The sequence below is a fragment of the Numenius arquata genome, chromosome 4 (assembly GCF_964106895.1).
Source record: "Numenius arquata chromosome 4, bNumArq3.hap1.1, whole genome shotgun sequence".
Taxonomy (NCBI): Eukaryota; Metazoa; Chordata; class Aves; order Charadriiformes; family Scolopacidae; genus Numenius; species Numenius arquata.
The window spans coordinates 25,416,019-25,487,820 of record NC_133579.1 but is presented as its reverse complement, the minus strand read 5'-3'; the positions used below and the strand labels follow the sequence as shown (position 1 = coordinate 25,487,820).

Genomic DNA, 71,802 nt, shown 5'->3' with positions numbered 1-71,802 from the left:
CAAACCCCAGGGAAAGTGGGAATGATTGGAGATCCAGAAAACATGGTGTATGGGCTGCGTAGTTTGGGAAATGGGAAGATTGGGGGAAGGTATGAATCACGGGCTTCAATAACTTGAGAGAACTCTGTGAAGAGGAACTAAATAGAATTTTCTTTATGCCTACAGGGGCTTAACCTGCAGGAGAGGAGAATTAGGTTGTCCATTAAGAAACACTTAAAACTCTAAGGTGACTGTTAGGTGCTGGGATCAGTTGCCTACTGAAGATGTGAAGTTAATTAGACACAAACATTGCTTGGGCCAGTGTTCAAATGACACAGAGGACAAATCAGGACACCAGGGATCAATTTGGACATTCCTTCTATTTCTCAAAGCTCTGACAAATTACATGAGCAAGATTACTGCAGAATAAAGTGTTTCCATACCTTGCCTCCCTTGACCTAAGAGGGGAGTGCAGGAAGTGTGAGCAGATGTACTTACACCAGCATTAGCAACAAAGGTAACAGATGACAAGGGTTGGCTTAGATTTGCAAAAGCTGACCTTCTGTTCAGCCTTTCTGCCCTTTCCTGTGTTTGGATAAGTCTGATTCTGACTTCTGTTAGAATCAGTCTTGCAACCCCCCCTAAGTAAATTTAATTATATCCTATCCCTTCCATAGAGTCCCAACTTTCTATTTTTCACTGTATCCTCAAAATAACAATGTTTGTTTCTAAACCACTTTTACTATTCAGCAGATTTCTATCTCCACTGCCTCTGATTCTGCTTTATTTCTGCCAGGCTGTTCATGTTAAAGATTTAGTTCTTCATTCTTAGTATTTGTATTAATCACTACTGCACCATCACTGAAAGATTTTAAGAGCAAATTAGACAAGCATCCTTCACGGAAGGCTTAGATACAGCTGATTATTTGCAGATAAGACTGTAGAGTTAAAGATCTCATGAGGTTGCTTTTATCATTTTCCATCTTTTTCAGAATCTTCATTAATGAAACCGTATTTCGTAATGCTTAACAGCTTTGGAGCTTTGCAGGAGCCACTGAGTGTTTCTATTAGCTGTACAGGAGGGGATGAGGCTCCTCCTAAAGGTGATCTTGCTGCTCTGCAAGGCTGTGCAGAAGCTGGGAACATTTTTTGGTACTAATTAAAATCCTCTGTAATTGCCTAGAAATGGTTCTGTGGCCAGCAAAGATTCTGATGTTGAAAGCCTTGTTTGAACAAAAGACTAACCCTTTCCTGCAGTGAACCATCTGGCCCAGAAAAAATGTTCTTTATTACAAGATTTCATGGGTGGGTATTTTGTTTTATTTTGTTCTTTTTGGTTTTCAATGATTTTAACAATAGGATCAAGAGAGTGTTGATGGATGGGCACATGCTGTATCCATGGGAAAAAATACCCTGTCAAGAGCATTTCAGTTGTGTGAAATTCTTCGAATACAAATTTAAATTTAGATGTTTTATAGTTAGACAGGATATTAAAATCAGAAGGTCAGGCTTTGCCCTCATTTACCCCCTTTGCAATGCTGTATGTGTGAATGAATTGTAGGCATTTGTGGGCAGCATTTAGCTGAAAGCTGACTTATTGAGATCTACATTGTGACAGCAGTAATGAAAGACAGAAATGTTGCCCGTGAGATTAATTATTGAAGATACTGTATGGGAAAATTAATATTTGTTTATTCTGATGATGCCAAGGATAATCTGAAATATTTTACTTTACATTTCAAGAGTTGCAACTTCAAAAATACATAAGCTCCAAATTAAATTAAATCGCAGTTAATTTTTTTGTTTGTTTGTTTGTTTCTAACATCTTTACAGTTTACTATTGTTTACTGATACTCTCTATGGGAAGAAAAGAAAATATTATTCAGAAAGAAATATGACTTTCTATTTTATAAGCATTTAAATTTTATTTTCTGAGGCTTTTCTCCCCAAAATGGAGGTGAGAGGCTATCAGGTGTGGAATTGTCCCACAGCTGTACAGTGATGTTAGGATTTTTATAGCAGATCTTGAAGAGCCAGAACTACTGACCCCCCAGACTGAACTGTGAGCTCACGCCTCTTTGTAGGTGCAATAATTAATTAAAAAAATAGATTTAAAAAATCTTCATGGACAAGGAGTATCTGTAGTTCATGCTTTTATGACATGTTTTCAAAGTTTAATTAAAAATAACAGTATTGTATTTTGGTTTTGTCCAAAGCATAAAGACTAAGGCAAGAATAGTCAGCTTAATGGGTGACCTTCCTGATGGTCACACTGCATTTGAATCAATGTGTTTCAGCCTGTGATGTGTTGACTTCTGATCAGTCATTTCTAATTTTAATTTTAATGACCAGTCATCTTTAAGGGATGCACAAACAGGAACTAGGTTCATAGATGCTATGTGGACGTGAAATTTCCAAAGCAGCTTCACTAGGAAATTTTTAGGGACCATGGATTGAAATGGACTGAGAAAAATACTGCTATGGCTTATTGCCTTTAGATTCTGCTCAGGTACTTTTGATCTCTGGATAAAAAGGCTCTTGGTAAGCTGCAGGAGCTCTCAAAGTCAAGTGACTGTCACACCTAGTTTGGAGTCCAAGCCTGAATTAGGAGCTAAGTGTCTTCTGACCAGGGCTGGTCTGCCTCTGTATCTGTATCCATCACTGCAAAATATCCACAGTCAGTCTTTAGACTCTAACGGGTCTTTTATTATTACACTGTGACTATTTTCATATGTGTGTAGCTGTCTATCATAATCTCTTAGGAATAGGAGTAGTTGTTAGTCATTGAGGTGGTCTGTGGTTCACCCTAACACCCACTGGTTTCCCTCAGGTCTGCCTTTAGGTGGGTCAGGCTGTAGAACGAGGAGAATAAGTTTATGCTGTAAGGTCTATAGTTCCCAGATCTGAATGACTAACCCACACTACTCACCGGTCGCTTTCCACCACAGCTCAACTGCAGCTTCTCGCCCCTGGTCACCTCGGCTCCAAAGTCCCTGCCCTCTCCCACCTCACGATCTCAGATGTCTGTTTGTGCCTCCCCCACTGGCCCCAACCCATGTAGCTGTCTCCTGGCCCATCCAAACTTCAGCTTTGTCTTTGCTGGTTTTGACTCTGACCATTGGGTAATATGCCTGACAAACCCAGTTAGTGTGGGTCACAACACTTCAGAGCACGAAGTTACTGAACCCTTTCACTTACAGTGAGGCTAGAGCAAGTGAGCATTGATAATAAGTCTGATTCTTGAGAAATCTTGCCATTTATCACTTTGCTCCAACTGGGCATGTTTTCCTGGTGGTCTACCAGCCAAGTAGCACCTGGCCCAGGCTTAGTTTCTGAAATGAAGCAAGGGGAACATGTTGAGGAGGATATGGGGCTACCAGCCTTATCTCACGGTCACACTCGAGCCATTCTCTTTCTGACAGATACGAGGGGCATATTACTACCACCTGATAAGAAAACTCTTAAACACAGCCAGAGCTGGAATATCCACTGTCATATTCACTCATGTTCCTGTGATGAGTGACTGAGAATGACTGTGCTCCTGTAATGCCTTATTGCAGAGTAACTTTGGAGCCAAAGTGCAGACGTGAGCCTGAATGTTAATCATTCTGCTGACTTCCACAAGGTTCAAAAGGCATGGTTATGCAGCAGAGATCATGAGCTTCTTCCACATGAATCACCAAGGTTAAATACTTTTATCATTGTTTTGTCACTTTTGGACATGCATGTTATACAAATTAATCTATTCTGAACTGTCACTGAACTCCTGTAAAGTTATACCAAATCTCTTCATTTTGTCTGTGAAGTGTAGTATGCTGAGAAAATTTTACTACTGCTTGGATCTTCTGCAAATCTGAAATTAGGAAGCGATTTCTTTGGAGTTGGAGTCAGTAAAATCTTCTGGATGCTTTGGGAAGGTACCCCAAAACATTCTGTGGTCCTCAATTGTATCTGTGTCCATTTTTTGTGTGACTAAACCCAAATTAAGTAACCATCTCTGGAGGAAATGGAAAGAAGAGCTGTAACTTTTCTGTGTGGTATCATTGCCTGGCAAAGAGTTGCCAGGGAAATTCTATTTCCAGTTATTTCACTAGGTTAGAAGCCCGATAAACAATTATGTATTTGCAGTGAGAGCAAATGGCTGAAGTGCTTATGTGTAGATGTGTCCCACTGGCTCTGGGTCACTGAACTCAGAGTGTTGCGTATGCTGCTGCTTCCCATGGAAATAGACTTCACATCTCCTGAACAAGCCATCAACCGTGTCCCTTCCTGCCCTCTGCAACACAGACCAAATACTCATTTGTCAGATTGTTGCTGAGCTTCTGTACTCTTGCTTATAGGTGGTTACTCTAAAAAGAGGAATTGTCCTCCTGCTAGAAAAAGATCCAATGATCTGGTCCTCCCTAGCTTTTCTCATCTCATAGTGTCATTCCTTTTTCTGCCCCAGGTAGACATGTACACATGTAACACTGCATGCAATGGCATTAGATTCCTATAATCAGCGCCAAGTCCACATAGTTGGAGAGAGTTGAGCAATCACATGAAATATTACTAATTTTTTATTAAAAGACACTTAAGCTCCTTTCTACCCCCAAACCCAGATAAAGTTATTGGCACCTCTGAATACAACAGAAATCTTATAGCAGCTCTTTGAGGCTGAAGAAATCTATCTATTTTTATAACTTGCATGACATATATGCATATGTATGTAAAATCTGTAGCCTTTTAATTTTGTTGTAATTTTGCAAGGAAATCTCCCGCGTGGTCAATGGGGGTAGCTCTTGCGGAAGGTGAGAAATGCAAACGAGTAATTCTTGCAATAATTAATTCTCTATTCATCTGATGGATTTTCTGTTCAGGCCCAGCTGAGTGGGTTAGCAAAACAAAGACAGATGGCAGCAGATTATTTCAAACACTTCTTTGTTAGGGGTAATCAGCACAGATTTCCACCCCCTGCCCCTTCACCTAGGGCTCAGTCAAAGCCCATTAGGTAAATGGAGAGATCCCTACTGATTTTGATAGGCACTCAGCAAGGCCTCTGTCTCAACGATTTCCACAGCTAACTTTAGCCTACTCATCATTTTTCAGTGTTTTGGAGTTGGTTTTTTGTTTATTTGTTTTTAAAGAAAGAAGCAAGCAATGCTGATGCAGTCACTCTTGGGGACTACTGGGTGAGAGAACAAGCTGTACTTTTATATGCACAATATACTGCCATAAGCTCACCCAAGGTAAAAGGTCAGCCTGTTTTCACTCTGTGAGTTTTACGCCAATTTAGTTCAATTTTTAGGGAAAGCATAGGTGTGAGGGATCCGGCCGAAATGTGTGCTCTGGCTGCCATCCGAACTGCATCCCCTGGAAGAGGTCGGTGAGAAAGCTGCATTTGGGTTGGGAGCTCAGGTCTGCTCAGAGTGGATTCTCAAAGGCTCTTGGCTTTAGGTGTCTAGCGAAGGCTTTGGCCATCCCTGCTGAGATCTTCCAGACACTGCCTACTTGCTTCCACTCTGAGGCACGCTTTCTTAGCCCTATTTGTCATTTCGGTCTAAACCTTGTTGCTCTTCTTGGGACAACCTTCTAGAGATGGGTTGTATTTCATGTTATTTCCACAAATTTAACTGGACCACCTTACCCTGTTTCCACATATTAACTATATTCAAATCTTATTGGCTTTTCCACATAGCACATTCCTTTCTGTGATGCTGGCTCCTGCCTATCAGTGTCAAATGTCTGTTTTGGCCCTTACAGTGGGTGCATGGAGACCCGTGATCACTTAGAATGAATCCTTTCTGTCTTAGATTATGTGTTTAGCCTTTCCATCCTAACACACATACTCTTAAAAGCACAAAATCATTAAATAAACAGTGCTTATGTGTTGCTTGACAGTGGCTATGCAAGCATTAACCAAAGAGATGTATGAATTCCTCTCGAGGAGCTCAAGGAGAGCCATAGGATGAGGTTTTAAAGCGCTGCTCCTGTATTGCAGCCCATCGGTAATGCCAGAGGTGCAGGGCGAGTCTGTCGCTCGCCCCCAGCCGGCTGACTGGGATAGATGGGGAAGGCCAGTATGGCCAGGGTGCGTCCAGCAGGCAGCACAGGCAAGGGTGGATCTGAGTCCCTGGGCACAGAAAGCCATCCCAATGTAGGGCTGCCCTCTGTTGGCAAGCCAGCCCAGCTGAGGTAGCCTCTAGGAATGGGTTCTGTGGTTTCTTTTTGTGTGTATGGGCAGGACTCAAGTTAGGGAAACTTACAGCTCCACAAGCCCCGAGAGGTGGTGCAGGATGGCAAGACAGCCAGGGGCAGCCCCAGGCAGCAGCCATCTACTCGTCACACTGATGGAGGGTCAGGAAAACAAGCCTGGAAAGGCATCAAATGTTGCTAGACCAATAACTGCATCGGATTTTCACGGATCACAGAATCACGGAATTGTCAGAGTTGGAAGGGACCTCTAGAGATCATCTAGTCCAACTCCCCTGCTGAAGCGGGATTGCCTAGAGCACATTACTCAGGACTGCATCCAGATGGGTCTTGCTTCTGTACAATCCCGAGAAGGAAATAAAAAGATACCGAAGGAACTTGTGTATGCACCCTCCTTGCTTCTTCATACAACTCTAAGCAGAAGTAAATAAACACAGTCATCAGGATTTGCGGAAATACTCTGCTTTTGAGTGGCCGTCCTGGTTTCTGGCCTTAAGCCATCACATGTACTTGCCACCTAATACACCAGCACTGGTCATTTGGTTTAAAATGGGATCGAATGCAGGCGTTTTGTCACAGCCTCTCAGGCATGCACAGGTGATGGCATCTGAAATGTCCCCGGGCACATGAGGCAGAGCTGACTGAACAGTCAGTCTGAAAACAGACTGAACTTGTCTTTCAGAGCGAGGCGCTCCATCAGACGTTCTTGATCCAAACACTGGTCAGAGACGGGCTGTGTCACATCGGGCTCTTTTCCCTCTGGCTTTGGCAGCTCATTTCACTACTGAACAGAATCAAGGTGAATGGAAATTTGCCCACCTCTGAAATTAAAATCCAAAAGTGGTGGATTTTAAGGAGTCTCTCTCATATATCACATGTAGTATCTGTGCTGCTTTACATATGTTTAAAGATAAAACAGGATTGCTGCATAGTTGTGTTTGTTTTTAATCATCTGCTTTTTAACTTTTCTCCTTCAAAGCCCTTTGATACAGATAAAGAGTCAGAAAAAAATTACCAAGCACTGTTGTTTTCTACGAAACAGAGATAACAGTCCAAATTCAATGTGCGTAGGTTTCTTTTGGTTAAAATAGATTTACATATTTTCTATCCATTATTTTCTATTTATCAATATGCGATTTAAACACCAACCAGTTCTGATTTTAAGAATTTAAAATGAATATACTTGGCTGTCAGCAGGTGGCTCTGTGTTAAGACCAAGCTCTATTCTGGATGTACACGCAGAATTGGAACTGTTTCAAACAATCTATTGTATTTTTTAAGCCAACAGGAAGATAATAAAGGCCTATGATTTGTCAGTAGGAAAGATATTTGTCAGGGGAAAGATACGAAAATGAAAATCTCTCGCTTGAAGGAAACCACAGCAATGCTGACATTATGGCGCTAGAGGAAGTGTCTAGTCATTTTAAGAGTAGCCACATCAGCTCAGCTGGATATGCAACCAGGTTTTCAGGTAATGCATCAAGCATTTTTTTTTTCTGTTTGAGGGTTTGTTTTCTTGTTTTCTTTTAAAAATCCCTAGTACTTCTATAAAGGACATTTTCGAAGTACGATGCCACTGAGTGACAACAGTGTTAGCGGAAGCACTGGAACTTAGGATCTTATCTATTTTACTGCAGGAAATGGGAATTTTTCCATTTCTTTCAATAGGAGTAGGATTGGCTCCTTGGTGCTTCATAGTATCAGGCTGAGGGTTGCTGCAGCGGCTCTCCGGCAGGGCTGCAGCTCAGATGGAGTCTGAAGCTAATCCAGCTGCAGCTTCATGGATATATAACAATATATCCTTGTTTGAGGTTGTTTGTGTAGCTATCAAAACAATGTTGGTGATCTCGCCCAGGAAGCTCTGCAGCTATCTAAGGTAGAGGTTGACTCAGGGATCCCCTGCGCTGGGCACATGACTCTTGTTTCTTGGTTTGCCATTTTTCAGTCTTTCTTTGGAAACCGAATTTGTGTGCTGCTCTGCACGTGTGTCTTGTCCAAAGGAAGTTACAGTTTAATTAGATAAACAATGTAACATGTATGGATAAATGAGACGAATATTCTTTCCCAGTATTTCAGTTGACTTCTTATTTTAATAGTGGGAAGCAGTTGTGTTTCTAAAGCAGGTGAGAGGATCCTGTGCAAATGTATGTTTAAAAGCCTTTATTAATATAAGAGGATAGTGAATTTGAGTTAGGTTTTGAGAGAGAAAATGGGCTTAAACTGGAAAACTGGACTGTGGAGAGAGTGCAGTGTTTAAGAAGGGGGCAAAAAAGGAACAGTATGTTAGCCACAGGTAAATATTGCTGGCCATTTCCATAGTTCAGCATATATGTTGAATTAAGTGTACTTCCAGCACTGACGCTGAAGACATTTTGATCTTTTTCATGAGATTCAGAAAGAAATTACATCCTTTTCTGAAATTCAGTTCTGACATATCTTCTAGTCACACCAGTCCCATTCTGTGATACTCTGCTTGGCAGTGAATTTCTTCTCTGTAATTAGAGCTTTATTTTCAGTTTATTTGGGGATAAGGAGATTTTTGTTTGTTTTTAGTATTCTACTTCACTCAAGGTATTAGTTTACCTAAGATAAACCTAAAGTAAGGCTTTAAGGGAGCAAAGAAGTAAATCAGATTCCTGAGGTTCCCTGTGTAGCTTGCTTTTCAGTACAGCCTTGCAATGGGAGAGAGGTACATTACTGTCACGCTGCATTGCAAAGAAGAGTTTTCTGGTCTTTTGGTTACAGACTGGTGCTACCTAGCACACGCTGCTCAGTTTGCTCTTTTTAAGCTTTAAAAGAATGAAGAACAGTTTAGGTCTCCAGGTGTCCCAGGGCACAGTTATTTACTAACATCTATACGCTGATAGCGCTTATTTTCTTTTTCCTTCGTGTCTTGGAAAAGATGTTGTCAAAGGGTCCTCTAACAGTCACTGAGGGGAGGTCACAGAATTGTTGAAGTTGGAAGGCACCTCTGGGTTTGCCTAGTCCAACCCACCTGCTCGAAGCAGAATCAATGAGCAGGTTGCTCAGGGCTGTGTCCAGCAGGGTTTTGTGTATCTCCAGGGATGGAAACTTCACAGCCTCTCAGGGCAACCTGCGCCAGTGTTCAGTCATTCTTCAAATAAAAAGCGAACAAACTTTTTCTTATGCTTCAACAAAATTATTGTGGTTCAATTTGTGCCCATTGCATCTTGTTCTGTTGCTGGACACCACTGAGAAGAGTCTGACTCCATCTTCTTTACTCCCTCCCACCAGATATTTATGTACTTTGATAAGATCCTCTTGAGCCTTCTCTGTTCAAGGCTAAACAATCCCAGATCTTTTAGCCTCTCCTCCTATGTCAAATGCTCCAAGCCCTTAATCATCTTAGTGGCCCTTTGCTGGACTTGCTCCAGTATGTCCATGTCTCTCGCCCTTTTACTGGGGAGTCCAGAATTGGACATGGCACTCTAGCTGTGGCCTGAGCAGGGCTGAGCAGAGGGGAAGGATCATCTCCTTCAACCTGCTGGCAACACTCCTCCCAGTGCAGCCCAGGACACCTTAAGTCTTCTTTTTGAGAAGGACACATTGTTGGCTCGTGATCAACTTGTTCACCAAGACCTCCCCCCAAGACTTTTTGCAAGGCTGTTTTCCATCCAGTCAGATGCTGGAGTGTATAGTACTGGTGCATGGGGCTGTTCCTCCACAGATGTAGGACCTAGCATTTCCCTCCACTGAACTTCACAAAGTTCCTCTCTGCCCTTTTCTCCATCCTGTTGAGGTCCCTCTGAATGGCAGGACAACTATTTGGCGTATCAACCACTCCTCCCAGTTTTGTATCATCTGCAAACTTGCTGAGGGTGCACTCTGTCCCATCATCTAGGTCATTAATGGTATGAGCTTCAACAAGACCAAGTGCCAGGTCCTGCATTTGGGCCACAACAACCCCATGCATCGGTACAGGTTTGGGGAAGTGTGGCTGGAAAGCTGCCTGGCGGAAAAAGAATTGGGGGTTCTAATTGACAAGCGGCTGAATATGAGCCGGCAGTGTGCCCAGGTGGCCAAGAAAGCCAATGGCATCCTGGCTTGTATTAGAAATAGTGTGACCAGCAGAAGTAGGGAGGTGATTGTGCCCCTGTACTCAGCACTGGTGAGGCCACACCTCGAGTATTGTGTCCAGTTTTGGGCACCTCAATACAAGAGAGATATCGAGGTGCTGGAGCGGGTACAGAGGAGGCCAACGAAGCTGGTGAAGGGCCTGGAGAATAAATCGTACGAAGAATGATTGAGGGAGCTGGGACTGTTTAGTTTGAGGAAGAGGAGACTGAGGGGTGACCTCATCACTCTCTATAACTACTTGAAAGGACATTGTAGAGAGGTTGGTGCTGGTCTCTTCTCACAAGCAAATAGCGACAGAACAAGAGGGAATGGCTTCAAGCTGCAACAGGGTAGGTTTAGGCTGGACATTAGGAAGAAGTTCTTCACAGTAAGAGTGATCAGACACTGGAACAGGCTTCCCAGGGAGGTGGTTGAGTCACCATCCCTGAATGTGTTTAAGAGTTGCTTAGATGTGGTGTTGGGGGATGTGGTGTTGGGGGATATGGTGTAGGGAAGAACTTTGTCGAGTAGGGTAGATGGTTGGACTCGATGATCCCAAGGGTCTTTTCCAACCTAGATGATTCTATGGTTCTATGATTAATAAAGATGCTAAACAGTATTGGATCCAATATGAAACCCTGTGTTACTCCACTAGTGACTGCTTTCTGCTGGACTTTGTGGCACTGATCCCAACCTTCTGGGCCCAGATGTTCAGCCAATTTCCAACCCAATTCATTGTCCATTTATCTAGTCTGTACCTTATCAGTTTGTCTATGAGAATGTTACAGGAGACTGTGTTGAAAGCCTAGTTGAAGCAAAAATAAACAGCAACTGTTCTGCCCTTGTCCACCAGGCCAGTCATCACACCATAGGAGGCTATCAGGTCAGTTAAGCATAATTTCCCTTTCATAAATCCACGCTCATATTCCCAGTCACCTCCTTGTCCTTAATGTGTTTTGAAATGGTTTCCTTCCCAGGGATTGGTGTAAGGCTGACTGGCTTGTCTTTCCCAGGGTCCTCCTCCTTGCCCTCCTTGATGATGAGTGACATTTGCCTTCTTCCAATGTTCAGGAACCTCCCCAGATCACCACAACATTTCAAGGACAATCAAAAGCGGCACCACAACACCAGCCAGTTCCCACTGCACTCGTAGGTGCACCCCATGAGGTCCCATGGACTTATACGTGTCTGGTTCAAGAGGGAGAGCTTCAGCTTTAAAGCAGGTCCTGTGGAATGAAGCCTCGCTGAGGCTTTTTCCAGGTCTTTCTTCCAAACAGCTCTTATCAGCTGGTCTTGGACGTGGCCACCTAAACTCCTGTGGCAGGAGAGTGCGCTTAGGGCCCTGACTGAATTTGTGCGGCTGGCTATTAGGATAAGCTGTCTGATTTGCAGGAGGAGTAAACGGGAAGTGGAACTCAAAGGAGCCATAACAATAATAGAACTTTGGGTTTTGCGCTTCTGTCAGTGGGGAGAAGAAGGAAGGAACTATGCAGAATTTACAGGTTTTAATGAAATTCTACTCTTCTATGGCTACTATGAGTCACTTTGCATTTATTTCATCTGAGCATCCTTTTTGCATGTGAAGTTTGACTATACTGCCTCCTGAGTGGATTTACTACCTCTTGGTCTCTTCTTCAGGAACTGGAGAACTGAGAACAGAAATAGCTTTATTAAAACTCACATACTCACAGAACTTGCTTAAACTGAGAGGTGCATGCAACATGAAAGTTTTTTACAGGTGGAACAACACAGACTTTCTTTCTTTCTTTATTTCTTCCTTCCTTCCTTTCTTCCTTTTCTTTCTTTCTTTCTTTTCTTTCTTTCTTTTCTTTCTTTCTTTCTTTCTTTCTTTCTTTCTTTCTTTCTTTTCTTTCTTTCTTTCTAACAACAACGATTTTTTTTTTATAATATATATTTGTACCTAAAAATGACAACTTCACCATACTTGAGAGTTTTTTTTTTTAATTTGCACACTGGTCTATTGATTTCTGTGACAATTGATTTCTAGTATTTGTTACAAAATAATGAGAAACTCCTTAAAACTACACTTGTATGTGGTACAGTGCAAAACCAATGCTAGTTTCCAAAGGACAAAGAATAACGTTGCAAAAGAAAAATACAAGAAAGCAATATGGACAGTTCTGCATTTTTAAAATATGTTTTCATGATGAAGTCTCTGTATGATGGAGATGACCTTAAATTCAACTGATACCAGTGGGTGGAGAGCATTCATTGAAATTGCACATGCTTACATGAGGAATTAGTATGGTCTTTGGTTCCTTGATCCAAAGTAGGTTATCAGATATATAATCCATCTTTGTCTTGACTTTATAAAACATCTAAAAGTAATTATTCTTAGCTTCCAATATAATAATTACAGAAGAAGGATGTCTTAGACAAAACTATGGGTGAGAAAAGTCTATATGAATTATTAGGAGGTCTATATGAATTACAATGTCTTTCATGTCTTGTTGTTTGTTTTCAGTTGTACAGTTAGGTTCAGATTTACTACAGACTAGCAAGTCAGCGGGGGATACGCTGGTGTAAATAACTGGCCTTAATCTCTTTTGAATTCAGGTTACAGCTGTAAGACTAATTCCTCCTCCCACTGCTGTTTTATGTCTAGATGAAATAGTGCAGGGATACAATGCATCTGAAAAAAATCTCCAGTAAAATGTAAGTGATTTTCTCTTAAACTTTGGAAACACTATTAAAAACTGGTGACCCCTCATATGTTGTATATTTATTTCTACATTTGAAAAGTGAATGCAAAATACTAATATTCTATTAATGTAGCATGTCTCATCTCTTTTACAAATAATAAATGATTAGAGCAGGTGCAAGACAAGAAAGAACCAACGTTAAATTTCTGAGTTTCTACATGTATGTATAATAATGGCTATATTTTACAGCAAAAGAATCATTAAAATATTTGTTGTCTGAAATGTTAGGTGTGACCCTGAGGCATTCTGAGCACCTGAAATAACACTTTAGAATCACCCAGTGTCTCTAGAAATCCTGACTTCGTGTCACCTCATGGATGTAAGTATTTGTATTGCAGAGGACTGTTAGCTGACAAAGATAATTGATAGTTTTGCTGAGTTATGGTGATAGTCACGCCATGCCCTGAGCTTCACAACGTCACCAAAGTTGTGTCCCCTTGTGCCAGTAGAGGCTTTGGCCCCCATTTTCTTAAGCTGGGCTCACCGGCATCGTCTGGTGGTACTGCTCAACAAGACCAACATTAAACAACGCTTGACAAGAGAGAATATCTGTGTTTCTCAGGAGAACAATGTGTCAATTGTTGCAATGGACAAACAAAAGTGATGGAATTCTGATTTTAGTTCCATGTTGTCTGACAGCCGGCTGATAATGCTTGAATTCATTTCAAGATAGAATAAACCAGTATTTCCACCATGAATATATCCAATTCACGGTCTTATAAGTGACCATAATTGTCATAGTATTTCTAAGGACTGCTCTGTTACTGATACGGAAACAGTGCACTTTCATATATAGTTTTGCTTTCTCAAATAGCCTTAAATTCTAATACCACCATTACATATTTATGGCTAAAAGAAAAGCACCATTAAAAGACACTGACCTTTCACACTTAAAGAAGTTTCCAGCTTAATGTGACAAAGTTTATCCCTTCCCTACTGACCTCTTTAATACCTAACATAATCTTCCTGTGTGAAGTGTGTCTGCGAGCCTTTTGACGTTAGCAAACATGTCTGAATAAATGTTTTTCTTTCCACTGCTTCATACTTTGAATTTGACTGTGACACGTGGCTGGAGATACTAACACTCAAAAATTTAAAGATATTTTTTGTGAGCCTTTGCATAAGTAACTTGTAAATAAAAAAGCTACTCTGGTCTCATTTTCATATTTTATATATATATATATAAAAACAAAATATTATTGTTCCATCATTCAATTAATACTGAAAAATAAGACTGCATGGATGTATATGAATAATATATTTTTCAAATAGTATTGGCACCTTTCCATTAGCAGTGATTCTGATTGTCACTGGTAGGGTTTCCTCCCAGAAGGAGGAAAATGCTCCTTTTGGAGCTGATTAACTTTCCACGCTGCAAACGGGGAACCGGAAGAGGCATTCCCTCCCTGTGATCAGACAGAAAGTTCTGCCTGTGAAACATGTTTTTGGCTACTTTTTTTCCCCTGCAAACAGGTGCAATTCCACTGATCTATCCAATTCATCCCAGTAAGTGTTGGCAAGAAGACTCAGACCTCAGGTTTTAATCCATTTGTCTCAGTGAATTGGGAAGCAATAGTTTTAATGGCTACATTCTATAAATCCTGAGTATTCACTTTAAAAGAGTAACAGCTTTTAGTAAGACTGAGAGTTGGTAGCCAACTGAAGAAAGTGTATTAGGTTGTGATATTAACGGAGCACGCAGTGGTAGTGTGCATAAAAGATTGCAGCGAATGAACGTATAAATGCATTATATTAGGGTATGCACTGAAGTATTCATCGCAATTGGACAGATTTCAGTAACTGTACAAAAGTGACTGCAATTAAAGAGCCTTTTGAACATTAAATAATTCTCATACCATCTGTATGAGGTGAGTCTGCCTGTCTGTCTTGTTACCAGACTGCACTAGAGTACATTGTATGCCTGGATTTCATAGCACTATACAAGTGAAATAGCACACAATTTTTTGTAACTAAAATAGTAATATTTAGTATGTCAAAATACAGAATTCTGCTTCTCTGTGTTGTGAAATACTTACCTTTCCCGTCATTCTGTGACGAGAAAGGGCACACTTCAACCTCCAAGCCGTTCTACTCTAAAAGTCACTGTGTAAATATAATGGGCTGTAAAGTACAGAAGTACAAACCCACTGTTGTAAATCATTTTAAAATTAAAAATTCATGAGCAAATCCCACAGAAATCCAGAGATTCCTCTTTTGGATAAAAGCACTTCTTTTGCTAGTTGAACACAACATACATATAAAATGCAGTATCCTCTAGTGCTATTGTCATATCTGGTTCATGGATTAAAAGAAAATAGAAATTCCTCATTCCAGTGTTGATGAATGATTTGTTGCATTCCTTAGTGCTGGGGAGATGTTTTATGAAAGACTTCACTGCAACACACTGTAAAATGGAAACTGCTATAGGAACCATAATTCTGACTTCTTCACATCTTCTTCAGGCTTGGTGCTAAAGTACCTAAAGAGAGCACATTTTTGTATGTAGTTTCCCTTCTGGCATAAAGGAAAAACATAATTTAAACAGTCTTGGTAGCTCTAGGAAGTTGCCAGGAAAAAAGGTGTGGTCTGGGCTGATTTCATATAGTGGCTTAAGTCTTATTTCACTATTCAAAGAGCCCCTTGCACATCTGTGCATACACGGAACAGATCCGACCTTGCTGAGGGAACAGCATAGCTGTAATACCAATAGCAGAATAGTTGGTGGTAAGTGATATTTTTACTGCTTTAATTGAAGTCATTGCCAACAGGAATCAAATTCTAGATGAAATATGGAGAATACTGCCTGTGGGCCCCTAGGTAAGTGCTCCAATACACGTAAATTAATACTGTGAGATTAGCTGGTGTAGTCAGAGGGAAAATATCAGTCCTTCAGCACATATGAAACATGCTGATACTTGTTACATAAAAATCAGACAAGCTCAACAAGACACACTGCAAAGGAATCAGCCACTGACCGTTTTCCCAGAGTTCACAGCTATTTCCGCTTCTTTTTCTACCAGAAAGCACCATTTGAGACCAGGCCAGCAAGCCTGGAGGTATAAAATGTTCTCCACCAGTGAGCCAGTGATGGATGCAGACATGAACTGGGATAGTTCCAGGAAGCTGAGAGCAGTTTGCTGGCAGAGGAAGCACTCGCCCTTCAGAGCACAGGCATCTTTGTGCCGGTGTTCGTGGAGAAAATTTTCATCCATCTTGGATGCCTAATTACAGATGCACTTATGTACTCCATAACATATGCATGTGGTGGAAAACATTTGCAGCAATTTTACAACAGCTGGTAGGGAGAAGGGGCCACACGTTTAAGCATTTTGGCGAGGTTTAATTTTCTGGCTAATGTGCTGCACTAACCGTGTGATGAATGCTCGCTTGCACTCACTCACCGGGAGAGCGACCGGCCGGACACGCACGCTGAGCGAGTTTCATCTGGCTAGCAAGAGATGAGGAAGGGAGGAAAAACTCCAGTACAGTTTATTTCAGCCGATATGTGTAGTCAAATAGTTTTAAGGCTGCATTTTGATGAAAACTTTGAACTGGCGTCATGTGGCACCACCTGTGAATGTAGCTGTCCTGCCTGCCCCCTCGCTACCCGCCTTGGTGCCTGAAGTCAGCTGCTCGTGGTGGCCAGGGGCTGAGTTGGCTTGGGAAAACGATCTGTCTGTAAAATAATCCCTTTTTTGTTTACTGGGGTACTTTACAGGCAGATCACTTTGCTCATCTGGTCCACTGGAAGGGTTCAGAAATGTTTGTACTGGCACACGGGCGGCAGAGGAGGTGGGGGAGATGGGATTGCTGCTCCGCACACACACTGCCAGTTTAACACACTTGAACCACAGCCCAAATAAAAACCAAAACGGCATCCAGGGCACAAACGAGAACCTGTGAATGGATTTCTGCACCTCTCCCTTCCCACCACGCTTGGCTTCCAGCCTCGCGAATTGCTGGTTGTGCCATTGAAGTCGATGCATAGATTTCCCTGCTTCGCCGAGCTCTGGGAGGTGGGCGCGCACCAGCCCTAACTGGGTCAGAGCCTTTCTTTGTACGCTGAGCTGCTGGGAAACCTCACCGGAGCCATGCAGCAGCTTCTCGCACATGCTCCTCTCCCAGAGCGACGGGGGGGACGGAGCGAGGAGGGGGAGCGGATGAAGTGGGGCTGAGCTTCCACCACACTTGATCCCCTGCCAGCATAAGCTTCCTTACGGGGCTTACGGCCATGGCAGAATCCCAAGTAAAGCCCTGGTGGCTACCACGGCTGCCAAGGCTAAGTGCTCTGGGATCAGAGTGGTGCCACCCAGCTCCGCATCTGTCACTTGGATCTCCACTGTGCTCAGAAAGGGGGGGGGAGGGCAAATAAGAGACAAGCGAGCCTACTAGTATTCATTATTTGTATTATTATAGCACCTCAGTGCCTAGTTGTGGACCAGAATCACATCCTATTAGCACTGTGCAAACCCAGAGCCAAAGTACTACAGTCCCTGCCCCAGAGGGCTTACAATCTCTGTTTCCAAACAGGGGGGTACAAAGAGATGGCGGGGGTAAAAGGGAGCAGTGACAAAACGTTGATCACTGTGACGGACAGCATTGGTTTTCTGGTAGGAACCATGAGTTCTTAAATGCTTAGTTGGATTTAGACATTCTTCACACAGTCAATACTTTGTATTTCTCGTGAAAAAAAAAGCATCAAGACATCACACAATTTTATCCTATATTCAGTGAAAAATATTTTTCATTGCAAGAAACACATGTAAGGTTATCTTTTAAAAACATTGTTTAGTTTGCATGTTCTATGCAAATATCTGAATACATTTACAAAGTCTACATATGCAGTGTATAAAGCTAAAATTTTTTAACCAAGTTACTTTTCTGGCTCCTTTATTTAGTTTGCACTCTTGCAAAAAAGAGATACCTTTTAATTCAATTTTTCAAGAAAAAAATAGAAGTGATTTCATCTCAACTACTTTTCTGGACACAGTTGTATTTTCCCTGTGCTCTTGATTTAAAATATAATCTAAATAGAAATTATCACCTTGGTGGAATTAAAACCAAACCTAGATTCAAGGACAGAGAACAATTGCACATTTAGGAAATGTATTTAACTGATTTTACAGGTTTCTCTGATCAAAAAGTGCAATTACAACATTGTGTGAGAAGGGCATGTGATTTACAAGTTTTTGCAAGTATCTTAAGTGTATATTTTTAATAACTTGCCTGCAAGAGGCCAAATCCTGCTGTTATACTCAAAGTTTCTTTAAAATCAGCATCTCCTTGACACTGTGCTCTATTTCTCTGGCCTCCTACTGTGTCATAGTTAATACTGTGAATAGCTCAGTGGAGTTCAATATTCCTGGTTTTAACTATAATTACTCTATGGTAGTAAGTGTTTGCAGGTTTGAATATCTTACAGAGGCCTGTCGGACAGTATGATTTATCCCCATGCAGAGGGATGAAGGGAAACAAGAACTAGCTGGACAGTTTGTAAAATCATTAAACATTTTCCATGATCAGCTCTGTTATTTGCCATTTGGGTAGCCCCCACCAAAATCACCTATAAGTGATAAGTAACCTATACAAGTAACCTATACTCTTTACCTGAAAATAACTTCCAATATTAGCTTTCTTCTATGCATTCTCTAAATTGCTGTAAACATCCAGGATACCCATATATATATATATACACACATGGGTATGTGTGTGCACACATGCATACACATGTATAGGTGTATATATCTACACACAGACACACATATATGTAAACATACATATATACGGATATATAGCTATGATGTAGTTAGGAAACAATAATGTCATTTTTATTGCATTCTTAAGTATCATAGAACAAGGGTATTGTAGGCACACATCTTAACTACTCGTCCTTACTACAGTCCTAAAGCTCATTTACCTGAGATCTGCATCTGTAAAAATAAAGTTCCATTTTTAGCTGCATGTTACAAAAGACTAAATATCAGCCCCACAGATATGAAATTACAACTTCATTTTGAGACTAATTTACTACAAGTAAAATATGCTATCTTATAAAAAAAGATACTGCTGAAAGAGATACATATTAAAAAGGAAACATGATTCTTCAAGGTTTAAAAATCTCCCTATGCCTTCCCACATTGTAATAAATTTATAAAAAATATTTGACACAGAAAATCTCCACAGAGAGCATCCTGCTGAAATCACGTACCCTTTAAGCCACCCATCTTGCAAGAGTTACATAGTTCAGGAGGGCAGACTCCATGTTGTAAGTATTTAATTTTCATCATCCCGTCTGTAGTGAATAGTTTGTATTTCCTGAGCTATGAACATAGCCATCTCTCTGGTGCCTGCAGCAATCACTCGGCAGGACATAAGATCCAGAGGTCCCCCTGAGGACAAAAGGATTAATGAGAACTGTTTTATGGGATGTAAAATGGCAATGTATTCTTAAATATAAACCATGCTCTAATCACATAGGTTCAAAACCACTGAAACAACTTCACACATAGCTCCTTTTAGGGTGGGAAGGAACAACCTTGTTCAGCAACTCCTATCTGGAAATCTCTGGCAAAAAATAGTTCAGAAAATTCTAAATACAGTGCCAAAGTATGCAACAGAAGCAGCGAATGTCCAGATTTGTTCTGGGCAAATTTCTGATTTGTATCCAACAACAAATGCAATCTTCCCTTCTTTTAGCAACAGGAAGGGATAGAACAGAAATTAGTTCGATCAGCATACCCTTCTTCTTAATCCACCGTATCTTTCCACAGTATCCACACATTGGTCACCAGTAAACCATTACTCTGCGACGTGTACCATTTAAATGAATGAAATAATAATCCAGACACTCCTGGATTATTAGTCTTCTACTCCCTGTGAGTAGTTCCTAGTCATATATGTTCAGACAGGTACCTGAGAGTCCTCTTTTCTCAGGAGGCTGTCTCTGCCAAAATCTGTTTGGAGTTTGAGCGTATCTGCCAATCTCCTGGGCTAGCTCTGTAAATCTGATGATTTAAAGGAATCACTCAAAGTCATGGAAATACGGTTTGACTCAGAAGACCTTTGATGTGATGAAACCCCAGGCTGGAAGCACATCAGTGTGTTACAAATAACCAGCCAGAGTCTAGTGGAGAGTACAGAAACCTACAGAATCTTGCTAGAACTGAGACAGCCACAGAGAAGGACAGTACTGAGGTAACACAAGTTGCCCCCAAATAGCCACCGAGTCCCCAAAAAGTCAACAAAACCAAGGATATTTTACTCACCCGAAGTGTCTATCACAGTGCCGCCCGCCTCTCTGATAATGACAGTCGCTGCCGCCAAGTCCCAGCAGTGCAACCCAAACTGGTAATAGGCATCTGCAGCGCCGGACGCCAAATGGCAGAGAGCCAGGGTCGAGCTCCCAATGACACGGACCCTAAACCATTCCGCATGAAGGGAACACAGTCACGTAAAGCAGAAAATTACTTTGATTTCAACCTATGTGTCGAGATTGAAAAACGTGCAATGTACTTGTTTGGTTTGGGTTTTTTGTTGTTGTTGTTGTTTTATTTTAATGACTTTTTGTCACAAATGTGAGATATATATTGTAAAATATCTTACCCGTGTGCTTGGGCCTTGAGCAATCTCTCAATGTTACCCAGGAACAATTTCAAAGTTGCAGGGTCACGTTTTGGACCAATTTCTGTTAAAATTAAGGCCTTCGAGATATCTGCAATGTAGGTAGTTCTTTCCATTAATTCAACAGCTTCCAGGTAGATTCTGGTAATTTGTTTTTAAATTAAACACTAACAGACTTTTCACAGAAAAACAATTTTCATGTCTTTTTTTTTACCCCAAACTCTTTCACAGGATAAGTGACAACTTTGCATAAAAATTCAAGCAAGACTAGATTTCTCACATCAAATGGTCTGATCTAAACACACTTTAAAAAAAAAAAAAAAAGAACAGGAAGATTAAAAACAAGAATGCATTCTTACATTCCTTCTTTTTCCATACATTGCTTTATTTCATTGACCGGTCAGCTTTTGGCAAATTCACTAACATTAGCAGTCAACTAAAAATAATCCAGTGACCTAGTAACTACTAATGATTTTCTAATCATAGTTGAAAACAGGATGGTTCTTGAATAGGGAACTTTAATGTAATTTGTTAACAAATAATAAACATTTGGGAATACAGTTAGAGGAAAGAAAAGTTTCTACCTAAATCACCAGTCACCCAGTAATAGCTCTCCTTTGTTCTGACATTTCCAAGACTGAAGACACCTTATGACTAAAAGAACGCCTTTCTTATCATAAACTAAACCAGTACCGTAATATATAATATACGAACGTTATATTTGTATTGTGCTCAAAGGCAATTCTGACCTACAGCAGGTGAAGATATCAGCCCTGTGTACAGTCAAAGGAGAGACTCACAGTGACTTGCAAGGTGCTGGAGCAGTCCTCACGTGAGAAGCTGAATAGTGGTAGTATGTAACAAGCATATGCCAATGTAGGTGGAGATGGTTGATCAAATGCCAAATGTCCCTGCTTCTGCTGTGCCACCTGAACTCGGAGGCGTTAAAAATATGACAAAACTCAAAGGTTTAGCAGTTGATTACCTACTAATTAGGCTGTGCCCAAGTGTCAGGTGTCACCTTCTACCCTGGGTTAAAGGCTAGGCATTCATTCAGAGAGGGAACGTCTACCTGGTTATTACAGCTAATTGCATGAGTTGAAATTTCTTGGCAGAAGTAGCAAGGAAGTTTTCAAAGGCAAATCAGGCTGGAGTGAGACATCATTTAATTAAACAGGCTACCAATGAATTTAGTATTGCAGAGGAACATTATGGATTCAAGCAATGCGGTAAATGGTTGGTGAGTAACAGGTATGTCATTAGATGAAGAGTTACAGGCTATCACAAAGCTTAACTGTAGGAATATAGATTTAACAACCACTTTTAAAGTTACTGCATTAAAATACAGAAACACCAATCCAGGCGTGCTGGAGGATATTCGTTGTTTAGCCATCACTGAAAACTCTGGATAGTGAAAGCCACCTGCCTTAGATCTTTTTGCATAACAGACCCAATTTAAAATTACAGAACATTTAATGCATGCCTCATTGCTGAAATGCACCAAGCATTCACAGTCATTGTCACACCAGTCATTGCTAGTTCATAACTAAGACAGTTGTTCTTTTGAGTTATTAAATATATTTCTAATGCATAAATGGATCTCTTCCATTTTCATCAAGGCTACAGGTAGAAATTGGATGAAGAAACTAAGGCAAGGAAGAGGGAGGTCTCTGCTTAGGAAAAGGAACTGGCTGATCACAAGACTCAATAGGGTTTCAGGAATTAAAGGTACGAGAGAAAATTTACTGACTACTCCTCACTCTGATAGAGGCCAGAAAAATAAGGAGGCTTGGTAGAAGAGATTTAACAGTGATATGAATAGATTTATGATGAAAAGACCAAGTCTGTTGACCACAGAAGATTAAAAACCAGAAAATACACTTACAATATTAGCACATATAAGGCCTGATCTGAGTCTAAGCATGAGAAGAAAGTATCACTCAAGATCAAAGAGAAGATGGATCCTTCATTTAAGTGCATCCTGACTTCCATACCAGACCTCTACAAAATTTGGCATTGACAAAGAACAGTGTTTGCCTGGACTGTGATTTCAAATGATTAAATCTGAACAACGAATGCACAGTGTAGATCAATTGTTATACAACAGTCACATTTCCTGGAAAAAAAAAAAAGGCATAAAGTAACATGACAGCCTGGATCTCCAACATATCAGGCATTGGTGAAAGCCACCTGAGTTCCAGTGGTAGGTACAGGGAAACACACTTTCTGTTCCAGGGTTGGTTTATTTCACTGGAGCCACAGTCCTTACAGCAAAAGAGCAACTGTGATTTTATACACTTAAAACATCAGTAGAAGTGAGACTAAAGAAGATCCATCTTCACTGGGGAAACTGCCCACCACCAAATGATGTCTCTCAAAGGAAAATTTCAAAGCATTTGGAAGGACAGAAGGTCCACTTCCCTTGCTATGCTCTAGACACCCACATAGACTAGATGTCTAGAGAAAGGAGGACAAAAGTGTCATGTGCCAAAATTGTTCCTTGCTCAACTGGAAAGCAGAACTCTCTGACTGCAAAGCTGAGTGAGGACATTTCAACAGTAGCTCAGCTGGCCCAACTGGGACGACCCCTAGTTTTTCCTAATACTCTCTGCCAGCACAGGCTTCTGTGGAATAAGAGATCTTCAAACACTGACAAAAATTTGATGTATAATCAAGGATTAAAATCTTATGGGTCATTGGCTTTACAAATTGCTCCATCTCTCCAAATAGGGAGACCCCAGCTCACTATTAATTTAGGTGAATAGCCAAACTTCCCAAAATTCAGGAAAGTTTTGACGCAGGGTCTGCTTAGGGCACTACAACAAATCTGTATGTTAAAAAGTTTGAATTTACTGTGTTTCAAGTCCATTAAATCTCTTTTTGGGGTGAAATTTTTACCATCTCCTGTGTACAATGATGTACATTTTTGGCACATGTCTGCTTCTGTCTACTACTGAGTGTTATGTTCTCCTCTGCATTTTGATTGCTTGACAGAAAATGTCCCTACACACATCTGATTATTGTTATCTATTATCATTAAGTAAACAGAGAGATCTATGATTTGGTTTACCAATACAAGAATTCCATTAAAGTGTTGACTAAGTGTTGTTACCTATTTGTATGGTGAAACGTACCTCGCAAAAGCAAGCTGTTAAAGGACCCCTAATGAAGCATGCATCCTTCAGTTTACTTTACTGTTAGCATGTGTGCTTACAGACATAATACACTTTATGACATACAAGTTTATTGGACATTAAGTGAATAACGGCTGCCACAGTACTCTGGATTTGATTCACCATTCCCATTGCATCTTGCTCATAAAAAGTTATGCCAGTGTACAGCCGGAATGAAACTGGTGAATCTACTCACTTTTCCTTATTTTAAACAATGGTTATGAAGCAAAATAATTCAGGATTATTTAAATAGCTCACATTCAGATGTATATTTTATAAAGAAAATGAGGAAAGATGTGATTTTTTCAGAAAAAAACAAACACATAACAACAGAATTATCATGCAGGTGAAATACTTTCCATCAGGATAATGATGTTCATTATCCTAATGATGATTTGCAACAACTCTGAAACAAAATTAACATATTCCTTTTAGAGTTCTAACAAAATCTAGACCAACCTGTCTCTTTTGATACCTGAAGCCTTTTGTCATTACAAAATGCCCCTTGACCTCTTCTACCAGTGTATAATCGTTCTTCAGTGCAGTGGTAAATTACACCAAATTCAAGCTTTAAGATTTTGAAAAGGAAAGAAATGAATGCAACTCAAATTACTCATCATAAATATAAACAACTACTAACGGCAGAAAGATCAGCAATATTTTAATTGGTACATGTAATCAAAGATTATATTGATGTTAATAAACTGGAATAATTTTACTGTTACTGTGATATTGAGATATAGGTCATATAAAATTCAGTTCATAAAGAGAAGTTAACGCAATCTGTTCGTGATCTTCTACACTCTTACTTGCAGCTTGTTTGTGTTCACATTAGAATGGGTTAAATACTAAGTTGATTTCAAATTCAATTGTATGTTTTTGTTGAAAGTATGCAAGTTCTCTAAGGCCAGATTGAAAATGCTTTACTTTCATGGGTGAGCAGTTACACCTAGAAGTAATCCTGCTGACTTCGGCTGGACCCTGAAGATTTGCAGCCCCAAATACATAGATAAGATCAGTCAGGCATCCCAACTCAGAAGTCATGGCACACTGTTTATTAACAGTGGGTGCTTGTATACGCACTTCACTTTTCATGATGCATTTAATTTGCCCGCCTTTTCAATCAAAGTCGTACACTCCAGTCACTTGTTCAAATGTTTCTCTGCAAAACCCTTTTGTTTACACATAAAAGTGAGAATCTCATGAAGTCCCATGTACTTTCAAGAGAAATACCAAATATTGTGACCCTCAATGAAAGCTTAAGAATGAGCAACACTGGAAATTTTGTGGGAGTATCTGTTTACCAACGAGAAGAGGGTCAGAATTTGACCCTTGGTATAAACTCAAAGTATTTAATATTTCCATTACTTTAATAGGTTTCACCAAAAGACTTTAAAGCACTTTACAAACTTTGATGATCAGCTCCTAAAATCACCCCTAGATAAGTATTATAAGCAGTATTTTACTCAGGGGTGGACAGATACAGAAAAATTAAGTGACTTACACAAGGTCACAGAAGAAGCTGGTAACAAGGTCAATAAAACATCTCAGATGTTCTAGACTCCAAATCTTTTCCTGCTGCCCTCCTCCATTCAATGTGAATAATTATCAGTGTTCATCAGAGATAATTCAAAGGGAATAGACTGTCCTCCCTCCCTGAGGTCCCATCTAAACCAAGGTTTTCTTTGAGGAACACGCTATTAATAGACATCTGCAGGAATTTCTTCGGTACTGTTCAAGGCTTACATTCAGGCCAGTTCCCCTGTGTGTACTTTGGCTCCTTTCAGCTTACTACTTTTTTCTGCTTTTCCTATTTGTTTACTGAGGGAGATTTAACATCATTCTTTATTTTTGTTTCAGCTTTGTTTAGTTTACATAACCCAAAATATGCAGCATCAAAATCACAATGGTGTTCTGGAAAACATAAATATTAGAGAAAGCTGTCTGGTAATAATATGTAGTATTCAAAAGGACCTTTGGAATGAATAAACTTCAGAAAAGCATGGAAGTGTTTCTCTGCAGTTGCCATGTTTGAAAAGTCTAACTAGAGAAGTATACAACTTTATTCTGTTTAAATCAGCAAGAGCCACTACCACATCTGAAAACTATGTTGTTGTTGTACAGAATTCTTGCTGGCTTCGCTTACAGCTATACATATATTTGAGATTGTGGAATTAGGCTGAAAGAGGCACATTCCTTGGCAATTTGAATAGCTATTTCTTCTGTATATATCAAACTGTAAACCAGCAACATCTGGAGAAAAGGCACTAGCATGAACAAATATAGCTAGGAAACTCAAAATGGCATATATGAAGGCTAGGTACTTCCCCCCGCCCTGTAACCAAGCTTATGTGGGAAATATACTTATTTTACTATGTTAAGAAAACCACAAAGGCAGATTAAATGAACTAGGCCCATAATTTTGCACTCTTCATAGAAATCAGTTCTGAATTGCTTCGTAGCAACAGTTATCTTTCACAGATACTGCGAGCAGGAAAGAAGCAATAATAATAACAACATAAGAACACTGGGAGATACATTTAAATTATGAATAGGCACCACTATATTTATTATGGTTTTGTCTTACAAAACGTTGCTCACATCAGTAGTCCTTTTTTTCCCCCCCAAAATTCCTATAATATTTATAATAATTTGTATGAATTGTCTTGTAATCGCAAGTTTGCATAAGTAAGTTTTGCAGGACTACAATTTTAGACTAGTACAGTATGATCAAATGCATTTAAAAAGCATGGAAAAAACCTGAGTAGTGGCTGATTTTTTTTAAAAAAATTATTTATTTAAAGCTCCCACATGTTTTTTAGGCTTCTAACCAGCTCTCAGGTACCCATCTTAAAGAACATACTTCATACCTCTTTGTTAACAGCAAATCCAATGCTCACTGCCACTGTTGGAAATCTGTGAAAGATAAGAAATGAAGTATTATTGACGAAAAATCTCTCAATTTACTCCTTATTCAACAAAACCCCACATGGAACTCTCCGATTTTACTTGTGTCACAATGCTCTTGACATTGTACTATTTCTTCTTTGTCGGTCTCTTTGTTTGTTCCTTTAAACTTTGTCAGTTCCTTTAAAAATGTAGTTTAATGTTGGAGAAGGCGAGAAATAAACACATGAAGACATCAGGACTTTTATACTAAACATGTTGTATATTTTAGTGATCTTGTTGCTTTAGTGTAATTGAATTATCCAGTATAAAATCATTAATGTTGTTATAACAAGTCATCCCTTCTAAAAGCACATTTTGTTCATGTTCAAGCATCTGAGACAGCAATTAAGTAGCATGGAGATACCTTGCTGCTGACATCAGCATAAGGAGAAACCAGTTTTTCCACCCTCTCTTTTGTCAAAGTGATGATCACGTATTTAATTTGGTCCTTTTGACAACGAAATAATTGACAATGAAATAAATTAATTTCTTGAAAATATGTTTTAAAAAGGGCTGTAAAGGTCAAGAAAATACTGCTAGAAAGAGAAAATTTTACTTAATTGCATGAAACACCAGCACTCGACAGCCCCCCAGCTCCCCTTGAATTCTTTGTAAGTGCACCAAAAGTCAAGGAAATGTTTTTGGTTTTGTTGTTGTTGGTGGTTTTTTTAATGATAACCGCAGTTATGTTAAGTCACTAACTATAAGGCAGAACATATTTCAGGTTTTTAAGTAGAAGTATTATGAATAGTCATTAGTTTACAATTCCTAGCACTCAAATGATGAATTAAACTTTTGCATTTTTGCAGTAACGATCCCTAGATTTCTTTTTCCGGAGAGGTATGATAGACATTTAAAACCAATATCTATTTACAACTTAGTATTCAGTTCTACTCTACATATACGTCATGGTTGTACTTCCCAGGAAAAATGAAGCATTTGTACTTGAAAGGGAGAAAACACCACTACTTAAAGGAATGTGTAACAACCACATAAGGCGTTAGGCCAAGTGCCATCATAGCACAGCCTTGTTCCTCCAGTTCAGCTCAAGTCTCTGCACGTTAACCTGCGGTTATATATAAACGAGCTGTGAGTCAAGAGCTCTGGGTCATTAAGCAATCAGCAGAAAGTTTAGCTTACCTTTAGATAACAGTTTAGAGCTCTCTCCAGCACAAACACACACTCCCTCGGATACATTAAGGCAAGGTACAAAAAGATAAAGGGATGACTCCTACTTATGAGTCAAAGGAACAAACCTATCACAGTAAAACACCTTTAAGCAGAGGGGAGGAATTGTGAGAAGCTACATTTTGCTCTTTTATGTATTTCCCAGTTCACTGTCCCCTTACCTGTGCACAAAGTTGCACGTTCCATCAACAGGGTCAATAATCCAGGTTGGACTGTCAGTGAGGACACATTTCGAACCAGCAGCAGTGGATTCTTCTGCAATAAACCTGCATTTGGTGTGGAGTAAAAGAAGTGTCCCAGAAAATTGGCTTAGATTGACTTGGAAAGTCAAACTCCATCTCTCTGCTTTTGAAGAGATACTTCATTTACGTATATATACACACAAAACTTTTGTATAAATCTATATGTACGCATAAACACATTGATTTTTTCATTTGGAATGGGAAACTTTTATAGAAAATTTGAAGGAGAGTTCTCAAATTTGTAACACAATATTTTACATGGTAAAAAAGAATCCCATTTACGTTCACTTTCCCAATACACCATTAAGAAAATCACAAAAATGAATGCAGAAATGGATCTGAACTGGCATTCCCTGGAACTCTAGAAGAAGGTTTTTCTATGCAGAATGTAATTTTATGGATTAGGCCTGTCTCTTGCCGTAAGTAATATAAACTGCAAACTGTAGCTACTTCTCTTTTGCAGTGAAAATCAGTCAGCACGAAATAATGCACTCTTAGAAAATCCACAATCTCACTCCTACTTGAATTTTTTACAGTAGTCTGACTCAGGAAATTGAAAGGTCTATAAAGCTGAACTTTCTTTTTCCCATGACCCAGAGAAAATCAACAAATTAATTTTTTGTTTGTTGTTTGGATGCACAAGGCACACACTGAAATGTGAGCTCATCTGCTGTTCTGTCCCAATTTCTTTTAGTAGATACGCTTTTTTTTTTTCCTTTTTTTTTTTTTTTCTTCCTCCTTTTTCCCTGGGAAATGAACATCCAGTTCTGGCACACTTCCTGCTGACCTTAATTATCTCTGCTCTCCCATAAACTGCTCAGGGCCTGTTACTATAAGTGTTGTGCAGGTGCTACTCTCACAGATTTGAATAGAGTTCTATGTGTACAGAAGGGGTAGAATCAGACTGCTAGTATTGAATCTTGCTTTTGGTTTCACAGTCAAACAACTGGTAGTGGTATTCAGAGTTCCTGAAAATGCTTGAAGACAAAAAAGCTTCTCTCAAAGACACAGAGAGAAAAAAAATGGATAAAATAAAGAGAAAACATCTTTTGCAGAAACTGTTGCTTCCCTAGGACTACAGCAGCAGCTATCTTCTTTTGTGCCCTCAAGTGCCGCATGAGGCCACATAATTCTTGCAACCATGAGCTTAAAATGTTCTGCAGGTAGCGCAGGAGGAGACTTCTTGAATTTTCCAAATGCTACTTTGCCTTTCCCTCAGTAGAAAGGGGCTATTTTATGGGCCCTAGTTGGTATGAGGAGGGAAGTAGGAAGTGTTTGTTACTATTTTCATCTCCATTAATGATAACAGCTGAAGGACAAAGTGTTATAACTGCAACCGAGAAACTAGAAAGACTTGAACAACTGTTTAGACTTCTCAGTCAAACATAATGCTTTGCAGACTCCTTGATGTAAATATTTCATTATTTTTCTTGTTGGTGCTGTATCATTTTACTTTTGCTTTTACAAATCTTGTAATTAGCACCTAAACCAAACCATATGCTTTGGCTGCGCTGCTGTCTGCAGAGGAAGCTCATTGTCTCGTAGATGAAGCACCTTCCATCCCATCTCAGGTTGTCTGTTTTCCCCATAAATTATGCCTTTGCCAGCTCCCCCAGCCAATGCCTAAACTGGCACAGTTGTCTTGCCAGCCGAAGAAAGGTGAAATGGGGAACCTCTTTAAAGACAAGAGTATTTCTGTGTAAGGTGTCTTGCCTTCAAGTATCTTAAGTCCCTCGCCTTTTCCTTACAGCGGGGTGCGACGCTGCAGTCCTCATATACAGAAATGCTAACGTGAAGTCAGGGCACAGCAACGCCATTGAGAAAGCCTTGATTTCCAAGAACAACTTTTCCAAAATGGATGTAGGACAAATTAGGTGCACGTTTTATGAAATTTGGGCTAATGGATTAAAATCAGCCCATTGCTGTTATACAGTACTGGGTACTGCGAGAAGCCATCAAGGCCAACATCAGCTGTGTTGCTCTATGGCTCTCTGTCCTGTAAAAACATGCAAACTCAGCAAAACATTCAGCCTGAAGTACTGGAGACAAAATTGTAGGAACAGCTTGAGAAGTGTGAGGGGTCACCATGTTACTACAGCGGTTAATTTAATATGCCAGCCTGCCAGCTCTGTTGACCTCTCTTCAGATCTGGATTAAAGTTTTGTCCCACTGAAAATGAGTCTGGTAATTTTAGCGGAGCCTTAGTGGACATCTGTTCATACCACGGTGCCACTCTGAAATTCATTGCTGGAACAGCAGGGAAACTGTAGCATAACATAAACTGCAGCAGGAGTGACACCCGGTCGAGTGCAGAAGGTTCAAACTGGGGCTCTCCCTCACCTATGCCCTGATGGGGGTCTGAGGAAACTGGGAAGCCAGAGTTGGAAATCGCCCTGCAGAATGGCTGTGTCCTGGTTTTAATGTCTACAGGATTCAGGCCACACTTAACACCAAAGATGAGAACTTGTGTAACAATAACACAGGCAAATAGCAGGATAGCCTTTTTCAACCAGTAGCCCCTGATATGCTGGCTGTGCCTATCCACACTTCAGAGATCTACCAGAAAAAGTATCCTTTCAAAAAGACTGACTCGGAGCATGTCAGAGTGCTGAAGAGAGTGAGCGAGCAAAGATGAAAACTTGGGTGAAGCACGAATGAAGATGGTACATATCATTAGCCAACAGAGAGAAGAAGAAACAAACACGGGACATAATTACATTTATAACAGGTTTTCCTGATATTTCTCTTCTCTTCTGAGTACGTTTCCAACATCTCAAGACTCATCACTGCCACACTGGAAATGGCACATGTTCTAATGAGATCCCTTTTAATTTTCCTAGCTCCTAGGATACATTTTTTTTGATTTGGAGAACATAAGAATCAAGATAATTTAAGAGAAAGAGAAATAACAGAAAACGTCATTGATGCTTTCAACAGCCAGATTAAGGAACAGACTGAAGACAACTTAAATGATCTTTTAATGTTTTCATTGCACTCTAATTTAAACCTTGATTGCTACTGTGGGCTCCCCATTGCAAGTGCTTTCATCTAGTCTAGCTAAATCTAGTTTTAATTGCTAGTGTGGACTCCTCATTGCAAGTGTTTTAATGTAGTCTAGTTAAATCTAGTTTTAACCTATTGTTTCATATAAATGCATTCACTGTGTGAACAAACTCCAGCCAAAACCAACAAGCAATATCAACAAAAAATAATTGTCTTGAAGAAATGGCAATTCCTTCATTTGCTGATAAAGTCAGAAGTTAACTGTACAGACTAATAAAGTCAGGGATTTTTCAGTTCCTAGGTCTATGTTGACCTTACAGCTTTTGTTCCTATTCTGAGTAACTCCAGTGCTTCTGATTATTTTCGTTTTATGCGAAATGTGTATGTTTTATGTTCTCTGCCAGACTGTTCAAGGGAAAAAAACCACAACATAAGAGTGGAGATGAGAAAAGAGAACAGCCAGCAATAATAGAAGGAATATTACACAAATAATAGGCTTGTAAAGCCTGGCACTGTCTTGAGAATCGCAGCCAAGAACCACACATTGTGCTGTACAGTACTGCTTCAATATGTGATCACATACAACACGTACTTAGAAAGCCATATTTAGTATATAATGTTCTTTCTACTCTGTCTTATGGTGTTTGGTTTTTTTTTTCCAGCAGCACCGCCGACAATCAGATTACTAGTGGAGCCCTCCAGATTTTCATCTTTGTTGACTTCTGCACAGCGCTAGAGTGCAAGGCTCGTCTCCATCAGAGATGCACACAGTGGGAAGGAAGTCATGCAGTATTTAAGGGATACACAGGCTCTGCAGGAAGATGAATTTTATCCTTGTGGACTGAAGTAAAATGTGGAAATTGATTGCAGAGTCTCTGCATCAAGCCAAACCCGGCCAACTAATACAAAACCTCTCTCTGATGTGATGTGCTAAGAGTTGTTGTTTTCAAATTGACCATAATAATTCAAGAGGAGTCAACAATATGATCTCTTTTTAAAACCTTGGGTTGATACCCCATATAGTAATTTGAATCCTGTTTATGTATATACATCAAATGATGATGATAACCAACCCTGACTCTTACTGAATTTAGGATTCTATACCACATAAGGTAAATGTGATAAAATACTTGTTCTGATCTGGCCAACGCTTATGTGAGATGGCAAAAGAAAGCGCAGGAAAGGTCTGCAGGATGGGACCTTTGCTATCATTAATTTCAGCTGTATTTTAATAGATATCATCAGCATAATTCTCATACAATAGAGAACAGATCAGTATTCTGAAAATCATGGAGATCCATATGAAACCCTCATACATGATGTCCCTACAGGGGAAACATTACTATTAAATACATATACTAAGAAACATAACTGTTACCAAATATAAAGTACTAAGTATAGGGAAGTGGTACTTTCTAAAAAAACAGGAGTCCTATGAAAGTGTCCAACAGCAAAAGGTTAATATGTATGAGAGATATATAGACTTTTAAAATTCCATTTACATGCTAGTCAGATACACAGCTCTTAAAGGAAACAAGGTCACTGATAGTTTCTTTCTATAGGCACTCACCTGTGGGAGGGAAACTTCTCTTTCAGAACAGAAATAATTAAATTTTCCACAAAATGATCAGTTTCTGTCACAAGATCTGCTGCAGATGTCTTTGTGGACACTTGTTTTTCCTCTGTTAGAGCTTTCCTAATAATCTGAAACAGAAGTTCACAAATCAGATTTGTTGGCCATTCATCCTGTGCACACTAAAATAATATATTTACTGAAAAATTATAGCTAATCCTGAAAGCCAACTGTAGGCCTAATTCTACCAGAGCCTGTTCTAATTCTTCTGACTAAAAATCCTTCTGAGATAATGAGCAGGCTTTGGGAACACGGCATTTTGAATCGCTCTGCAAAAACCTCTCTTGACAGTTCAGAAAAGGATTGATGAATGGGATGCAACTAATGAAATAAAAGGATGATGGCAGTCATCATGATTTAGGAAATTACAAAAAAAAATACACGGAAGATAAGAAGCAGCCTCGAGGCTCAGGAATTTTTCACAGAAGTCCCTTTTTCTTTTTTTTCTTTTTTTTTTTTTTTTTTTTTAATTTACTAATCAAATACCCCACTGCTCTCTTACTTTCAAAAACGTGCTATAAGGCAAACCATATTGGTTTATTTTTTTGCCAACAAAGACACACAAAGTTTATTTTTTCTTGTGTATATGGGTTTTTGGAACTTCCAGTGCTGATCACTCACTAGTTCCCAAAGAATCGCTATATATTTAACAAAAAACAAAAAATCAGACTTTTCCCCAGACACAGAACCAGTGATGTAACCCTGGATTCTCTTCTGGAAAAGTCTTTATCTCCTTTTCAAGGGTTTTACTGTTATAAACTCAGAACTAAATCACATCAAGAGCAAATGCACATATGGGAAAACAGTTAATAAAATCTTTTTCCCAATTTTCCCATGTTCTTTCTGTTTTTTTCCACTCCTTCATTAAAAAGAAAAATAAGGGGGAGGGGAGGATGCAAAAGGAGGTGACTTATTTTTTAACCAGTAAAAACGATAAACTATTTGAAATCAGGAAAACAAAACAAAGCAAAAATTAAGATGCACTTATTTGTACAGAATTATATTAACAAAATCCAGCACCACCGTTCTAACACCCTTCTAAAATGTTAAATCTTTTTCTTCCCTCAATACCCTGCATGGTTTTCTTAATGTTTTTGCCGTAGAAGCATAAAAGCACAGCTCTAGGAAGGCCCCTGGGCTCCTCTTTGGTCCAAAGCAAAATCCTACACACTTCAACCCTCTCGCTGGTGTATTCTGAAAAAACTGCTATGCTGATACCTTTTATTTTAATTGCACTTCTTTACTTTTATATTGCCTATATATAAGTAAATGCCCTGCTTAGAACTGGACCCAGAACTTTGCATAGTCAAATAGATGAGGAATGCACTCCTTTCCATAGAGAAGATTTGACTTTTTAGCAGTGCCATGTTCTTGACTCCTATTTAGTTTTAATATGTAATGGATTGAGGAGATTTTTGCAGCCATTTAAACCAGTACATGCCACTGCTCGGCAGGGTACTGAGATCACACCTGAGACTTGCTGCAACAAGAAGAGCAGTGGTGAAAGCTCTCTCCTGAGGATGTGCCCTGCAGTTGGTTGCTCTTCATCATTTGCTCCAGCAGTTGAGCTCTCCTTTCTGAATACAATCCTTTGCACCTCTCAGCCCTGAATTTAATATTTTCCACTTCTGATCCTTTCTCCAGTTGTTCATGACCATTTTGAACTTTAACCTTGTCTGTTTCATGGTGACCTGAGGTCACTTTGCAGATGCAAAGGGTGTGACTCTGATAAGACATGGTGGCTGATGGCCTTCTCACCCATCTCCTCCTCTGCAGACCCATGCTGAGGGGCTGTGACACACATTACCCAGCCCTATGATGGACAGCTTCTCCCCACCTCTTGTGCAACTGATGTGTCTATGGGAGAGCAGGAGGGAAGTCATGATGCTGTGCTGAAGTCACCAGCCACAAATGGGCACCACATCTGTACTAGCTCACCCCTGCAGTACCAGGTGGTGTTGTGGGATGGATGAGCCCCTTCTAATTCTCTGTCTTTTATGAGGGGCCTGATTAAAACGACTCACATGCATTTGCACTGGCCTGTACAGGTACGTGATCCAAGCCAGAGTCCACGCAAAGATCACATTCCCTGCACCATTGATGAAACAGCTTTTATTCTTCAGGAATTTATCAAATAGCTCAGAGCGGTCCAGAATTCAATTTATGTTGAATAATCCCTAAAAATCATCTGCCTACGAGAGTATTAGAGCCTGGTGCTCAGAGTACTTTGAAAGCATCACTCAACTCCTCTCCTTGCAAAAGCCTTACAATAAAGTTTGTAGATACCTACTGCAATTGCCTGGTCTTCCCAGCTGACTGTGGAGCTCCATAAAAGTCCCTCTCTAGGTAACAGGGAGCAGATAAGCAGAAGACCAAAGAACTAACTACAGGTTGATGAAATCAAAACAACTGATTGCTCCTTATCGCTATTGTACAATGAAACTGGCAACCAAGGTGCTGTATTTTGGCTGCAAATGTATTTTTCTAGGCTTTACCACTGTATTATAGGTTGTCCCCAGTTTATGGAGAATTTACAGCAATTTCTAAGCAGTTGATTTTTGAGAGCATGGTTATTTAGAGCAGAGTCACTTAACACTTTTAGCCCATGCTGCCCCTCCTCCTCTAACAAAGAATTGGCTATATCTTATCCCATGCCCTGCTTAGGAGCATTTGGGGGTACATGCAAAGCGAGGGGCATTTATACCAGTACGTGCATGGAGACCACATCACAGAGCAAGACCCAGGTTGTCCCCGCTCCCTTCTTCATTTGCCATGGAGCAGGGGAAACGGAGCCGCAAGGGCTCAGTGCAGTCATGGTCCTGGACTCTTCCTTTCCTAATGCCTTTGTGACAGACACTAAATCATACAAAGGAGAGGACAGACGGTCAAGATGCTTTCTGCCCCAGTACCTTCCAGAAGAGCCACGTACACTGAGGTGCTCGAGTTAGATGTTTCATCTCACCACACACTTCTGGGATTTACTTGCTTGCAATATTGTCCTGAAATATTTGCTCACTGGTAAAATCAAACTGATAAAAAGCATAATTATCTGAAAAAAAATTTAGGAAATATCAGTCTGGTTTGCTAAAAAAATCTGTCCATGTTCCATAGAAAATAGCCTAACAATATCCCCTGGAAGCAAACATGGGAGAAAAACAATCTTGGCTTTCTAGAACATCAGTGGAAATTTTGCTTTTTGTTAGTCGGATTCCGCTACGTCTCTTGTCCCTCAAAAAATTATTTTCTGGAAAAAAAAAAAGAGGAAAAAAAAGTAGTTCATGTGGAATTCAGCATGCTAGCTTCTAGTCTCAGTTTCTTACCCTTGTTTTCACCTGGATGTACATCTACTAATTTTGGTGAAGTTATTGCAATTGCAGAGAACTGTGCAAATATTACTCAGTGCTCTCAATAGCAGCAGACTAGTCGTGCCTGCTTTTCTTCAGCAAAAAGTGATAGTAAGCCAATGGCCACATTCTCATGAACATAGCAAGCAGAATTTACTCACAGAAAAAGCAGAAGAGAGGTCTGAAAAAGTGCAGCTATATGTGGCCTCATAGAGAGAATTAGACATAATTTTGATGCAGGTCAATTACAAAGATTACAAAACCATGAGCCATTCTCATTATGAAACTGTCATATACATTAAACAATAGCTTGTGATATTTCACAAAAATAATGGAACTAAGTAACAGGACAGGCAAGAGAGGCAACGATCTTAACCTGGGCATAGAAGTTACTCCAGCAACATCACTTTTGACACATATTCAAGAAATCATTTCTTTATTGTCCTTTTAAGTTTAGAAGAAACTATTCCAGAGCATAGATGCCCGTCTGCTGAAAAGAAGATACATTTTACTTATACTTATGAAACATGATGCAATATAAAACAAACAGTCACGTAAGCCAAAAGGGGAGACCAGGAAACTGTATTACTGGTTAACTTCTCCCAGAAATCCAAAATCTTGACTTGCATGCCTTTCTTCAGGTTGACCTCTGCACCAAGACTTGTAGACACTTTCTAATGATTCCAAGCTTTTCTAACCTGCCATGGACCTGGGAAATGAAGGGCCTTTAGAAAAAAGCTGGAGTGACAAAATTTCATGCAGCGATGGAGACAGTGCTCAGATCTGGGGAAACAGAGAGTACAACCAGATTTCTGCAAATGGAAGTGAAGGGGGAGAGGTCTGAGGGATGGGAAGAGAGGCAGAAGAAAAAGATGAACTTGACCAGTGGAATTGACTATTTTTGGTGACCAAAATAAAATTCAGTTTTATCCATCAATTTTAAAAAAAAATCCAGACCAATCAAACCTATCTCATACTGCATTTGGTGTCCTTATCTCTAGCTTCTTTTGGGAACAGCTGGAAGTGGACTGACATTTAAATAAAAGATATAGCCCTATCCGCACGTTTTCTTCCACAAGGATCTCAGGTGATTTTTGTAACTAAAACATTCCTTAACATTACAAAGCTAATAAAAACCCTACCCAGTTCCAGAGTCCTACTTAAACAACATCCTTGACTGATTTAAATTTGGACTGCCAAGGAATCAGCCATTTCCTGCCAGTTGCAAGGTAGCGATGGCAAACTGGGAACTAAAAAGATGCAAGGATTAACTTTCCGGAATGTTTATTTCTTGCAGGAAAAGGTGCTCAGCTGTAATCTTCTGGGAAATTAAAATGGTTGGAGATGGTTACAGCTGTCTTCACGAATAGATATTTTGAGAAATAAGGTGTGGAAGTTTGAGCAAGTCATGAGAGTCTCTCTTGTGAAATGGCTGGCAGAATGCGTATGCTGGAGAAACTCCCGTTTGGAGAGTCTGTGAGAGCATGACCTGTCATCCCGATTTAGATTATCCATTTATTCCTTGTATTACTAAAACAAGTCTCCTCTCCTCTGGCATTCTGTTCACCTTTGTCTGTCTTCCACCATGGAGAAAATACGTTTAGTAACATGTACTAAGGAAAAGTTACATGGTCCTGGATTCAAGAAGGAAAAGGGGGTTCCTTAAATGACAGTGTTCAGGTACAAAGTGTGTTTCAAAATATAGCAGAATGGAAGCAGAAAAGAAATATGCATTGCTGAGGTTTGTGTTTTACTCAATTTCTCATCTGAACAACCTGCTGATCCCACTTCTTAGTTCTGCTAGAGCCAGTGGAAGTTTTGCTGTTGCACACAGCGGGGCCAGGATGTCTCCTGAGATGACTAACGTTCTGCTGTGTTGAAACACAGGTCTTAAATAAGCTACTGTAGATCTTAATAGAGCCACTGCTGATTTATCCCAACCAAGTGAATTTCAGTCACTCTGAAGGCACTGGTATATATAACAGGAAGACAAAACCTCTCTGACACGACTATTTTCCTCTGCACAAGCTGCTCAAAAACAAATGCTGGTACTGTAATGTGTAAATACACAATATTCTGGATAAATGCACCATGGCATAAACCCTCAGTTGTACACAAATTCAACCTTACCATCACAGCACACTCCAAAACATTACAAAAGCAGAATAAACGCTGGGTGTATATTTGAAAAAAGTTACCAAAGCACCTTCATGCTGACAAATCTTTCTGCCGTTTTTTTTTTTTTTTTAAATAAATAAAAATACTCGCAGTCACAAAATAAATCTGTTTTCATCCGAAGCGCCTCCTCGTCCTGACGCTGGAGGCAGCCCCCGAGGGATGCAGCCCCCGGGGGAAGCTGACCCCGAGGGATGGGGAGCCCTCCCGCGGCAGAGGGAAGCGGCCGAGGGCTCCGCCGGCGGCTCGGCTGAGCCGGTGCCGAGCCCTGCTGCCCTCCTCCCCCCCAGCTCTGCCACACGGCCTTTCCTCAAAACCCCCGGGTTTGCGGTTTGCTTTTTTTGTTAATTTTAGGAGCGCACCCTGTAGAACCGCCTGGCAGAAGGATGCTCCAGCCGCCGGGCGGGCAGCCCGATCCGCGCCCCCCCCGCCCCGGGCCCCTCGGCGGCTCCGTCCCGCCGCCGGGCAGCCCCCCGGGGCTCAGCGCAGCCGGGTGGGCGGCGGGGCTCTCACCTGCCCGGCGCGGAGCGCCAGCTGCACCGCCACCTCCGCGCACTCCTTCCAGGGGTCCCCGCCGCCGCCGGCCGCCGCCGCCGCTGCCCCCCCTTCCTCCTCCTCCTCCTCGCACGGCTTCATAGCGGCGGCTCCGCTGCCCCGGGGCAGGGCCGGGGTGGAGGGACGCGGGGGTCCCGCTTCCCCGCCGAGGAGCGGCCGCGGAGGAGGAGGGCGCCCGGCGCTCACCCCGCAGCCTGTCCGCTGCCCCGCTGCTGTCACTCCGCGGCCCGGCACCGCCCCGCCGAGGGGAGAGGGGCGGAGGGAGGCCGGCCCCGGCAGCCGCCGCGATCAATGGGGAAGGCGGGCTGCGGCGCGGCGGCTGGCTGCTGGCTTTAGGTGAGCCCCGGGGGCGGAGAAGGGCCGGGAGAGGCGGGGGGTGCCGCGGAGAGGAGCGCCCGGGGCCGCGCCGCGGAGAGGCAGGATGTGGCGGGGAGACCGCCGGCCCGGCCCACCCCGCGACGCCGCCATGGCCCGGGCCGCCCCGCCTGACATGGCGCCGCGGCCCTTACCGCCGGCCGGGGCCTTAGTTGTTTCCTCCGAGATAACGAGCCGGCGTTCCCTCAGGCCCGAGCGGGGCCCCTCAGGGGTCCCGCCGCCCCTTGTCGTCCCGAGCGCTGCGTGAGGGAGCGGCCTGTCAGGCGGGGCGATCCCAGGGAGCGGGAGTCCGGGCATCAGCGATACCGGGGCTTTCGGGGGGGGGGGCGGGGGAGGTGACGGTTCTCATCGACCATCTCGGGAGTGAAGGGGGAAGAAGTGGCCCGGGGAGCGGAAAGGCACTTCAGAAGATTTTTAATTTCAGCAGCTTGTTAGTGCTGGCGGGAATTAAAAGTGCGTGGTGGCAAATAACGTTGCCCTTGAGATTTGTTTCACTTGTCTTTGTATGTCATTTCGGATTTGTCAAGGCTGAGAAGAAGAGAGTTTTAAGAACCGACTGTTCCAGAGACTGTATGAGGCGCGTTGCCCTGTGTTTGAGGCAGCGGAGCAGGGGACTGGTGGCAGACAGCCCGGCGCTTCTAGAGCCACTTTGTAGGAGAAGGGTGCTCTGCAAGGAATATGTGCTTATACCATACAGCGTGCTCTGTAATACTTACCACAGCGAGCGAGTGTTGGGAACACGCACCGTGTCTGCCCAGGTGATGCTTTTCCAAATGCCTTGTTGCACACTTGGCGCTGAATTGTACAAAAGAGAGTCCAGGGAGTGGGTCCGTCAGTGTAGCTGTTTGAAAAAGGCGTTAAATACATTGAGTCTATGACGTTTGATATTGTCTTTCAGCACCTGCTTTGTGGTCAAAGGTTTCATTTTCAGTGGCCTTTGAGGGATAGAACAGAAATGCTTTGGTGGTGACCATATTTGCATTAAGAAAATTTCATAACACCACTACTTAACTATTTCTGATGTGAACACAAAATTAATTGTTAATTTTCTATGGACCAGGCTAACTTTAATTGGCTTGGGTATTCTATCTAAGTTTATAGACCCTAAGTCTAGATCTATTTTCTTCATTTAGTAGTTTGTCTTGTAGGACACAGATGACTTCGGGATGAGAGAGACCTGCCGTATGTAGTCCACAAAAATAATACACTGTTTTAAATAAAAGGCTTGGACCTTTTCCTTCTAAGATAAATGACAAAACTTCATGGATTGCAGTGCAAGAATTCAGCTTCATTCTTTAAGTATCTAAGCTGCACTGTGGCAGTGGATACCACAAAGACAGCAAGGCCTTTGGTCTGCTTACCAGAACATTTTCTAGTCCCTGTTTTGAATCAGAAAAACAGTAACAAACCCTGAGAAGGTGAATTAACTAAACCTGAAGTTTTAAAGTTTATGAAACTATGACATGATGACATTTTGCTTGAAGAAATCCTCACCATACGTTTGTCAGTCCTTCTGTTGACAAATTATTCTGCTTCTAAGTCACTCATTTCCTCCAACCTCATACCTGCTTTGTCCTCGTGTCAGATTAGTTTCAAGTGCAATAACCCTAAAAACATGTAATATAATTTGGAATAGTATGGAAAAGAAATGCTCTGGATTCTTCTTTATCTTAGTAACCTCCAGGTTTTAGGAATTTATGCTTTTTATTGATGCCATGCTCAGTTTAGCTTGAGGTGGCTTCAGGAGCTTTCCCAGAATGTCTCTGTGCTGGGGCAGATGGGTAAATATATTCACTGGTGAGATGTGCGTACTGGTGAGATGTAGTAAAAACAGCTTTAACTTTGGTAAATAAGAAAATCTACAGCTTTGCATTCTAGCAAGCTTCTCAGACCACAATAAAAGTGTCTTCTGGGTTTTTCCTTGAAAGAGGAAGTTTTAGTTACTGAATTGGCCAACAGTAAAACAGTCCATACTTTTTGCTGGAACTGGCTGGATGTTATTCTGATGCAGAGCAGATGGTTTCCTCCCTTGTGCCTCAGGTCTGCTGCAGGCTTGTTGTGATTAGGCTGCCACAGGGGCATTTGAAAGGTCTGTTTAACTCGTGTTTTAAAAACAGGGCAGTGTTGAGCTGATAGCGTAGTAGGCGGGATGCAGAGATATCCTCACTGAGGGTAACTGTAGAGAATCACTGGCACAGAGAAATGCTGTTGTAAAGGGGGGGCGAGTGCTCTCAATATTTTTCTGAGCAGAACTAAGTCCCCTCTCTAAGTGATGTCTGAGTGGCGTTTGGAAAATAAGTGAATCCATCTGCCTCAGTAAAATTTCCCCAACCTTCTCTCTGTCCCGGTGGTAGAATGTTAGTAAAATGGTCACCAAAGGCTGAACTTAAGAGGCTAAAATATCAACTTAGTGAACCCTTGGTTTTTACAGATTCATTCCGGCTATTTGCCTCATGCAGGTAAAAGATTTAAAACAGAACTAAAAAGTCAGGAATTAATACTTAGAAAATCAGTGGCTGCGGCAAGTGTTTTAAGACCATTCAGAATACTTCACAAAAAAAAATACAGCTGCCTGTAAGGCCTATAAACAGATGGCAGTATTTCTCTTCATCGTTCTCCTAGTCTGTGGTGACTGTTTTCTTATGACTGTTCTGAAGGTTTTTCAAGCCTTCCTTAGCCTAGGCCTGCCAGGCAGTGTGGGCTCCCTTCTGTGAGTGATTTTGAATGTCTGTTCACCTCTGAGCAGGTCGAGGCTGCTCTCTGCCTCACTGGATCAGACTCTCGGCTCATCTTTCATAACTGCCAAGGTTTTTCATAACCTCTGATCTTTCATAACCCCAAACGCTAGCCAGTTCCTCTCACATGCCTTTCGTAACCTACACACATGCCACGTGTTTAATCTCATCCACTTTGAATAGGCCCGTCCTGGATGAACCTGAAATACTAGTGTTTCTCGGGTGCTTCATCTGCCTGAATCCTCCTAAGCCCCAGCCAGATTCATGTAGAGGTCCGACTTCATTCCCTGAGACAACAAATGCTCAGCAGAGGGGAAAACCTGTTCCCTCTGAGCTCAGAGCAGAAAACAGAGCATGGTCATGGATTTCCTTCTCTCAGAGGGTGTGAAGCCCTCGTTGACTTAGGTGTGGCTCAGCTGGAGGTGGCCATCTCCTTCGCTTCCTGTCCTAAACCGCTGTGCCAGCATTCATCAGCGCAGCTGCTCTGTGGGCCACCTGGAGATCCCCGTTGTGGTCTGCTTGGTCTGTGGTGCAAAAAGCAGGGTCACTCAGAGGGGAAGCTGCTGCAGATGAAATTGGTTTAATTACGCCTTTTAATAAGCCTTAGCTTGCCTTTCTCTTCTTCGACAGTAATTCGACAGCGCTTCTTTGAGCATGCTGTGGTGGTGCAATAAAATTGGCTGTAGTTTTTGCAGAGGGAGGGTGACCTCTCTCTGTAGCTCATCAGCCATCGACATGGGACCCACAGATGTCTTCCAGTGCAGATACTTGTCACTTCATGGGTTTGATGGATGATCTCTTAATAGGGAATTAAATGGGAGAGCAAGTGGCTAACAGCTTTAATAAAAACAGAGAGGGGGAAAAAAAAAAAAGAAAAAGGAAGTAATCTGTTGGAGTTATTAGCCTGAGTGCGAAAGATCATTTCCTCAGCATGACAGCCAGAGGCTTGCTGCGCTGTTATTAAAGCACTTAAATGGGAATCCATGCAGATGGTGTTTTTACACAGCATAGGATTATATTGGATTAGTCATATAAAATTGTTGTTTACTGTCTCTAGCCCTTTTCCCTGGAGCTTTTTTCAGTATCTCACGAAGAATGAAGTTTGAGCTTGCCTTTAAGAGGTAACCCAGATCAAGCTTTTTTGTTTGTGCTAACTACTACAGTGTTGTAGTTGTTTAGTGCAATGGTCACCTTGCAGTGAGGGATTTTATGGCTGATAAAAGAGGATGTTTGGCCCAGATTTTTGTTTTGCCTTTAGGGGTTACAAGAAGTGAAGGTAAATCCTAAGGAGATTCTCTCTCTTCTTGCTGGACTCCCTAGAAGAGCTGTCCTGATCCCACTTCTGCTTCGTCAGAGGCAAACAGAGATAACTAACATTGGCACCATTTTTCATAATGCTCGCTCATGACTCATTAATGACATAATGCTTGATTAATGCACTAACTGGTGTATTAGGTGTTCCTTGTGTTCCCTTTCTGTCACGCAGAGTCATATTCTGATTGCCTTTCTTCTCTACGTCCAGAAGACCCAGGGATCTCTGCTTGGACATCCTCTGCTTTTTGCTTCCTTCCACAAACTAACCAAAAGAAAGTCTCAAACATGCAGTGCAGGAGTCTCCCTTCACATCTGCCCTGGGGGTTGGTTAATGTGGAAATTGAGATTTTTGGCTTCACGGTCTGACAGACAGCTTTACTGGTAAAATGGTGTCCTTCAGTGTTTTCTGGAGTTTTCAGGCTGGCTCTGTCATCCCGGGAAATTTTCCTTTCCAGGAGGTATGGCTGCAAGAGCTTTCCTGGGGTGCAAGTGCCTTTCATTCTCCACCGAGATATATTTTTCTTCTCTGGAGGGAGTTCTGTGCACAAGGTAATACAGTCCCAAGCTGTTACTCTTTTTCCTAGACCATGTCTGTGGGTATAGAATAATACATGGTAAAGGTCTTTTTCCCTGGCCTTGAAGGGAGAAGCGCCAGATTGTCTCTGCCACACGCATGCCAGTAATGTTTTTTGAACATTTATCCACTGAAAATACTAAAAATAATACCCCCCCGAAAACAAACTAGTATTATAACCTGATGTTTCTGTCACTGAAAGTGATACAGAACTTCTGTCAGTGTGCTGGGGCAGGGAACCCTGTAGCTTAATTTGTTTTAATAAATATTACCTCTATTTGGTTTTGTCAGCTTTAAGATGAAATTGATTTCCTCTTATTCTTATATATTATGAAAAAAAGATTTCTTATTTCTAATTCTGCAAACAGTCATCTTAGATCCAATCAGGTCTTTGTGCTTTTCATCTTGACATGCAGCAAATGGTCATGTTTTGAACTGAATTCTGAACTTTTGGATTTAGCTGTCCTCTGTGGCTGTGCCAAGGCTCAGGAAAGCCAGACTGATTCTCCCTGTTTCAGAGAAGGCTCCTGAACATAAATGGAATTATTACCTCCTGACCCAAGCTCAGAACACGATGGGGAAAGGGCCTTTTTCCTGTGTTGGCCATTTTGCTTGAGATTGTTCCATGATTCTTCAACTGGCGTTTGTCTGTGAGATTGACAGCACTGGTTGTGCCAAAGAATGTAACAGGCGGAAGGACTGTATGAGCCTTGCCATCTTCTGCCCTGAAAGGGACTGAAGGAGTCATTGCTGACAGAACTGATGGATAGAATAAAAGAGATTAATTAGGGGCAGGCGAAATTTTAATGTGATTTTACAAAAGCATGTAGATTTTCACAGGAGAATTTTAATTCCTGGAAAATCTCTTGAGGATAGTATGTCTCTGAGGGTTGAAAGGACACATACTGCCCTTTAACCTGGGGGGGAAAAAGGCTACGCTTGGAATTATTGTAGGGTTGCATCAAGTAATCCCATGCTCATATATTAAATATAACACTTTCGTGGACACGCAGCTGAAAAAAAAGTGCTATGGGTCACATTCCTGCTGTTTGGCAGTAAGTAACAGGGTCAGCACTGCTGGAATCGATGACTTTTTCTTTAGTGTGTGCCAGCACATGAATTTGTTCATACCAAGGTGAGTTAGAAACAAAAATGCAAGGAAAAGAGAACATACTCAGCAAATCAACTGAATAATAGTGCAGGGAAATGCTTCTGCTGTAATTGTTTACAGTGGAAAGTAAGTATCTTAGTGGGATTTCATACATTTACCGTCACAGAGAAATTTTAAAAAAAAAAATCATATATTGTTAGTATCTCTGGAAAATGAACATGTTTTCTAATCAAGTACACAAAAGTCTTTTATAATTTGTATAAACTGTGTTTGTTTATACATGCAGGCTAACATTATCTTTCAATTTTTGAGTACTTCAAAATCTGATGTCTAGTGCTACCCAGCCGTGGGATATGTGTACAGATCTATTGAGTATCTTTAATTTGGAAGAACAGATGCTCATTTTGAAGTGGGGCCTCTCTAAATCAATGACCACTTTTGAAAATGTTTGATAATATTTTTCATGATAAAACCTGCAAGAGCTTCAGCTGAGGCTTTTTCCAAGAGTTTGAAGATGCGAGTAGGTTTTTTCTTTGTGTCAGTTGGATCAGCACTTGTTTGATAAAATCTGAATCTTACACAAACTCCTTGCAGGTCTAATTGCATAGTTGAGAAACCTGGCTATTTTCTGCTTCCTCCATCTATCTTCAATTCTTGTGCCAGCCATTGAAAAGCAGGACAGAGGGGGGGCTGCGCGGCTCAGTTAGTAGGTCAGAAATTGGGAATTCTTGTTTCCCTTTTAGCTCTGGTGGCTCATTTCCCAACTTTTCTGTGTGGTGTTTTCTCTGTCTAGGTTGTGCTCTGAGTGCTGCCCAGTGCTGCCCTTCCATGCCTGCTCTAGTTTCCACAGGGGCCCTGAGTGAATCCGTCTGTGCTTCCTCTTCTTTTTGTTTTACTGCTTCACCCACAGTATTTAAAAAAACCTAAAACCAAACCAAACACCTGGGTACCATAAGAATGTAAGTCCTAGCAAGCCTTGCACGTTTTATATAAAATACTGTCCCTTGATATTCAAGTGTCCTTGCCTTGTATGGTATTAAGCAATTATGACTACTCCTGACATTCCCAATATTGAGGAAAAAAATTGTTACCCTACTCATACTGTCTACAGTGAGATATGCTGGATTCCACTGTGCTGATCTTTCTCTGCCACACTGTCTTATGCTATGGCTTCCCTTTGTCACTTGAAAAATTATTTCTGAAGTAGTCATTTTACAAAGTTTTACAAAATATCAGAATTACTATTATATTAGAGCCTGTTCTTTTCTAAATTAATAACGTAGAATCATTGAAATATTGGCCTAAAAGGGGCTTTAAAATGATCTTTTTGTCTACTTGCTGTATGCCAGTATGCATACCTGTATCCAAAGTCATGCCTGATAGGTTGTTTCTCTGATCCGTTTGTTAAAGCTTTTAGTGAGGGAGAACTATGTGTATTTTTCTCTCGTGATATTAAGAAAATTTTCTGTATCATCCAACTGAAATAATCTTTGTTGGAAAGTAACTTTATGCTCATCCTCCTCTAGGGGACATGGGAAACAATTATTACCGACCTTTACAATAACCAAAGATAAAGACAAAGTCAGTTAAAATTATTCTTGGCAGTCTGTTTTCTGGACTAAACAAATGCAGCTATTTCAACCCTTCCTGATATGCTGTATTTTCTTCCTCATGTAATTTTTATTCCTGTTTTCTGGACTCCTCAGGATGTCATCTGAGATCTTGTTTGTGCTGGATAAAACAGAGTAGAACTGAATAATTACATCTCAGGATATTGCTATTCCATTTGAAAATGGGATTTCCCTTGCTGGCTGGTATTATACTTCCCAATGTTATTTTATTTTATTTTTTTACTACTACTGTAGCCAGTTACATCCAGCTGTATTTTTATCAAGAAGTGACTTTCTGGTTTTCATACTATGAATTGTCAATTGCGAATTTACTCAATGTTAGTTGCTGATTAAAATAGCAATTTTGTTGTCAGGCTCTTTAGAGAGGAGGTGGCTTGTCCTGGGCCCCAAGAATTAGCAGTGTTGTGTGGCTGCTTCTGCAATTATAGAACCAATACAGAAATCTTCTCAGGCAGAGTGGATTTCTGGCAGCAGTTAACAGCATGGGCACGTCGTTCCCTCCCATCCACTTGCGGATAGTTAACAGCCTCACAGCTTGGATCTTCTGTATATTCAGCTCAGCACAGTGGCGTCTACCTTGCACTGTGACCTCTGTGCGAAGCGCAAGGAGTTGCCCAGATGGGTGATGGGCTGATGCAAGTTGATGGCGGAGGAGGAGAGATGCTAAGGTTGTGCCCTGGAGCTAGAGGTGGGCGCCACCTCCCTTAGTCTGATGACATTTACAGTTCCTACTTGCAGCCTTATGTGACCGGAATGTCTTGTATTGTGTGTTAGGTATGTTGTAGGCCCACAGCAGGCAGTAGTGAGCTGCTGTCATCTCCCCCCTCTCTTCCCTAGCATGAATGGTTCCTAGAAAAAACATCCAGGCTCTGCAGTCGGTGGGCTACACAGTCAAAATGGAGGGCAGGTGACATCTGGCAACGTTTTACACCAAAAAAAAAAAGATGGCAACATGCGATGGGCCGTAAGTAACAGGAGAGGCAACATTTTATACGAAGGCAGGAGATGCAGAGAGCAAAAGAAGATTCAGATTTGAGACTTGGAGAATGAGAGAGAAACAGGAAAGGCTTTGAACGGGCAGTAATAAAGACTATTGTGACCATCAGGCAATAATCACGGCTTTGGGTCACTCTTGCTGTGATGGGTGATCTTCTTGTGACTGGTGAGTGCCTACTGTTGGTATGTTATCTCTGAGGTCCAGTCTGTCATGAGGGTGGAACATACAGGCTTTTGTCCTGCCTGTATGCCCTCCAGCCTAGTCTGCCAAAAATACCTGTGAAATACAAAAAACCCCACAACCCCCAGCAAATAGTAGGAATACAAATTGTTTGTAGTAGTAATACTACAAACAATAAGGATTCAACCCCTCCACACTGGGTAGCAGCGATATCAAGCGTGATGTTACCTCCTGCCTTGATGGATGTTACTGAAGGGCCTGTGGCTCCTGTTGTGATGGGAGCGGGAGGTGCAGAACACGCTTTTGTAGAGATACATAACTCAGTGTGTGTTGATGTAGAGATGTGTCCACGCAGATCTGTGATCGCCAATATTCTCAATCCCATGCACTCAGCATCTGTTAGCCACGGAAAATAAAATTGTGAATAAAACTAATGACGGTTAGGAAGAGATGAGCTGAGACTGGCTGTTTTTATGCAGGCTCCGGAGGCTGAGGCTCACGGCCGCAGTCAAGCGGATTCCAGAGCCCCTCCTCGGCTGGATCAGGAGTCCCGCTGTCACCCTGGGATGCAGGCCGGCCGGGAGATCTCTGCCTCAGGGACCGCAAACGCGCCGTGCGAGCCCTTCCCCCGCCGCGGGGCAGTGCCCGCCGGCGGCGCTCGCTGCTCAGTGGGCCGCCGCGCTGGGTCCCGGCTGCCTCGCACCCCGTCTGTGCCGCCCCGAGCGGAGGAAGGAGGCCTGCCGCCAGGGGCCGCCGTCGCCGCCTTCCCCCTCCCGCAAGCCCCGGAAGAGCGGCCGGCGCGCCGCTTGCTCCCGTTTCCCTAGCAACGACGAGGGGGGAGGCGTGTAGCCAGGGCCCTTGGCCGTGTGTGGTCGCTCGCCTATAACGTCCACTGTTCGGAGCCTATCCGGATGGGCTTTGGTGACCAGGGGCGCCTGCTTGAGAGCGGTGAGGCGGGCGGTGGTGACAGGCAGTGAGTAGGGCAGCTAGGCGGGGGCCTTCCACGGCGCGGTCCACTCGGGGTGGCGGGTGCGTTTGAAAACGAACGAGCGAGCGGGCCCCGGCCTTTCCCGGGGCCCCCTCGTCATGGCCCTGCCCGCCCTCCACAGGTGCCTCCAAGTGAGTGCGGCCCCCGTCCGGGGCGCGCCCCGGTGCTCAGAAGCCCCGCGGAAGGCCGGCTCGGCTCGGCTCGGCCCGGCCCGGCCTGGCCTGGAGAGAGCGCCCAGACTCGCTCGGGCGTGGCGGCTCTTGGCTCGGCCGGGTTCCCCTTTACCTTCGGGGGCAGAGCTTACAGCAGCCTACGGTTTCTCGTTGCTAGTCTTCCTTCTGTTGAACGAGTGTCGGTTGGCAGCATCAGCTTTACTTAATACCCTGTAGGTTAGGGCAAAAGCTGCAGAGGGACTTTTTACAAGGGCATGTAGTGGTAGGATGAGGGGTAATAGCTTCAAACTGGAAGAGAGTAGATTTAGATTAGATGTTAGGAAGAAATTTTTCACTCTGAGGATGGAACAGGTTGCCCAGAGAAGTTGTGGATGCCCCATCCCTGGAAGTGTTCAAGACCAGGCTGGATGGGGCTTTGAGCAACCTGCTCTAGTGGAGGTGTCCCTGCCCAGGGCAGGGGGGTTGGAACTCGATGATCTTTAAGGTCCCTTCCAACCTAAACCATTCAATGCTTCGAATGTAGTTAGTTGCATTTGGTCATAGATGAAGCGATAGGCATGATTGCATACTGCTGGATGAGGTTTAGCAAATGTGCATGCAAGAAGTTCTGCTAGTGTGGCTGTAGTTCAGCTTTTCAGCTTCGGTGAGATTAAAACAAATAAATAGAAGTTAGTTGCAGGGCTGATGGTTAGAAGTATAACTGAAAGTTTGTATATTTTGTTCCTTTGTGGTTTATTTTTTTCAAATACAAAACCAGTTTGCCTTATCATTTACTAATTAATTATGAAGTTACATTGGAAGCCTTAAATATATATGTTAAAGAAATTGTGTTTTAGTTGATTCTTCATAAAGTTTAAAGCCAATTATTTTTCCTGCCATTTTCCTTTATATATTTAAATAGTTCAAGACAAACATAGTAAAACTTTTGGGAGAGAATTTTAATCTGAAATGTTATCAGCTTACTTAATACTTTCTTTTTAATTGTCTTCCTTTTCAGCTCAGCGATGAAAATGAGCAGTTAGTCAAGAAGCTGAAAAAACTACATATAAAAAATAAGGCACTAGAAAAGAATCTGGGTCAGATCCAAGAAAAACTATGTCTGCAGCAGTTAATACATGACTCCGTCACAAGTAGAGAGTAAGAATTGTCAAACATTACTTTTTGTGTCAAAAGAAGTACAGTATTTCAGGACTTATACCTTCAGATGAACTAGGCCTTATGCGTTCTGTGTGTTTTGAGGGGCTGTCTGTGAACAGGATGGTGGGGGTGGAGAATGCTGGAGACATGTAAAGGAAAAAAGGATGGCTGGGGCAACTTGCATAAAATTCATCGTTGTAGTAACCCAAACAATTTGAATATCAGTAAGTAATACCCTCTGCTTAGCCAACATGTCATCTTGGTCTAATTGCAAAGAGTTTTAGACTATTTTGCCCCCAAACTAGTAAGATGGTTAAATTATATCAATACTGTTCAAAAAATTTGGAAACTGGGAGCTTAGAGCCTGAAAAACTATAGCTCTAGTGTTTTAAAGAGTGTCCTGCCAGGATTTAAATACCTGTTTGCAAAAAATTTCAAGTTTAAATTTGGTGCATTTATGAACCTGCATGGAAACCTCTATTGTCAATCAAACTGAAAAGTAATTTAGCCTTTTTCAGTTGCTTTGTTTGATCCAATTAAAATTGTAACATCTGATTTTATTAAGCTGTTGTGTTTGTTTCAATTAAGTGTTCAAGTTCAAACAGAAACCCATTTATCGCATAAGGGTGGATACAGCAAGGATCTCAATCTAGAGGGTGACAGTGTCAGGTGAGTTCTTGGAAACTGGTTCTTCACAGAATTAAGCATTCTTCTCTGTGGGGTAGAATGTGTTGTTCATGGTTAAGTCAGTTGAATTTTGTTAACTGTTAGGGAAGCTGCTTTCAGCCTTTGAAGAGATGGAAAATAATTTTATTTACATTTTAAAAGAAAATACTAAATATTAGATTAATCTTGAAAATATCACTAAAAAAAGAACAAAATAGATTTCTTAAATTTTTCACTAAGAAAAATTGAATGAGCTAAGGCAGCTCCATGATGTTCATGCATGTGTGATATTTTTCATAGAATTTTAACCTAGAATTATGTCATTTGATTTTCTATTTTGTAGGAGTTTTCTTAGCTAATTTTTATAGCTCAATTTTATATATATATATATATAAAATCTGTAGGCGAGTACTGTTTTCAAAATAAGCTGCAAAAGTGATTCTACTTTTCAGCCTAATTGATTTTAGAAGTGAGCCACTACTTACTCTAGTTTGCCAGTTAATGCTAGATATAAACTCTTGTAGCTGCATTTTTGATACAAAAGACACACTTTTCTTTTAAGAAAATGTATATTGAAACATTTTAACGACTAGACATACTACATGATATGTTGGTCTATGACTTAATTTTAAAATAAATAGGCTGCTCCATTCTTTCAAAGGCTCCTTTTTGTCCACTGACAGAAATGGGCTGCGGATCTTACAAAGATGGAGGTGGTCCCTACTGCTCTTGATCCAAGGACCCTGTTTTTAGTGTTTCTTTTAGGTTGCTGTAGAAGGCTTGGTGTTTTTTCTTTGTTTTTTTCTTTTTTTTTAATACTATTTCAGTCAACCAGGCTTTCTCTGTGCCAACTACATATGAAGGCTGGGTGTCTAGCTCTAGGCTTGAGTTGAGTACCTAATTAGATGTTTATGTCGAAGAAGTCTGAGTTATTCTTTGAATCTAGTGCTGGACCTGTTTTGTATTAGGTTGCTTGTAGGTACCCTGGCTTAGCTTTTTTTTCTAGCATCTATTTGTATGTTTTTTTCACAAAGCTGTTCTATATTAGTATCCCTCATCCTGCTTGTGGTGCGCAGTCATGACTTGGTATGAAGGCTGGCTTTTATTCGAGTTCCTAACAAAACAAGAAAAATGTCTGTTCGTGTTCATCAATTACATTATGGGCCTGGATATATGCAGACTGAATGCTATGAAATACTGTAGGAAATTAGGGTAGCAGAATTTGATGCAAGATAATATCAAAGGGAATGATAATATCCCAAATCTGTTTCTTTTACATTGATTTTACCCACTCACACTCATTTTGTTACAGATTTCATTCACTCGTATACTCACACCCACGTACTCAGAAGCAATGATGTGTCTGTCCAAGCGATCTGGCCAAGGGTTGCTTGGGTGCGACATGGAGAGCTTAGAATGCTGCTTCATGAGTCCTCATCGTGGGTTCTTGATTGGTGGCACAAAACTAATTTATGGACGAACTATTTAGTATACTTTAGAAGAGGTCTTTTGCCATTCCTGCTGTGCTAATGGGGAGAGGAATGATATGTGACATGCTGCAAACTTGTTGCCACTCTCCTGTTGTTAGTGTAAAGGTCTTCCATCAACAAGTTATTTGTGCTGAGGTTTAGTCAGAATGTGGCCATGTGGGCTGAGGGTCCTCAGTCTGGCTGAGTGAAAGGGATTCTTTGCCATCGATACAGTCTATTATTTTAACTCTTGCTTTGCTGTTTTTTTCTGGTGCTTTCGCTTTGTTACTGGTCACACTTCATCTTAAACATTTCTATTACAAGTCCCTACAGTCCAAGTGATCTTTATGGGGCATCTGTAATACTTTTATCATGAAGTATGCACATCTTGCTGGCTTTCATTTTTTTATTGCAATTTATACATTTCCTCTGTTTTAGACTACTTCAGATGTATAATGAGCTACAGAAACGTTATGTTAAAGAAATCAAAACAAACCAGGAGCAAAGTGAAGAAATAAAAAATCTCACTGTAAGTAGAATTTGTAGGACATGGTATCAGATAGCCAAACATAAGCTTTTAGGGAGACTGAAAAGTAATTCTTACATTTGTAAAATGAGACTATGTTTTTCTTTCTATATTCGTTTTTGTTTCCCATGCCATTGAGATAATGGCAAGTAGTCTATAGTTCCCTTTGAAAGTGAACTCAGTCACTGGTATGTCTGTGACTGAAATCTGTCTCCCCTTTCCTTGCTTTTTTCTTTACTCACTTAACTACCCCTCCTTCCAGCCTCTCTTGCACCAGCCCTGGTATTTTTCTGTATGTGTCATGAGCTGATTTATTTCAGAAATGCAGCAGTAAGCTAACCAAACGAAGGCCAATAGTCTTCTGTCGGGTAGCGAGACCTGTTGGTTTGCTGTGCAAAGAGAGTAGCGTTGTAACTGGAGTGAAGGTAGGGTTGTGTGGCCAGGACTGGTTCAAGAAGCTACAACTGGGTGTGGTCTCTTTATGTATTGATCAAGCATTACAGCTTACCAGTCTAATTAGTCTTCTCCTAGCAGTCTGGAATATGTGCTTCGTCTGTTTGTAAATTACTATTCATTATGATTTGGATTGTATGTACTTTTTCTTAGAAGTTGGCAGTTGCTGCCATAAAAGTATGCTTTATTGTGCAGAAAGCTTTAGTGTCTTTGTGCATGTACATTTATACTGTCTTGCGAGCATGTGCTCAGTAACAGACTTTTTAAAAAACACATTTAATGTACGCAAAACTTCACTTGCTGTATTTTTTTTCTCCTTTCAGACACTTTGGATGAGTGTAGTTTTAAGTCACCGATTGAAAGCTTTAGGTTTGCATTCAGGATATGTTTCCAGTTGTATTTAGTTGAACTGTGTTTGTTCTATGCATTTTAAAAAAAATTAGTTTCTTGACAGATTAAAATTCATGAGCTAGAGCATAATCTTCGAGAACAGAGGCAGAGAATTGAGCAATTGGAATCTAAAAAGGTTTCCTGGAAAACTAGTGCTGCTTTTGGAAAAAGAAGTCGAGCCCTGGAGGGAGAAGTAACATCTTGCAGGAATGTGTCTAAAAAGAAGGAAACCTGTTGCAGTGAATATTTAGGTAATGGTATGGTTGATCCTGATGATGTTCCTTCCAGTATGCCCATCACCGAGGATGCGTTTAATTTCTGATCCAAAGGCATGCTCCATGTTATTTCTTCTACTTCAACCAGCGGTGTCTAAAGTGTTTTTCATTTTTGAAAACCTGTTATGTAAAAATGGCATCTCATAATCAATGTCCTATCTGTGGATCCAGCCCTGCGTTTGTTTGTGGCTAAAAATAAGCGTTTGCTGCTTTTCTCTTTTTCTGAAATTGGTCTGTTGGTGTAATCATGGGTGGGAGTGCATGGCTGGATTTAGTACTCTTTATTATTTATTCCAGTAAGCTGTATCTATGCAGATCTCTTAGTGATAACTTTTGCTGCTTCATTCTTTGCTTTTCAGACACTGATACACTAAAGAACCTGGTTTTAGCCTTAAAATATGGGACAAATCCAGACAATACTGGTTTGAGCACGTTCTTCCTTATAAGTAAATCCACAAGTTAAGGTGCAATCCTGTTTCACTTCAAAGCATAAAAGAAGAGATTGCAGAGGTCATATGATGTAGGCATAATTTCCAGGAAGCGTGTTGTCAGCAAGGGCTAATGTGAACCTCTTGTAAGTCAGAAAAAGGCAATCAAGGCATGTGATGCATGTTTTGTGAATTTTAAGGTAAAATAATTCCACAGTCTAAGAACATGGCAGATCCTGTTACCTTGCGTAGTACCTGGGAGTGTGCTTGGGCCCATTCTTAAGAATAAATCACTTTATGAGAAAGGTACTTTAAAAAACTGAACCATAATTTTCTAATATCACAAAACGTGGGCAGCTCTTTAGCTGTAATATGATTCATGTGAGGGGGAGGTTGACTGTAATGGTTGATGTCTATATTTTTTTATTTGAATATAGAGCTATTGTTGAAGGAGATTAAAAAGCTGAAGAAAGAAAATGAAAAGTTGTCTACAGAAAAGAAAGCACTAAAAAATGAATTAGCCGGATTAGATAAGGTAATTTATTTTAGGGCAAGTTTAAGAATAGGTGATTTTTTGAAAAACTAACTTTTCTGCCTGAACTGAAACTTATTTTTAGGCTGTACATGTGTTATCAAGCAAAATACATTAAAAAAAAATCAATTTACAGCATTCTGAGAAAGAAGTAGAAATGAATGACTCCTTGAAACATTAATGTTGCTTGGCTAAGGAAGAATAATAACGCAATTTTATTTTTTTTTTTTAAACAGCTATGGATTTTCTTCTGGATTTTTTTTTTGTTTAGGCAATTTAGATTCCTTCATGAGAGATTATTTGCTGCAGTTACAACATTAAAATTTCTCCTGGTAACAGTCTTAGTTCCTTCCAACAGACATTTGCAGGGATAATAAAAATATTTTTTATTTGATGATCACTTCTATTGCTTCGTGATATCAGTGAGAGGAAAGCTAGTTTCTCTTGAACTTAAATGTATCAAAACTATGCCTCTGGCAGAACTCTGAGCTTAGGGAGGGCAGAGGGGAGGGCTTTGAAGGTGTAGAAAGTGAAAGTGTGAAAATTTGGAAATTCTTGAAATTATGTGAGAAGATGAGTTCTTATCTAGCTATAGAAGGCAGTTTATTATACTGATTTAAGATTTTATTTTCAGCAAACAGCTTGTTTAAATTGTTTTTTGCTTGTTCTTCATGTCTTGTGTTAGATTTTTGGTTTAAGACTCTGTTTTCTTGTCTTGCAATCCTTTCTCCCAAGGTAAATAATATTATGCCAGCTTCCATTACAGGTGTAGTGGTAAGACATGGTGATAGTTTATTAGATGTGCAACTTGTAGAACATTGAGGCAGGGTGAGTTCTCGATCCCCACATTTGGGAGTTAGGGACAACTTGTGGCTGAAAGTTTCATCTTTCAGAAGAGAAATATGTAAATCTGAGGTTCTGGCTTTTTATCAGTGACCTTTTTTTAGGTAGTTTAAAGTCACTGTACGTTATTTGAGTTGTATGTAGCTATTAATTTTAAAAAGTCAGAAGAATAGGCAGGATAATATATCAAATGTAGCTGGATATAAATAGATACAGCATTACTCTAGTAGACAGGACTTTCCAAGGATGGTGAAATTAAGTCTTGGGTGATTGCACTCTGCTTGCTGTCCTTGCATTTCCCAACAACTTCCGCCTTAACTTACAAAGGATCAGAATTGCTCAATAGCAATTGAGTTGCAGGAGCTGAACAAAACATAGTTCCATTTAAGCTATGGGCCATTGATATTTTTAATAAATCAAGTTTGTTTCTATGAAGCTGAATTTATCTCCTAGTTGAATTAGGGATAGCTAGAACTACTTGCTAAGTTATGCATTCTGGGATAGCATAATTATGAAAGGATCAATATGAAAAGTGAAACCACATAGGCTGATGTTAAATAAGTTTTACAGGACTTGCTTTTTCTGGCTTTCTTATTGGACTGTCTCTTTATGTTCTGTGTAGCCTTACATATTGCTTTTTTTCATTCCCAGTTGAGCCTGCTGGATAGCGTTAGCCATTTTAGGCTCTGTCAAGTTTAATGCATAATAAGTCTTGCCCTTTGGAATATGACAATCAAACTTTTTAACATAGCGGAGTCATAAATAATAGTTCTTATTCTGAAATAGGACATTCATTAAAAAAGTAGTTGTACTCAAAGTTCTAAATGGATACTAGCAATTTACAAAGCAGTTAAATTTAAAAATATTTCATATCTTTCTAGGACTAAATATGGTATCCATTTTTCCATCTTAAACTCTTTAGTATTGTCTTCTTCAAATGCTAACATCCTCCTCCTTAGTTTAGTCTCCTCATCTTTCTCCTTGCTTGTTGTCTGTTTTTTATAATCTTGCAACTTTCAGATCTTCAGAGTTACTGGTGTGTTATCTGCTGCTGGCTGACTTCAGCACCTACAGCTGTGGTGTTGCACAGATGAGTTTGACATTATTCCCTTGTCGTTTTGGACTGTCATTTTGTAGCTTTCTGCTAAACCAACGTTTATTTCTTCACTTCATTGATCTTTCCTGTTATTAGTCTGTATTTCAGGCTCTAACATATCTTGAATTCTGCTTGCATTGTGTGTTCAGGGCAAAGTTTTAAATTATTACCAATAGTTGTAGTTGATTGCTGTATCTTGATAGCTGTGTTTGCATAACTCAGCCATACATTAATAAAAATAAAATGTCTTTGAACTTGGAAACAACTGAAATGCTGACTAGCTCTTACCGAGAATGTCTTTGAAAGAAACTCAAAGGTGAATATTTTTGGGTTTTCCTAGGATTTTTTTGAAGAGGTAGAAGATCTAAAGCGTGCTGTACAAGAATCCGTGAAACTGAATAATCAGTATGAAAAGTGCTTGAAACAAATAAGTGTAATGTATGGACTTCCTTTTACATCACATTTGTAACTACTGATTAACAGCAAGTAGATTTTCTACATAATTTTTTTTGGTACTTACTACAACGTTTACTACAACATGACTTCTATAGTACCGCATTTTGATAATATTATGGATCTCAATATGACAAGCTGCTCTGAAATGCTTTTGTATTTTGTGCCTTTGATTTTTGTTTATATGGTTTTTTTTTTTTTAAATAAACAGTGGTCTGTATAACTTCAGCCAAGTTTCAAAACTTCTCTCTTTCACACTTGTAAACTCCCTTCATTACAGGAGTGGTTGTGGGTGTTTATGGGAATGTGATAAAATCTTTGTATTTTAATTTGAAGAATTTCTCAATTTATCCTTTTCTGTAAAGTATATAAAATCAAAGTAGATGTGTAGATTTGGCAGTCTTTATGAATTTCAGCCCTAAGGATGTGCCAGTGCAGGCAGAAATTAATTCTATCGTTGAATTATTACAAAGGGATTTCTTAAAAAGAAAAATGCTAAATCCCTGCTTGGAGAGTTTTTCTTTAATCACAATAACAGGTTAAAATTTGTGGATGAAGGAAGGGTTTGGGGTTTAGAACTGGAAAGAGTGTATTCAGAAGGGTATGTCAGAGAGTTGTCTTGCAGAATCAAAACCAGAATTTGACAGAAGCTCTTATTTGATTGAAGAACAAGGTATTTGAAGAGCTCTGGTATTGGAAGTGCTGAAAGGAAACTGGAGTTCAGAGTCACGTTTCACAAGGTGGAAATGTCATGTTGCTTCAGAGAGAGAGAGAGAGCGCTTAGACTGATAAGAGACAGCTCCCAGTTGTAAGTGTACCTTGCAGAAGGGAACCCTTGTGAGATTTGAACTGGCTTGTTTGTAACTAAATTTCACAAAAGTTTAACATAGTTGTTAAACTGTTAGAACTATATCTGAAAGTTGTAAATCTGTACCTTTGTGATATTATGATGGGAGAATTGAGTTTATCACAAGGTTAGAAATACTAAGTTTATTTATAACCTTAATAAAAACACTTGCACGCTCATTAGAACTAGGATTAGGACTCTTGTCCTAATTTTTTTTTTTTGTTGTTTTATTAGGACAGTTTTATGTAGTTGTAAATTAATAAATAAGTTGGCCTCAAAGCATATGGGGTGTTCTCTAAGTAAGAGGGAGGGTAAAGCTCCAGAAGTACATAGACAACTGCATCAGGTTTCCCTTGTTTCATTCTTGGCTCACTTGTAAATTAAAGCTGGATAATGTTCTGAACGGAGTTGGAAAAGGGAAAGAGAAGAGGAGTGATGCAAGCTTGTGTTGCCAGCAAACTTGACGGATGAAAATAGGAAGAATAGCATGCATGATGGAAATATTTTAAGTGCAAAAATGTATCTAATATTTGTTAGTAAGCAAAACAAACATTAGTGCTGGAGAAGGAAGGCTTTTTTTGAGTGCTAGTCACTTAAGCATTTCTTTTTCCACAGTTTTATGGTATAAATTTATACTTGTAGCGTGCTTAAACTTTGGTGACGTTATTAAATGAATTGGTAATTGTCCTTGTCCATGGGCTGATTTTTAAGTGTTGTGTGGAATGGTTCTTAGAACATGAAGGTGAGGAAAAGTTCAAGGTTATTTTTTCCCTTCATAAAGAATGTATACGTTGACTGAATATAAAATTGTCATGACTTGCAGAATTTTGCTGTTTGCCAGCTACTGAAGATCAGAGTTTTCCGTTATAGAGTATGTTCTCTGCCCAAACAATTGAAAATAATTGATATGGTGAAAATACTGATCTGACCTTTATGATGAGCTTTTAAAAATCAGTTTTGCACCAGGCCACTTCCGTCTATTTTGAATGAGAAACAGTGAGAAATCTTCCAGTCTTTTCTTGTAACTGAGATCCTCAACCTCTAGTAAGAAATCAGGTCCTAGTCTAATCTTAATGTTATCAGCCTTGCAGGGAGGAGCATTGTACAATGCATTGTACAGCGGTGTGTTGAACCACAGCTCCATCTTGCAGCGCCTGTGCAGCCTGACAGCGTTATTTTTGACCTTTGCATCACGTGTGTGAGAGGATTGCTCGCTTTTGCGTGGGTCTCCAGTCCTTGGGTCCCCGTATGTGAGGTTCGGATTACTACTGTGTGTGCCCTGTTTCCGGATAAACTGCTTTGACTCGGTGTGGGGAGATGTGCAGCCGCAGTCCTGAGCAGGCAGGGGCTGGCAGGTGGCAGAGGGAGGTAGGCAGGGGTTTCTGTCAGCCAGTAGCAGGAGTTGTCTTTCAGCTCATTCTGCATCACTCGCTTTCTGTGATTTTTTTTTTTTTCTTTCCTCTTTTCTTTTTTCCTTTCGCTATCAGGAAAGCTGGAAACGTAGGCTGCAGATGGGAGACCTCTGGCATCTTCCACATCTGTGGCACAACTCCCAAAATAGTAACAGCCAGCAGCAGAAACGCCGGGACAGGGGATCTGTGCAGAAATGACCGGCCTTATTTGTGGCTTTGATTGTGTAAGTTACTGCTTGTGACTTTTGAAAATGGCAGTTTTGCCTTGAAGATATTTTTCTTTTGTACTAATTGCAGGTTTGGGTTTTTTGTTTTTTTTTTTTTTTTTTTTTTTTACATTTGATGGGATTATTTTACTTCTGAAGATCTGATTTTTTTTTTTAATTTTTTTTTTTCCCCTGATCTGTAACACTGACTCTTTTGCTGCAGCTCTGTAGCTGTTTGGACAGCTTCCGAAGAAATTTGATGTGTGAAAAATAATGTAATGAAAAGCTTCTAGAGAATGCATAGATATTGATAGCAAAATGACAGGTTTTATTTGTTTTGAGCTTTGTGTAGGTTGTGAGTAAGAAGAGTCGTAGAGTTATTTGGTTTTATATTATTTTTTGACGTGCCTAATGCAAGTTAAACAACTTACTGGCATTTTCTGTTCAAATTGGTACTATTTTTGTTGGAAGAGGAGACTATCTAGGACTACCAAGTCTACTTGCAGATTCTGGGGTAGGTGCAGTTTGTGCAGGACGAGGCCGTATGAATTTGTGTGCTTACACTTCAGAATTTAATTGTCTTGTGTCCTTGTTGCTGTGTCTGTTGGACAGACATTTCTGCTTTAATCTTGCCTTGTTGTGAGATGTACAAACAAGATCATGTTGATTTTTATTGCTAGTTACGGTGCAGATGAGGTTAATATTAAACAAATTAATCAGCCTTTTTGTGTAGTTCCTCCTTCTTGTGAAATCGTGACGTCTGGCCAGTGGCTTTCTCCTACTAAACTAAGTTTAGATAGAACTGAATTGCTTGCAATTAAGTGTTAGTCATGACAGCATTAAATAATGCATATTAGAAATGTTGCGTGATGCAAACTAATGGTTCTTTGTCTTGACTGGCTATTCTGTAGTGGTGAAAAGGGAAGCTCGTGTTTGAAGGGAAGCTTTGGTTTGTGGTGGGGTGTTGTGTGTGGGGTTTAGTTGATGGATGCTGCTTGCTTTTTTTTTTTTTTTTTTTTGGGGGGGGTGTTGTTGTTTGTTTGGTTTTGTGTTGTGTTTTTTTGTTTGTTTGTGTGTTTTTGTGTTTTGTTTGTTTTTTTTTTTTTTAATGTGGTTGGACTCGATGATCTCAAAGGTCCCTTCCAACCACTAAGATTCTGTGATTCTGTGATTCTGTGATTCTGTGAAAATAAGTGGCTTAATAGCCACTCTTATTATCAAATAGAGGTTTTGATTGGAAAAATAAGATAGTAATCACATGTCAGTTATTGATTTCCATGAGACATCAATCAAATGGGCTAGGGCATAGGGCAGTGAAGCAATTTGTTCTCTGCTTTGAATGTAACTGAGACCAAGATTTTAGAAAAGATCCACTAATTTTATGTGGTTCTGTAGTTTTGTCCTAATGTTCCTAATACTTAGGGTCTAAAGTACAAAAGTATTAGTATTCACAGTTCTAATCAGATTTAGTCAGTGCATGTGACCAGTGGCTGCTAATCACTGTCCGAGTACTGTGTTCTCTAATTGCTAACATCCTGGATCTGTGTTAGAATTTTGCTACTGTAGGAAGCAAAGTTGCAATCCTGTTCCTGGGCAGGGACAAGGCTTTTCTTTGTGGATTTCTTTAGACGTTTGTTGGTGAGCGTGTGAAGTAACATCTTTATAACTCTCCTGGAGTCCCAGTTTACTGTGACTGTGCTACACTGTTTACCTTTAGAAAGTGGGTCTTTCAGATGTGCGTTGCTCTTCAGCCAGAAACCCTGAGAGGTTGCGTTTGGAACCTGAGTGATTTTACTTGAAAGGCTGGCAGCTCTGTCCTTTCAACTGGGAAACTGGTTTCTTGTGGGCACTTACGCTGGAGAAGTGCCAGGGACAGTAGAAGTAACAGAACTGGGAAAGTGCAGGTGTTTCCTCTTTATACCAGGAATAATGAATTTCTGTTAAATGCCTGTAAACAAGTGAACAATCATTGAGCCCTGTTACAATTGTGGCTTATCAGAGCGAAGGCAGTTGTTTTGTATTAGCTTTCAAAATCGCATAAAATAAAATTGTAGTTTCAAAAGGGGCAAGTTCCCTGTTTTGGTTACAAACTGTCTAAGGTGGAAGAAATCAGTAAATAGAGTAAGCTTACCAGTTTAGGCTCATTTCCCAACATTTCTGTTCAGCTGTAGCACAGTTTCTCTTTCCGAGGCTTAGATGTTTCTTGGTTTCCCCTTCTTAGACATGAAGCAGCGTTGGCTCCCTAGTCATGTATCTGTGCCTGTGTTCCTGGAAAGCTCTGGTAAACTTGTTTTAGGATAGCAAATTGCTTTTGGTACTTGGAGGTTATTACAATAAGCCATATTTAAGGTGGTAATTACACTGATTTGGTGTAGTCATGTTATGTGACTTGTGCCAGAAAGTGGTTGCACGTGGCATTGTGGCAGCCAGGATGACAGGATGATATGGATCCTAATGGAATTCCCTTCTATTCCTATTATTTTTTTTTTTGGCTGCTGCTCAAGCTGAGCTGTGTCTTTATGTATCTTTGACCCCTACTCACAGTGTTTTCACTGTATAGTTTAAAAAAAAAAAAAAAGGATCATGCAGCAAGATCCCGACTGGCTTTAAACTAGTTGCCTTGGTCCTGGTAGGAGAGAGGGCCGTTCTAGTCTCAGCAGCGTGGCCGTCTGTGTGGGTTGTATGAGTGTATCCGAAGGAAAAGGCCAACTTTGCTTTTTAGGTCAAGTACGTTTCCAAACCTTTCAGAAGGTTTTTCAGAGGGTGACAAGAAGCTAACACTGTAGGCCTTACATGGTAGCTTTTCACGGGGAATGCTGGTTTAATGGATATTTTATTTTGTATCTTCTCCACAGGGTTTTTGCACTGATACGAAGCCCAGTGTGGTCCTTTGGTTAGCCCCTGCTGCTTTCACCTGAGAGAGGACAACTGAGCCATTGGGAAGGAGTCTTACGCTGGTACTGCAATGCGGAGCTCTAGCTCAACCACTGTGAAGAGTCTTCCTTTGAAGAAGAGGCTCTGTTTCCTGCTGAAACTCATGTGCTTTGTCATCTCAGTGTTAATATTTTGTGAATTTTTAATTTATTATGTGGTAATTTTTCAATGTCAATGGCCAGAAGTGAAAGGTGGAGCTCACATGGGTAAAAAAGAGACTTCAACTTCAGTCCTGAAGGCCATGATTTTAGCTGATACTCACCTGCTTGGTCAAATCAAAGGACATTGGCTGGATAAGCTAAGAAGGTAATAATTAATTTATTCGAATAATCTCTGTCCTGGTTTTAGAGTTTTTAATAGTAGCTAATGGGATGGATGTTTAAAACCAATGTTGTAGTACTTGTAAGAAGCGTGCGTGCTGCCTCTGACTTGCCTGTCTGGCTCTGCCCTGGATAGTGAACCGGTGGTGAAAGGTTAACAAGTGGGACTTAGTGAGGCAGTGCAGTCTTGAACGCTCAGTTAATATGTGGGTGCAGATGCCTGAACATTTTAGATGGATTAGATAGTCTTTTCCAGCGTGTAACTGTTTTACAGGATGCCTTAAAAATGAGCCAGTTAACTTGGATGTCCCAATAGTTAATACCTTTCATTGCAGAGGTAAGGAAGCCGGTAGAAGTTTGTCTCTGTAGAAGAATCAGCAGGAAGATCACACGTAAAAACAAAGCTAATCCAGTCCTGTGGCTACTGCACAAAGCCACGTTGTTTCTGCTAGTCCAAAAGAAAAGCAGAACGCTGAAAGAAAGTACGTTATAGACTTTTGGTGAAGAAACGATAGTATAGTAAAATGTGCAATAATTCACTGTTCTAATTAATTGCCGTTTAATGGAATTGTAATGAATGAAAATAAACAAATTGGTATTGCTTCTTGCATGAGTTGGTCATGATTGTGTTGTGGTGGAATTACCCACCAGGTAAGATGCACCTACTGTACTTAAATCTGATTTCTGAGTATTTAATTTGAATTTCATGTTAGCGCTTTCAGTGTGTTGGAGCCATCTTCCTGTTCCTGCCAGGCTGTGTTTGTGTACTTGGAGTTGAGGATCCAGAAGTGAGGCAGCAATGACTGGATATATGTTTTCCTTTCAGGGAATGGCAAATGGAGAGATCTTTCCAAACTGCCTTATGGTTACTGCAGCCAGATATTGTTTTTATTCTGGGGGATGTCTTTGATGAAGGAAAATGGAGCTTACCTCAGGTATGACATCAGCAGCTCTCTTATTTCAAAAAAAATGAGGAGTTCTTGAAGGAAATGGATGGCAGAAGAAAGCAGACTAGGTACGCAAGGCTTTGTTTTATATTACTACTGGTAGAAGTTTCTAGTGCTTTAGGTGTGATTCTCCTTCATTTTTGGTAGTATCTTGGCACTTTTCACCCCTCTTACAAGATTTATAAAGGGTAAACATCTAATTGAGCGTGTACTGCTGTATTATATACTAGTGGTCCCCTTTGATAATGTGGAACAGCATTAATTTCTCCATTTGTTTTTTCACGCAGGCTTGGGAGGATGATGTCAGGAGGTTTCGGAAAATGTTTAAGTGTCCAGTTTCTACTGAGCTGGTGGTTATTGTTGGGAATCATGACATTGGATTTCATTACGAGTAAGTCTTGTCAGTGGAAGGAGTACGCAAGCGCCAAGAATGAAACGTTGGCATGCACACAGTAACTGGTTTGGGGTCTGAGTGACCTCTTGCGTGTTTATGCAGAAAGTTTTTCATCATAACCAAATTAGAAGGGATTGTAATTTAGAGCAAGATCTTGCAAGGTATCCATCTGTGCACAGTGCACCCCAAGAATACATTTTTAGAATAGTTTTCAGGCTATTTTTGCGCTTCTCAGCATATGTGAAGTTGTTCAGAGCTGATCTTTCTGCATTGGCGGAGAAGTCTTGAAGCGGCTTTTCCTTGTCTTGGGCCTCTTGTCTAAACACATTCCCTTTCCCATTATCTCAGCATAGAAGAAAGTGTCCTCTCTCTGCTGTACTTGTGTAGGGTGGCTGTGCTTACACTGGTGTGACTGGGACAGCGTACACTGTGGGTGTCAGAGCATCCCCATGAGTTTGCTGAATGAGTATGGGATGTAGATAGTGGCTACAAACTGTAAAGCAGCTGTGTCAGATAATTTACAGTGCCAATTTCTTACCTCCCGTGTATTTTTGCTCTGTGACACAGAATGACTACTTACAAGGTAAATCGATTTGAAAAGGTTTTCAACTTTACTTCAGGAAAGCTAATAACCCGAAAAGGAATAAAGTGAGTATATTTAATTTTTTTTTTTCAATGTTTAGAGTAGTGATTACTGAGCTAGCAGACCTGAGTGATGAAAACTGAGAACTGGAAGTGGAATTTCTAATGAAATAGTGTGGGAATGCATAATTTAGGGCCTTTTTTAAAAAAAAAAAAAACAAAACTTTGTATCTAGCTTGTGATATGTTAAACATCAAATACTTTGTACAAACCTGTAGTTTGATACGGAGCGGAAGCTGTACTTTGAGCTGGGTGAATTGCAGCTATTTCCTTTTAAATGGAAAAATACTGTGGAGTCAGAATCAAATACTCTGGTTTGCCTTTTTACTTCCTCGCTGCTGTCAATGGCCCCTGGCTGTAAACATAACGGAAGAATAGGATTCAGTAAAGAAACACAAACAACCTCCCTGCATGCTTACGAGTTAAGAGTTTGATTAATTTTAATACTTCTTTAGTCTGCAGAACTTAACTCTCGTTTGAGGAATTTGGGGACACGGCAGTTGCTTGTCCACTGTTTTTCCACAGGGTGGGGTAATAAGGCACAAGCTGGTTTTGGCTTAGAGCCGCCCCTGTCACAGGGCTTGCTCTCGGAGTTGAGTGTCGGTGGCTGCAGTTGGCTGCCCCCCGCCCTTTGGTGACTTTTAGATACCACGCAGGAGCCCGATGACGGAAAGCACTAGTGGGGTGGTGGAACGGCATTTGAAGGGAAGACCCACTGCCACTCTGCATTTGGCACGTGTGCCGTCAGGTTATCATCACTCATGCAAATGTCAAATTCAAAACCTACAGGTTTACACTGGGTCCCTTAATTAAGCAAAATATTCATAACGGGTCTAGAAATGGTGTATCGTGTCTACGAAGATCTATCAGCTTCATGAATGCCCAGTATAATGCTATTGTTTATCGCACAGGTCCTACCGATATGTATTTCGGCTGTTTTAAAAAATAGTTATTAAGGAATATCTCCATGTCCCCTTTGATAAAACAGCACAGGAGAACCCTTGCGTGCAGTTGCAGATTGTGTGTCTAGTATCGTATTCATTGAGTGAAATGAGCTGCATTATTAATGAAATGTTCCCAGATAAACTATTTTATAGCAAATCTGTGGCATAAAAGGAGCTTAATTTGATAAAGGAGAATTAAATTTTTTTTGGTTTTGACCAGTATCTCTTAAGTTGGAGACATTTGGCTCGTTTATGTCTGTAAAACATACTGAATTGAACAGGGACTATATCTCCAGTCCTGGATGAGTGACTAAACAGGTACGAATCTTGTGGCAGAAGTTCAAAGTTGATTTGAAGTCTACAGGGAAATCTTTTTCTATTACAAACAAAATACAGTTTTCTGTGTGAGAGACCTCGGAGCACGAAACTAAGTTTGTTGAGGGCAGCCGGCCAAATGCAGCGCTGTTTTGCTTTTCAGTTGTTCTGAAGAAATCAAATGTCTAAAATGATGTCTCTGAGGTTTGAGATGTGTGTGAGGAGAGAAGCAAGTTCTTTCCCTCAGAATTCAGATTTCTGGGTTTCTAGCATTCCACTAGAATACCGCTTAAGTATCCATTATAAAAAAAAAATAAATCTTGAAGTGTAAACATGAAGCATAGCGTAGTGCATTGTGCAACCTAATTAACAAGTGATGATAAAGCAGCCTACCAGGCAGAGGAACAGCTACAGTACGGGTACTCAGAAGAGGATTTATGGCACATGATTTCAGACGCTGTCACTTGTTGCTGTTTTGTTGAACTGCGTCCAGCTTTGGAACACTTGCCTTCTATAAAATAAAGTTTATCCCGCACATGTGCATGAACAGCAAACGCTTTCCTGTCTTTCCCACATCCCTTCCCCTCTCCCTGGTATTTTCCAGCTTTGTCCTGGTGAACAGCGTAGCCATGGAGGGGGATGGCTGTGCTCTCTGCCGAACTGCAGAGGCAAAGCTTGTGGCGCTTTCTCACAAACTGAATTGCTCCCAGCAGGTAAGAGTTTATTAAAGACCTGATTAGAGGCAGCAGCTCGGCTGCTGCAATGGGAATACTGCTACTACAGCAAGAGTTAAGATATAACCAAGGCCCTCCTGAAAAAAAATCTGCTTCTGATTCAGATTGGAACTTGTTAGCAAATCTTTCTTCATCTCATTTGTCTCTTACCTTTTTTACTTAACTATTAACTGTGTTGCCCTGTGTTAATGGTGTTAACTTCCTTGTAAGCGCTGCCAACAAATGGGGTGTCATTTCCTCTGTTCCAAGGAATGGCATAAGTTCTGTAACCTTCCCTTTGACTTAAGATACATAATCATCCCTGCGTTTTTATTTATGCGTATTGCTCTGTTTCATATCCTTTAAGCTAGCCTATTCTTTTTGTTTTCTGATTGTACTGGAGCCTTGTCTTGATAACCTAGTAATGTTTTAATTGTAGTATTTTTTTCATCAAATCCAATTCCTTCTTGTACTTCGCTCCTGTTCCCTTCTTCATAGGCCGACTGGACTCAGGGCAGGCAGCGTGGTTGACTGGGCTGGCAGTCAATCAGGAAACCAGCTCCCAGTGGAAAGATTGCTGTACTCATAACTGCTGTCCCTCTTGCGCTGCCCTAAATCTCTTTTGCCTTGTTTGTGCAGTGAAATCCTGCTGTTGCTTTCCACATTCAGAAAGAGCGCAACCATATACAGAAGCATATACAGAATGGGGAATTTCCCCTTCCATCCACAGTAGAGGCTCTTAAAAGTATATACAGTGGACAGTATTTAAACACTGTACTCTGAGCTGATACGTTTTTTTTTTTTTTTTCAAAAAAACCAAAACCAATAAAACCCCCCCAACCCCATAAAACATAGCTGTTGTTTAATGCTCTTCCCCACCCCTATGGGACACACAGGTGAAGACAATATGTATGGATTGATTTTATTCACAGAAACCAAATCATTCCAACAAAAGATGCAGCGATGTGGAAAAGCTTCCAGGTTCAGAACCCATCCTTCTACAGGTGTGTCAGAGGTGGGGCGAGGGAACATGTTGACACGTTTTTAGTGTATTTATTACTGTTGCAGAAAGGCTGGATCATTAACAACTGATCCTTGCTTTGAATGTCTCCCAGCATTACCCTCTCTATCGGAAAAGCGATGCCGAATGCAGCGCAGAAGATTCTGCTCCTCCAGAGGAGAAGAACATCCCATTTAAAGAAAAGTATGATGTGCTGTCTCAAGAAGCATCACAAAAGGTTTGATGTATCAGGACCTTGAGTGTTGGTGGGTGGGAGGGGGACATGAGTGTAGAGATACATAGAGATATATATATATTTTAAAATCTTTTGGTAAGGATGTTAGCGGAGACAAACAGACCACAGCTGCTCCTGCTTTAATGAGGCCTCTGAGAGGCTACTTGTTAGAGCTGCTCCCCTGAGGATCACCACGATCATGGCCTTGATTCGGCTGCGTTTCCCAGGTACAGGCCCTAAGTCCTGGCGCTCTTAAGTCTGCTGCAGTGCTGTCGCCTCCCATTTAGCATTTTGTGTTTTATGTACTGCATAGACGATTGACAAACTTAGTAGAAAGCCACTATTTTCCAACGCTTTGAAAGCACTGCTTTTGCTGAATTAGTAATAAGAAAATATTCCCAGAAAGTCTAACGGGCAGTATTTGTTTCCTTCTACGTAAAATGTCTTCACTCAAGATTGGCAGTACAAGATGCTCCCTTCAACAAGAACAGCATTGCTTTACTAAACCCAAGGTGTTTTTTTTTTTTCTATCTGTGATGTCAACAGCATGCCATTGCCTTTGTTCTTCTGATCTGTATGGCCAAAAAAGTCCAGTGTTTGGGATGAGGGCCAAATGGGCATGATTAATACTACAATATCAACACGTCTTACTGGAAAACAGAAGTTTACACAAAATGCTTCAGAATATTAGAAGTCTTAAGCTCAATTCCTTTTTAGTTATGACTCAACTTTTGTGTTTACCATTCTGTGTTCTAGCTGATATGGTGGTTTCATCCCCGTTTGATTCTCAGCGGGCATACACATAGTGCTTGTGAAGTGGTGCACGTGGGGAAAATTCCAGAAATCAGCGTCCCGTCGTTCAGTTGGAGGAATAGAAACAATCCTAGTTTCATCATGGTAAGTTTTAATTTTTTTATTTTTGTCAGATAACTTTCATAAATAAATCAACATGGCAGTCAGCTATATTTTAAAACTGATTCTACCTGTAAAAACAAAAAAAAAATTTAAAAAAAATTGCCTACCCACCCAACCCACTCAGTACACTGCATCCACTTTATAAAGTACATCTGTGGGAGCCACATGTTCTGTGTGGTACAAAGCAATGCTGTTAAAGATCTAATTAGTATCTGGGTACAAGCATCTAACATCTTCTTATAAAGAGGGTGCATTGTAAACTATTGACTTGTAAAAATAATCAGTATTGTGCACTGAACAGTAGAAAGACTAGTTTGGCTTGGTTGATTTACCAACTATGAAAACAAGACCGTATCCACCTCCAACTCTTGCACGGTGATGGTGGTTTTCAAACTTGTGCATTAACCGCTTCACACAGTGAAAACGTGTGTCACGCGCCCATAGTCTGCCTCCTCCTTTCCAATTCACATTTTATACAGTGTGTTGGTTATGCTCTCGCAGGCAGTTCCAGTGCTCAGTATATCCTTAGAGGTAAATCAATTAGTTTCCCGGTTCAAAAATAAAACGGAGCTCCTAGAAACTTGGAGGAAGAAGGAAAACCTACAATCTATTTACGGAGTAGTCTGTGACTTGGGGGAGGGAAATCTTTCGTGTGTTTTTCCTGCTGTTGTTTAGGCTGCTCAATACACAGATAAACCCCAAACTTTAAAACTCATTTTATGCAACGGTTAATGTTTCTTGTCGAAAGTAGTTCTGTTTATTCCGGATTCCTGAGAGTAGCTGCCTTCAAACTACACTTGCTCTCTGCACACGCCACACAGTGCATCTTCACTGCAAAACAAGCGGTTGGCTAATTAACGTTGCATCGTCTTCGCTACTGTTTTAACTCGGCCTCGGTCCGTTGTAAACTTTTAATTTGAACTGCAAAGGCAAGCCAAAACCCAATGAAGTTCTTTTTGTTGTTCGGAATTTGGATTAGCCAACGGGTTTTTTGCAGCATGTACTGGGTAGGAGGAGGGCTTGGGGGGAGGAAGGGGCACATTCACAAAACCTAACTTTAGCCAGGGAAGGCTCCTTCCAGGTGGATTTACAGCAGCTAAAGTTAGGCTTCTCTTGAAGGCAGATCAGATGAGGAGCCCAGCTCTCTATTTACGCTAGATGGAACATAGGGAAGATTGGCCTCTGGGCTAACGTTGGCCTGGTGAATATTCCAGTTAGTGCCCAGCACTGCAAGGTACGGACTCTTCAGCCCCCTGGAGAAGGCACTGGTACTGGGAGACTGGCCCCAACCCCTGCCACCCAACACAGAATTCGGGAATCACAGATCCGACAGCCGTGGTGTTACTCCTGCTTCAGAACCCACTGTAACAGCAAAGTGACAGTCTTCATTTCTTTTCCAGGGCAGCATAACACCAACTGACTTCTCCCTCCAAAAATGCTTCCTTCCGTATGAGAGCAGAGTCTTTACTATATACTGTGCAGCAGGTGCTCTGCTTGTAATCCTGATACTAGCTCATTTTCAGCTTCTCACTCCACCATTTTATTTTGCTCAGCGTTTAATCAGTAAGCATAAAGCAGCATGAAGAGCCAGACATCTGCATTCAGTCACTGAAATACCAAAGCTGAGAACAGTCAAACATCAGACTATATTCATGCCAGCAAATGACCTAATTTGATTGCTAGTCTGAAGGCAGGTTGCATTTACACATACCATAGAAGTCCTATACAGCTGATATGACTACTACAGGATAAATAATTAACTGAAATGAACGGTTCATGCTGTACAAAAATACTGTATTCTACAATCAAATGAGTCCTTTTCCTGCTATAATTTTTTTTTGTATCAAATATGTATATTAAAAGTGTAACTGTACATTATGTAAATCCTATAGCCTCATCACTTCTCTGTGCTAGTGTCTTACCCTGGTGGAGGCTCAGTCCTGCAAACTGGAAACGTTTTTCTGTTTTATTGCTGCGTGGCCCTTCTAATGTCATACTTCTGTTTGTGAGGGTCAGGCAGAAACTAGATACATCAGCACTGAGAGATGCGGATTTCCGTAACCTTTTTTAGGACGTCATATGTGAGGGACTGTGGTTTGGGACGAGAACTCTTCCAGTTCCCGACACATTAAATTATCAACTGACTACTATTTGCGGTTATCGTCTACCAGACAACAACGGGAAGAAGCTTGTGGATCCAGTTTGCTGATACGCACTTGAAACCTGCTTAAAAAAAATAATTAGGGTGACACCTTAAGCTGCTATTTTTAGAAAGATGTGCTATGATGAGCTTAAAAAAAAAAAAAGAGGGCCCTATTGCATCCCAGAGATCTGTGTGGTGAGGGGCCCTCCGGTTGCCGATCTTCTGCAAGAAGGAAGGTCAAATACAGCTGCAGTAACATTATCCTATGCCTCGGCCCTCACTCTGTGGACAGACAGGGATAGGAACGCCTGTGGGGTTGGATTCCTGCGGGGCCCACAAGTTCTGTTAACCTCCTGGAGAGTCACGTTTTGAACCGTACGAGCTCTTCCGTGGAGAGGCCCCGGTGGAACTGGGCCACGGGCCCCCCCCCGGAAGGCAGCACGGAGGGTGTAAAGCCGGAGCTCAGCGTCTGCGCCTGCTGTGCATGAGGGAGGATGCGACAAACCTACAGCTTCTCCCCACCCGCCCCAGAAAACCCAGAGGGACTACTTCACACCAGGCCCCGTTTTCCCGCTGCCATTCCTGCAGAGGCCGGGAGCTCTAACCTGAACTCCTGGGCTGGGGCTTCTTTTTAAA

General features: G+C 40.9%; 2 protein-coding genes across 2 annotated transcripts; one reads left to right on the top strand and one right to left on the bottom strand.

Annotated features, from left to right (window-relative positions):
* Positions 1-17,361: 17,361 nt before the first annotated feature.
* IMPA2 (inositol monophosphatase 2) lies at positions 17,362-39,064 on the bottom strand. The gene is made up of 8 exons (XM_074146549.1): positions 38,812-39,064; positions 32,717-32,850; positions 28,063-28,167; positions 26,635-26,680; positions 24,224-24,332; positions 20,574-20,682; positions 20,237-20,388; positions 17,362-19,360 (listed from the first exon to the last, which is right to left on the bottom strand). Exons 1-8 carry the CDS (start codon positions 38,932-38,934, stop codon positions 19,245-19,247), a joined length of 894 nt encoding a protein of 297 aa, XP_074002650.1. The 5' UTR covers positions 38,935-39,064; the 3' UTR covers positions 17,362-19,244.
* A 76-nt stretch (positions 39,065-39,140) lies between these two features.
* On the top strand, positions 39,141-71,316 carry MPPE1 (metallophosphoesterase 1). The gene is made up of 10 exons (XM_074146131.1): positions 39,141-39,189; positions 62,520-62,904; positions 63,745-63,853; positions 64,153-64,256; positions 64,827-64,907; positions 66,765-66,873; positions 67,806-67,877; positions 67,989-68,111; positions 68,865-69,005; positions 70,424-71,316. The coding sequence occupies exons 2-10, from the start codon at positions 62,630-62,632 to the stop codon at positions 70,604-70,606; spliced, it is 1,197 nt and encodes a 398-aa protein (XP_074002232.1). The 5' UTR covers positions 39,141-39,189; positions 62,520-62,629; the 3' UTR covers positions 70,607-71,316.
* The last annotated feature ends 486 nt before the right edge of the window (positions 71,317-71,802 follow it).

Coding starts and splice junctions, on each gene's coding strand:
- IMPA2 (XM_074146549.1), bottom strand. CDS start 38,934: ATGAAGCCGTGCGAGGAGGAGGAGGAGGAAGGGGGGGCAGCGGCGGCG. Junction 32,851..38,811: donor TGGCGCTCCGCGCCGGGCAG/GTGAGAGCCCCG, acceptor CTTCTGTTTCAG/ATTATTAGGAAAGCTCTAAC. Junction 28,168..32,716: donor GAGAAGTTTCCCTCCCACAG/GTGAGTGCCTAT, acceptor CACCAAATGCAG/GTTTATTGCAGAAGAATCCA.
- MPPE1 (XM_074146131.1), top strand. CDS start 62,630: ATGCGGAGCTCTAGCTCAACCACTGTGAAGAGTCTTCCTTTGAAGAAG. Junction 63,854..64,152: donor GAAAATGGAGCTTACCTCAG/GTATGACATCAG, acceptor TTTTTCACGCAG/GCTTGGGAGGATGATGTCAG. Junction 64,908..66,764: donor ATAACCCGAAAAGGAATAAA/GTGAGTATATTT, acceptor GGTATTTTCCAG/CTTTGTCCTGGTGAACAGCG.